We start from the raw sequence: 72089 nt of genomic DNA on the forward strand, positions 1-72089 counted from the left end.
GCGACCTCTGGCGGCGCCTGTAATTTGCCCTGTGTTTTCTTGATTGCCCCTTGTATGGGACCTTAGGGTGTTCCGTCTGTCCTGGCCTAAAAAACAATCTCCTGGCCCGGTGTAAGCTTTGGTTGGTCTGCCGCCTGTGCCTGCCTGCGGCGATCTGCTTCAGAATCTGTGTCAGGGTCAGAACTAATTGTAGCATTAGAGGAATCACTCATCCTGTTGCTTTCAGTTGCTGCGGAGCTGGTATGGCTTGGGGGATTTTTCGCTTTAGGTTGTTGTTTGGGGCCACCCCTGCGCAAGGTTTCAAATTTACGCGCAAAAGTGAAAATTTGGCCAAGCTCATAATCATTCCTGTCTCTCTGGAATTTATATGATTTTCTTGCCACAATTTTTGCCTCCTCCTTCTTTAGACGTTCCTGCATAATTTTGGAGAGTCTGGTCTTTTCGTCTTCTTCCCCCAGGCCATCAATTTCCTCTTGTAAATCCGCTATTTCTGTGAGGAGTTTGGCTCTATCTATATCCGCATATTTAATAAGCACCTGTACCTGACGACGCGATGCCTCCAAATTGATCTCCGCCCACTCTTTCATCAGGTCGGCGTTTGGGTTTTCATAGGTGGGGGCTGTTAATATTCTCAAACCCCGTGGAATGCGATTCACTTCGATATAGCGCTGCAGTGACTTCGATTCCCACCACTTGGCTTGCTCTTGAAATGACTTTTTCTCAAGTATCTTAAAGAGTTCTTTAATTTTTGTTGTGCTGCTGCCACTAGCTTCAGTGTTCTTCTTCCCATGTATATTGGTTGGGATAGGGGTGTCATCGGAAAACAATGTTGCAGCTAATGTCTCCCGTTCCCTTACGCTGTCACCCGACATCTTTCTGCAATGTTTGGAGCTGTACTGGTGCCGTCTAGCAATCTAGCAAAAATATATATATTTTTCATCAATGTATTAATTGTGTGATTATATTAACCTGTGTGCACTGTATTAATCAAAATGCTAGTGATTTGCAGCATTATCTTTAGTGAAAGCCACACTTATATAATAAAATTACAATCCATCGATTCGCTCCTGTTAACTGTATTTGTTTAGCTACCATTTTTCCCTCTGAACTTTGGCATGATTGTTACCAGGCCTTATTAACTGTACTGTGAGTTTCATGTTCTTCTTTCTTCTGCAGCTGCCTATCAAGAAGTTCTCATTAGGTAGAATAGTCTTTTGTTTATTGTTGAAATGTTAAATTAGATATTTTAATTAGACCTTGGAAGAGAATGTGCAGTGCTTGGGAATGGGAGATAGCATCTGTACCAAGCAGGCTGGACTGTTACTAACTTCAAGGTCATGCAGCTGTATACTTTTTTTAATGCAGGGAACTGGAGAGTCTACCTGCTCCCAGAGAACTTTATCTCTTGATTTGACTGCCCAGAATGAGTTGGTGGAAGGAAGCTTCCAGAATCTCCCTTTTTGTCTTAATTGTGTGTTTCTTAGTATAGTTTCACCTTCCCGGCTTTTCTGCTTCCCCCCTCCCGGTGCCCTGTGGGGTCCCCCAAGGTTCCTCCCTTTCTCCCCTTCTTTTCAATCTCTACATTCACCCTCTTATCTCTTCCCTTCTTGAGCTGGGGGTCTCTGTGTATAACTACGCCGACGACCTCCAGCTCGTCTTTGACCTTTCCTCTTCTTCTCACGCTCTATCCTTTTTTCATTCCACCATGGTTTTTATTTCTGGGTGGATGAGCGCCAACCACCTCAAGCTCAATCCAGATAAGACTGAGCTTGTCCTGATTGGCGGCTCATCCAGCCCCTGGTCCTCTGCTTTCTGGCCTCCCATTCTTGGCCCTTCCCCCACCCCCGTTCCCTCCGTTAAAACTTTGGGCATCAAGGTCAGACAGGACCTGTCCATGCACGGCCAGGTCAGTGCCGTGGTGTCCTCCTGTTTTCTCTCCCTCCGGATGATCCGGAAAATCTCTCGTTTCTTTTCTCTTGACTCCCTTAAAATTATTATTTCTGCCCTTATCACCTCCCGCCTTGATTATGGCAATAGCTTGTTCGCTGGCATTCCTGCCTATGAAACCCGCCGCTTACAAGCTATCCAGAATCAGGCTGCCCGTCTCATCTTTCACTTGCCCAAAACCCATCACATCACTCCCGTCCTTAAATCCCTTCACTGGTTGCCCATCTTGCAGAGATCCCTGTTCAAATTAGGGTGCCTTGTTTATCGGGCCCTTGATCACTCTGGACCGGCTTTCATCAATTCTCTGATTTCCCTTCACACCCCTGCAGGCACTCTCCGTTCATCATCTTCTGCCCTCCTCACTGTTCCCCGCTTTCGCAAATCTCGCACTGGTGGAACCCGTTTTTCTGTTCTTGCTCCCCGGTTCTGGAACTCCCTTCCTCTTTCTATGCGTTCGATCCCTATCTTTTCTCACTTTCGTAAAGCGCTAAAAACTTTCCTGTTTGCCCAGGCCTACCCCCGCTAAACCTCCTGGCCCTGTCTGTCCGGTTCTTTAGAGCTCCCAGCGCCAGGAAGCCGTTTGGCCATCGCGCGCTTTACAAATAATTTCATTCATTCATTCATTCATTCATTCAAGACCTTTTGTCAAACTTTGGTAAATCTCCCTGCCCTGATGTTGAGCTTCATGCTTGATGCTGACACCTTCCTCTTAGAAATTTCCACTGACACTTTCAATGTTTTACACAGAATAGAGAAATTCCTTCATGGAACCAATTTATCTCTTGTTCTGTGCTGTCTTTATCAACATATTTTACATCTTTTAGATTAAAGTACAAATTCAGACTGCACAACTATATAGTAATACGTGCTTTTTGGATGATTTGCATTTCAGAATGATTGGTCTGTATTTTTACAAAACTTTGTTAATAAAACCTTCATGGTTTGGACACCATCTCTGTTGTTCTTGTGGAGCCAAATTAGTTTCACTGTCCTTAAAATGTGCTGCTGATACTAGCTCATTTCATACACTGTCAGTCAACTATAAAAGGGCTGTGAGAAATTGGGTTGTGGGTTGATGGGGTGAGACCCTACTCAAGCAACAGCCACAATCCTTATCAGAGTGAACCACAAAAAGACACTAAATTAGCCTGTGCTTTACCCTCTTGTAATTGGGCACAAAAGCAGTCAGGCTTAACTTAGAGGCAATGTGTAAAGGAATTATGCTGCTCGTATACAATAACAAACTGAAATTTTAACATTTAAAAAAAGAGTACATTTTTAAAAAAACATTTTGACACCAAAACAACAAAAAATAAATCAGTAGATCCAGAGTTATGAATTGTAAAAGTTGAAAGTTAAAAGTACCTATAAAGATTAAAGCACCAACTTCGGACATCTTTTGGCGTGAGACCAAAGCAAGACCAAAAGGTTGTGGCTGCCCACGGTGGAGCTTGGGAGACATGAAGTGTGCCCAGTGTCGGCACACCTTCGGACTTAGAAGTATTTTTGAAGAAAAATGTCTGACAAGGTAAAGTTCAGTGGAGAAAGGCAGTGGACGGAGTCCAAGGAGGAGGTATCATCAGGGAGCCACTGGACAAAGTCATAGTGAAGATATCTATGTTCAGACTTAGTCTCTTTTATGGAAATCAGAAATTTTAGCGGGATGAAGCTACATACTGTAGCTGATGATGGGTCCATGAGGCTGGATATCCCTTTTGCGAGAAACCGCAGAAAAGTATTTGCTGCTGCAGAAAAGGACATGGTGGGAGCTGACATAAAGTCAGGCCAACAGGCAATGCACCTTGAGCAGATCGGCGAGAAGGTAGTTCTTGGTCTCTTCCCAGTACCCAGGGCATTTTTGGGTAGAAATATTTCTAAATTCCAAGTTTTGAATTCGGCTATCTGGGCATCTTTAGCAACATTTCCAAGGTTCCAGGACTGGAGAGGCACCACTTGGAGGGTCAGCACTCACTCAGATGGAGTCAGATGGGGTCCAGGTGCAGGTACAAGATGGTTGGAGTCTTTTATGTCCATGAAGCTCTGATAAGGAAGTCAGCCAACTAGCCCTTGGAGTCACTCAGGAAGTCGTGGGTTCACGCAAGAAAGCAGTTCTAGAGCAAATGTGCAGTCTTCAGAGGGCACAGGACAGGCTTCAGGCAGCAGGGCAGTCCTCTTGATGATGTGGGCAGTGCTCTGAAGTGCACAGCAGAACACAATCAGGCAATCCTCTGAGGACCCGTCTACAGGTCAGGAGGTGAACTGAAGAGTGGGGTTGTGGGTCCTAGTTTCATAACTGGTGACAGTTTTGAAGTGGTGGAAACATCTGGAGTATTTCCCCACAGACGTCTCCGGAATTTCCTGCCTCCGTGCTGTAGTCCCAGTGTGTTATTCGTCTGCGAGGTGAGGCAGAGCCTTTATAGTGCAAATGGGACTGTGCACAGCGATGCCTCCCATCCTACTTGGATGACCCATTCTGCTAACATCCAGTCCCTCTTTTGTGTGGCTGTCAAGGAGGAATGCATACAGGCCAAATGCCAACTACACATAGCCATGTGACACAGGAATCAAGCTGCATAAGCAAAATGGTTAGGACATGTAAAGCTTAAAAGTACCTCTTCAACCTTTTTAAAAAGTATACCTTGCCTTATGGGTTGTATGGGCCTAGGGGAATTTTAGGTCTGAAAAATGGTTTATTTTGCCATGTTGAATTGGCAGTCTAAAACTGCTCACAGGCTGCAATGGCAGGACTGGTACATGTTTTAAGGGGCTTCATAAGTGGGTGGCATATTAAGTGCTGCAGGCCCACTAGTACCATTTAATTTACTAGACCTAGGTATGTGATATACCATTTAATGAAGGTGTTACTAGTAAATTAAGAGGTCTCTTTACAAGGAGCTACTGCTGTTGCAGCTTCACGTTTTTGACACAGAGGAAGCTTTTTTGGCGGCACGTGTGTCAGCTTAGTGCCCTCAAATGCACTAGGTCTATTCAGATGGTAGTGATTCTCCTCTCACTACTCTGAATGCAGTTTAGATTTATTCAGTCTAGCCCGACTCATCCAGGAAAGGCAGGACACACCTTGACTCCCCCCAGTGGCTGTCTACAGTGAATGCACATCCCCAGCCCCTGCCACTCCAAAGCGGGACAGTCAATCCGCAACCCAGCAGCGGCACACAGGATGGCTAAGCAACAAAATACCCGTTCTCTTAAAGTGGTATTTTCAAAACACACAACATAAATATCATCTTTTCTAAAAAAAAAAAGCACTTTTACATTCTGAGTTCAGGCATACTAAACTCCATTTCTATATTTTGCCCCAGGGGAAGGCATGCTTGTAAAATGTTAAGTACCTCTCATTCTTTCCTATGTGACAGATAGCCTTTCAATAGTGAAAAACTAAATACACTGGGCCTCATTTATGAAAAGTGACGTATCTCTGCGTGAAAACAGCGATGCGTCACTTTTCACTGCGCACTCATTGCGACACCAATGATGCGTCATATTTAATGTATGACGCATCATGTCACAAGGACTTACAGATACGTCAGTATTTCTGACGCATCTGTAAGCGCAAAAGTGACGCATTGCTGGAGTGTGTCACAAAAGTGACGCAACTCCAGCAATGCGCCCTTTCACATGGGGAAAGACCCATGTGAAAAGGGCTTGCGTCAGTCTTACGCCTGCTGTGAGGCAGGCGCAAGATTTTGACGCAACAGCATCCTAAAAGTGACGCAGTGAAATCTCATAGATTTCACTGCGTCACTATTACGAGGCTTTTTGCGGGGGAACGCCCCATTTGCATACATTATACCTGACGCAGGTATAATGTGGTGCAGGGGTTTAAAAAGTGACGCATCTACCTTGATGCGTCATTTTTTAAATATGGCGCAACAAGGCACATTTTGTACATCGCTGGTGCGTCGCAAAAAGTGACGCACCGGCGGCGCAAAACTGAAACAAGGCCTCATAAATAAGGGCCACTGTATTTCACTATCATAATATGCCACACACACAAGTAAATGACATATCTTCCACATACACTACATGCTGCCCACAGGGGTACATTTGGCCTTTTTAAGGGTGACTCACATGTAATAAAATAGAAGGTTAGGGCATGGCAAGTGGGTACACTTTGCAGGTAGAGATGGCAGTAGAGACGGCATGCAGACACTGCAGTGGCAGGTCTGAGAGCACTTTGAAAGGTTGCTTGTGTGGGTGGCACAATCAGTTCTGCAGGGCCACTAGAAGCGTTTAATTTACAGGCCCTGGCACATATAATCCACTGTACTGGGGACTTAGTAGTACATCTAATAAGCCAATTATGGAAACACCAATCCATAATAACAATTAACACAGAGAACATATGCACTTTTGTACTGAAAAGCAGTGGTAAATTGGCCAGAGTTCTAAAACCATCAAAAACAGGGGCAAAAACAGGAGGCCAAAAAGCAAAACGTCTGGGGTAAACCCGCTGAAAAAGCTATGTCTAACATATACCATGCTACTTTACATCACCCATCATGTACACACATCACATCCTATGTACACGCGGTTTTGTAGCACATAAACTACTCTATCAGTCCTCAAAGGCTGCAGACTGTGCAGAAAGGTGCAGCCTCAAGCACAAACTGCATCTCCTGAAAAGCAGGAACACAATCATCTGGACAATAATATGCCTGTCTTGAAGCAATGCTGCACAGTTTCTGCAGTGCAAGCACACAACCATGGACGCAGAATAATGTGTAAAATATAGCCTAGACTGTCTACTAGCAGTGTGGCACTGTGGTATAGTTAGTCTACCAGTTGCACTGTACAGCACAAGATTAACACATACATCAAACCCCTCGTGTACTGTCACCATAGTGGACATTGCACTGCCATGTGCACACTATTGTGTCCCACACTGATTTCCACTCGCTATCCTTCCCATGGCAGTACACAATGAATAACATTGATTCTAACTCTCAATACTAATTTTGTGTGACTGAAGTATGCCACATCACCTGTTCCAGGTATATGTTGTAAAATCAGACAAGTATCAGTTCAGGAATGGCAATAGTAGCCAATAACAGACACAATAGATGAATGTGAGAAATGTGTCTACTCAATGGCTAATTGACTCTCTTTGCAGGCGACAAATAATTACCTGTATGGCCTTGGCGCTTACAAGTATGACAAATAGTGAGTGAATGACACTGGACAACACACCTGTATGTCTAGCACGGGGTCAGTCTTATCCAGTTCCCACTTGCGTGTATGTCACACAATGCCATAGCACACCTCTTACAGTAGGCAAGGTGTATGAGTCATTCAGGACACATAACAGAATATAGATGAATGTTGGGCCATTCCTTGTCATGACTCTTAACTAATTGAACACTTTCTGTCTTCGCAGCTGGGCAAGGATATGATTTTTATCCATGGGTCATGACTCCTCTTAAAATCACACAGACAGAAGCCCTGTGGAGGTACAATCATGCCCTAAGCAGTACCTGGTTGAGAGTCAAGCGGATATTTGGTGCGCTTAAATCCTGCATCAGGAGCCTAGGCATGTCTGGTGGATGATTGCTGTACTCTCCACCAATGGTGTCTAAAATCATTCTTGTGTGCTGCATATTGCACAATATTTGAGTAAGGACAAATGTACCATGGGCTGATGGCAATGAGGAGCAGGACCCTCTGACGATGAGGACGAGGAGCCTAATCGAACATAACCATCGGTAGCCAGAACATGGAAGAGGGACCATATTATCAACGATTACTTCACAGAAACATGAGTGATGTACATTACGTCACAAAATTATGACAGATGTAATTATGTATATATATGTAAATAAATGTATGAGCACTACCACTGTGTATGCATTTTGATTTCATAGTCACAGTAAACATCAGAAATTTCACATTACACCTGCTACTAATTGTCACACAGAAAATGCATGGAGCCATGTGTAACAAATAGTATAGAGCATCATCTGGTACAAACAAAATAGTGTACATGCCTACTGCCTGTAGCAAATAGTCCTCCATTGCAAGCCACAGTTAACATGGTCTCGTAACATAGATAGTGTGCTTTGACTGTATGTGTCTCTCCTACAGCTAGCCATTTGTGCAGCCTCATACTTGTGCGATGATGATAGAGCCCACTCATAGTTTGACAACTGTAAAGTGATCTACATAGTATGTGCATGGTAACACAGGCCCAAAATTACTGTCTACATATTCTACATCAATAACTGTATCCACATATGAAATCTATATTAGATCTCATACCACAAATACAAACGCTACATATAATACTTTGCCAGGGCAATAGCATGTGAACACCCACTGCTATGCATAAGCAATACCACCTAGATGCAAAATGTGGATATGGTGTGATTTACGCAGGCTTACTGTCAGCAATTGTTATATTCCATATAGGTAACCTGATACAGGCTCAGGTAACATCGTAACTTTTAACCTATACTCTCCCCTACATTACACAAATGTATGACGCTACAATGCATACATTTACAATACATGCCTTTACAACGCAGTTTTTACATCGCAACATCCTTTACAATGCATTCTTTAACTTAGCATGCCATTACATTGAATTTTCAGAAACTACCTTTACAACACATTTCATTACATCGCAGTATACCTTTATAACGTATACCATTACAATGCATACCATTACATTGCATTTAAGGTAAGTGTTGAATACTATAGGGGCAATAATTACTATTCTAACTCCAGTGAGTGCAACAGTAGGGTAAGTGTCGGATATTGTAGGGGTAAACATTATTATTCTAACTCCAGTGAGTGCAACAGTAGGGTAAGTGTCGGATAGTGTAAGGATACTATGCGTTGTGATGGTATGCATTGTAATGACTTGCGATGTAATGCCTGCATTGTAGTTTCATGCATTGTAATGACATGCGTTGTAGTGACATGCAATGTAATGGCTGCGTTGTAATGACATGCAATGTAAAGGATGTTGCGATGTAATGACTGTTATGTAAAGGTAGTGCGATGTAATGACTACGTTGTAAAGGTTTTTTCCCACATTACACACATAACGGTTCCCTGGGACTGACCTTATACCTAGATACAATGCAGACAGTCGCAGGATTTTCTCTGATAAAAGCCTCATACATTATGCATGAGGATTCTTGGAAACTCAGCAGGACTACCATCTCCTGTATAATAACTATGTATAAAGATAATTCCCGATGTCATCATAAGTCTGACAAGTGGGATCAGGGTTGTCATGTTCGATAGTTGCCAAGAAGTATTCTCTCCCTGATCTGAGGAGTTCTAGTGGCACTATAGGCTAGCTGGTACACAGGCCATCACACCCAGAGGGGGTGTTTAAAATCAGTCTGACAACAATCCTATAGCGTATGTTATCTAAACATGCAGATCCTATATAGGTTTTATAGGAACTAAATAGCATGGCACTGCCAACTTTGGTTGGGTACTCATTTAACAGTAAAATCTGAGTTGTTCAGTTGTGCTATTCTCAGGGACTCACACTCACATTTACCAAGAGACTTCTGGAGTGGCTGGGTACAAAACCTGCCACAGCGGAATAGGCAAAATCTATGTTTTGGCTGTTGGTTAATCAAGCTTGAAGACACATTGTTTCTATTTGTGCATAACACCTTATCTTGGTTCCCTTGGAAAAACACTTCTTACTTAAACAATGACTGAGCAAGTAGATAATGCTGTACAAGAGCTAAATCTCTCAGCCGAAGAAGATGCAGATGCAATACAAATTACAGAAAATGTTAGAAATTCCATTACCCTAAAACGAGCTGCATATGGGGGGGTGGGCCAGTACCTTTCGTAATTGAGGCACATGAAACATTCAGAACAGAGGTATTCTATTGATGGGTTCGATTCATACAGGCAAATGCACTAACAAAGACATTTCATTACTACACAGATGAGGAAATACCAAACTAATACTGTCGTACGAGGACATTGAAGTTTGCTCACTTACCAGGAGCATATAAACAAGTTTAAAGGTGCCCTCCCCATACAGGAAATAAAGTAAGACTCAGTCTGCTTGGAAGAGATGGAGTTACATGGCCAGTACTAGCGGCCTATACACCACATCCTGACATTGAAATGATGCCAGCCGGAGACTTACTTACACTTCAGAAAGAACTAATAAAACTTTACAGAAACATGATACAGTTTGTAATGAGGACACTGCCAGGTCAGCCAGCAACGGCTACACCAACAGGTCTGACTGAAACATCAACAACTAAAATTACACCACAAACATTACACACAGTGATGGGTAAAATGCCCACTAAACGTGAACATTTGCCATTCTGGGTGGCTCAAACAATAACACAGCTAGAGGTGGTATTTCCAAACACCAGCCCGCATGAAAAACACAGGATGTTAACAATCTGATTGCCCATGGGGATAACCTCCCAGATAGAGGATTGTACCTCTTGGGGTACAGTTTTTGCTGACATATATACCAGGACTCGTGGTATCCCATCATTAGCAATTATACCAGATGTTTTAAGACAAATACAGAACGAGTATGGAGCAGAACCTGCTCTGAACTTAGGGAAGAAGTTACTAGGTAATTTTGCCCTGGTATCAGCAATGATATTAGCAGAAATTAAAGGGGAAGCAGCATTGGTGACAATACGCCAGTGCCTGAGGGAATTCACTCCTCTACAACAAGAACATGAATTACGTAAAATTATTGAAACTGCTTATGCAGATTTGGGCTGAGACAGTTTGGGAGCTAGAGCAAAAAAAACACAACTGATGGGTAGTCCCAAAAAGGATACCTTTAAGCAAGTACCTTCTTCTTCAAAGAAGAAAATGGATAATAATAAACCACAAAACAATAATGACAATAGTTCTCAATCCAGAGGTAGGTCTCCTCAACAGGAGATCTCTGAATAAAAGTATAACCTTAGGAATAGAAACTAAATCAGAAAACCTGACAGATATCAGTACACTGATACATGTTCCTGTCATTCCTTTCAGAATAAATAAAAAAACTCAGAGAGGGAAGGATTGTCAGAACACAGACAAGAAGAGTGTACAATGTCCATAGACGCTCAGCGAATTTCAGACTACGCTTACAAAAAAGAAGAAAAGCCTAAAGCAAAACCTCGATTCAACAACAAGAAAGTAGCAGGTCTCACAGTTAGACATGTCCAGAATTCTGAGGACTCAACTACTAAACAGGGAATGGTCTCTGACGATGATAGACAGCGCAGCAGAAGTAACAATAGCTCGCCAGAACCTGATGGAATTTCTGGTGACAGCGGAGTCGAGTGAACATATCACGGTGGAAACACCTGATACTAGGGTAAGTATCCCACATAAGTTACATGAAATAACACTCCAAATGGGGGGGGGGGACAAGCCCATAAAAATTAAAGGTATCTTTTGGGAGAACCTGACTTTTGGCTATGACATTCTTTTAGCTGAAAGAGATTGGCCGCCTGCTATTGTTATGGATTACCCAAAGGGAGAAAGTGTAATTTTTCAGCCTTTTCAGATCTCATTACTAACCACTTAAAACACACATACATGCAGGATTGGGCAGTAGCCCTTTCCCAGCATTATATCGCAGCCATGTTGGATGGGATGACGATTCAACCCACCACTTGATGCCATTAAAATCTACTCAAACTCCACCAAGACAGTATACTGTTAAGCAAGCAGCTAAACAACAAGTCAGGAAGATCTTAGATCAACTTGAATACCAGGGGTTGATTAAACTTGCACCTCTTCAATGAATAATCCTTTGTTCCCGAAATGAAACCTGACAATTCATATTGTCTAGTTTTCGATTACAGACATCTAAACTCATGCACAAAAACCTCTGCAGTACAAAACGCACATAGTGCAGCATTAATGAATAACATTGTGCGGAAAAAATACAAAACAACACTAGATATCTCAAATGGATTTTTCTGCCAAAATATGGTGCCTGAGAGCAGAAATTTGACTGCATTGTCAGTGCTGGGACCCCTTCGTCAATTTTGTCCAGGGGTATAAAAACAGCCCAGGGTTGTTCTCAGCTAGAGTAACTGAGTTACTCCCGAATCTGGATCAAGAGGCATTGTCCTATGTTGATGATATTTATCTGACGGATGATGACCTAGAGGAACACTTGACTAGGGTGAGCACCATAATTTTGGGATTTGCCTCTGGTGGCTAAAATTCAACTTTAAAAAATCTAAAATTGTCCACCTCAATGTCCTATTTTTAGGATAGGAACTCTCAAGTGAAGGGGAAAAGCTTGTCAGCTAACTTCTTGGAAAAGTGTGCGCTGCTCCAACCTCCAAAATCAATGAAACATATACAATCCATATTGGGATTTCTGAATTTTGGCAGAACATACATTTTGGATTACGCAGAAAGGGTTAAACCTTTCTACGACCTCATAAGATCAGATTTTTCAATTAGTCAATGGACACAGGAACACACAGACCCCCTCCCTTCCCTACAAGCTGACATGATACCTTCAAAAAACTTACAGACGCGCGTAAATGTCCGCCACCTCATGATCCGTATAGTTGAGGGTCAATCTAGGTACATCTACCTAACATACAACGAAGTCAAAACAGTACCCACTGCATACAAATCACACAAATGCTGAGATGCGCTTTGCATCCACAAAAACAATTCTGAGAGCAGTATAGACTGCTGTAGCAAGAGAAAGAGCGCTGGCTCAGGGGAAGCAAATAATTGGCGTAACTCCAGTACCGGCCTTAGAGGCAGCAATTCCAAATGCTAAAGCCTTACATCCAAGATGGATACAATGAGCTAATTTTCTCACTGCATCAGATGTAGAATACAGATCTGACCCAAATCTAAAAACACAAGCCTTTCTGCAATATGATCAAGCATATCCTCTCCCGAATAAAATAATGCCTCTAGATCAGTATGAATACATAATTTACACTGATGGATCTGCTCAGCCGACCATTGGAAATAAACAACAATACAGCGGCTGCATGTGTGATTGTAAAAGGTCATATGCAGGATGGAAAGTTACATCCAAGCTGTACAAAAACACAGTCTCTAGTAGAATGCACAGCTCTGCTGGCTGAATTAAAAGCCCTATTAATGGCACTGATGAATAGGGATCGAGAATTCCCCACACTTATCGTGTGTGATTCTTTTGACTGTGTACAGTCATATAATGAATATCTTCAATACTGGGGTAAGAATGGGTTTAAGGACTAGAAAGGTGGCACAATTAAGTAAAAAATTCTATAGGAACAGGTAACTGAGTTGAAAAACAAACTACCAAGAGCACACGTGATGCACACACTGAGTCATCAACGTGCCACTTCTTGCCTGAAATAGGGAGAAAAGATGTGTCTCCATTGATCTGATAAAACTAAAATATGTGGCCGAAACTGAAAAATGGACCTGTTGGGATCCTGGGTAGCCGACGCCCTCCCCTTGCTACCATACAGGAAGTTGAAACAGAAAGGCTCATCACATTTGGAGAGTCTCCCACACGGAATGATGGACTATGTAAAAATGACATGGAACTCGTTCCTCTTGAAACTGACATTCAAAATGGCAGAGGACAGAGATAATGTAATACAAGACCTACACCTCTCAGCTGGGGAAGAAGATGCGGATGCGATACACATTGCAGAAATTTTTTGAAATACAGGCACCCTGAAACTTCTAGAGCATGGTTTAACACCTACGGGTGATATAGTAGTATTTGTGATTGAGGCACACGAATCATTAAGTATGGGCGTAAAATCCGTTTTGTGGGCGAATTTGCAGATGTTTGGCAATTTCGCGATCCGCGCCTCGCGCAAATTTGCCCAGATATCCGCAAATTCGCAAGCTACGAATTATTTTGCTTGGTCGCGCTTGAAAAATACAATATCGCGCGCGCGGCGTTGACTTACCGTGATTCTGAGTCCGCCGAGTTGTTTTTCTCCCGGTTTGCGTGTGCTGCGCCATTTTCGATCTTGCTGTGTGATCGCGCTAGAGTTTTTCGAACGCAATTACGTTATTGCGGCTTGCTTTCTTGCACAGCGAGAGTTCGACAACGCGAGTACGTCATAAAGGCCCGCGATCACGCATTGCGAGAGTAAACAATGCCGAACACGTAGATGAGGCGCACAGCTGACTTCCGGCGGGAGATTTGAACAGCTCGCGTTCTCGAAATTGCAAAAATTGCAATTCTACACAAGAAATCCACCGCAGGAAGAATAAACCTTGTGAAAATTATGATTTTGATCAGAATAACTCCTCAGATTGACATTTGGCTGCACTTTTTGGTGCAGGAGTGCATTTTTTGGGGTGGGATGGGAGGAAGGAAGTGCCCCAGAGTCTCCAACTTCCTGTTCCTGTCCAGCAGGCTCCTCCCAGTGGTTTGTCCATGTCCTGGTCACTTTTGATTTGGATGTGGAGCTGGAAGAATTACTTTTTGTGGCTGCTGCTGGATATTTGTATTTGAGGACATTTTGGACTTTGGAGTTTGGATCCCTTTTGGACTTGAGATTTTACAAGTAAGTTGGTGTTGTTTGTTTGGGGCATTGCAGTTGAGGCAACTAAAGTACTAAAACTTTTTTCACAACTTTAACAAAATATACATTGTGGGTAGCCACAGTATCCAGTAGGCCCAGGGTTAGTCATGGGTGCATGATACAACTGTTTCTGTGATTTTTTTTAAACTTAATTCTCATTTATGTCATGGAATTTTAGCTCACTGTTATTTGTTGATTTTTTTTTATTTTGGGGTGCCTGTAAAGCCTCACTAGCCAGTAGGCCCAGGTGTTGTAAGTGGTGCATGGACCTAGTCTTGCTATGGGGTGTCTTGAATTTAAAAATCATTGAGGGCATGGATGGCATTGGATTGTGGTGATTTTTTTGTGTTTTTCGACTTTTTGGGGTGGTGTTGGGGCCTGGCCATATAAGTGGGGGCCATTTTGAGGCCTGGGACAGGCAGGGCCTGGCCATGTGGTGGGGGTCAAGGGGCCATTTTGAAGCCAGGCAGTGTGCTCGGCCTGCACCCAGTTTGACTTGCTTTCAACCATTATGCCCAGGTGTAGTGAGTGGTGCATGGGCCTAGTCTTCCTGTGGGGTGTCTTGAATTGAAACATCATTGAGGGCATGGATGGCATGGGATTGTGGTGTTTTTGTGTGTTTTTCAACTTTTTGGGTTGGTGTTGGGGCCTGCCCATGTGGGTGGGGGGCATTTTGAAGCCTGGTACAGGCAGGGCCTGGCCATGTGCTGGGGGTGAAGGGGCCATTTTGAAGCCAGGCAGTGTGCTCAGGCCTGCACCCAGTTTACCTTGCTTTCAACCATTATGCCCAGGGGTATTAAGTGGTGATGGGCCTAGTCTTTCTGTGGGGTCTCTTGAATTTAAACATCATTGAGGGCATGTATGGCATGGGATTGTGGTGATTTTTGTGTGTTTTTCGACTTTTTTGGGTGTTGTTGGGGCCTGGCCATGTGGGTGGGAGCCATTTTGAGGCCTGGTACAGGCAGGGCCTGGCACTGTGGTGGGGGTCAAAGGGCCATTTTGAAACCAGGCAGTGTGCTCAGGCCTGCACCCAGTTTGCCTTGCTTTCAACCATTATGCCCAGGGGTACTAAGTGGTGATGGGCCTAGTCTTTCTGTGGGGTCTCTTGAATTTAAACAACATTGAGGGCATGTATGGCATGGGATTGGGGTGATTGTTGTGTGTTTTTTGACTTTTTTGGGTTTTGTTGGGGCCTGGCCATGTGGGTGGGGGCCATTTTAAGGCCTGGTACAGGCAGGGCCTGGCCATGTGGTGGGGGTCAAGGGGCCATTTTGAAACCAGGCAGTGTGCTCAGGCCTGCACCCAGTTTGCCTTGCTTTCAACCAATATGCCCAGGGGTACTCAGTGGTGCATGGGCCTAGTCTTTCTGTGGAGTGTCTTGAATCTAAACATCATTGAGGGCATGAATGGCATTGGATTGTGGTGATTTTTTGAGTGCCTTTCGACTTTTTGGGGTGTATAACTGATGTTCCTCTGGCTTCCACTGCTTTTAGGTGCACAAGAAACCACCAGTGCCAGGAAGAAGTCCTGCAGCGGTGTTTGCAGCACAACGTCACGTGACGTCACGTGTGGCCACAGACAAGACAACTCTGCAACTCGTGCAACTGCGGCCTGCTGTTCTGACATCTCAAGAAGATGGCCCCAAAGAAAGTTGGCCGTAGCGCCTCAGCTAAAAAAGTTGCCAGTGCCACTGCCAGTGTGAAGGAGCAGAAGAAGCAAGTGGCACCACCTACCAAGGAGACTGGTGTGCCCACTGACACCTTTTTTGGGAGAAAAAAACTACACCTGCAGCAGCAGCGGTGTCGGAGGGGGGCCAAGCTGGCTCAGTGCCACCATGCCAAGTTAGGTCGAAGAAAATGAGTGCCGCTGCGGCAGCCACTTTGGTTGTTCAATCACCATCGACCAGTTATCTTGGCTCATCACAAGAAAGTACCATCCAATCAACGCCGGGTGTAACTCAGCTGACGAGTGTTCAACAACCAAAGCCACAAACACAGGTGCAACTAGTACAAGCGCAAGTACAAGGGCAAGGAGAGTCGCAAGGAGAGTCGCAAGGATCGGCGCAAGTAGAGGGGCATGGAGAGGCGCATGGAGAGGCACAAGGAGAGGCGCAAGGAGAGGCACAAGGAGAGGCGCAAGGAGAGGCGCAAGGAGAGGCGCAAGGAGAGGTGCATGGAGAGGTGCATGGAGAGGTGCAACTAGAGGTTCATGGAGCCGCACAACTGCCTACAACGCTTGTTCCTCCAGAAGTAGGGGCACATCAGGAAATTGATATTCAAGAGGAGGTATCATCCGAGGAAGCCACTCCTCCTGATGATGATCCATTGTCTTCCAAATCCCCAGCAAGAAAAAGGTCAAGGAGGGATACTACTACTACTACAAGTTCTTCTTCAACCCCCATTCATTCTGAGGACCTTGATCATGATTGGAACTCAGCAATGCAGTCTGAGAGTGAGTCACGCCATGAGCCAACAAAGGTAGCTAAGCCTAAAAGGAAGGCTCCCGCAAGGCTTCGACTTATGGGTGATGACGACGAACAAGAAGTGGTGTCTTCTGCAGCTGATGAACAGTCTGATGACGACCCAGTCATCACAGTCGTCACTCCAGCCCCAGCGGACATGCAGCGGATACACATTTATCCTATACTGAATGGCTGCTGAGCGGGATATGGGCGGCGTGGCACTGGTACCACCAGCGTAAACTACAACACCAACACGACCTACAGCTTCCATCTTTTATAGTCAGAAGGGCCGGCATGGACCTCCATTCAGCTCGTCCTCAAGTAGTGGTGCTATAAGTGAACAACAGAAACTAATTCAGCCATGCCCATCCTCCACTTCATCTGGCATTGAAAGTCAAAGTAGTACCTCCACCACCAGCAGACATCACCAATCCCCAGTTTGGGACTTCTTTACTGTTAGCGCAATGGCGGAAAACATCGTTGTTTGTTTGATTTCTAAAGTATCCGTTAGTCGGGGTAAGCTTGGTACCAACTATTGTACCGGAGGCCAGAGAGGTCATCTCAAGAAACACCACACTATCATTTGGGAAGCACTAGAGGAAGATCGAGGAAGGCAAAAGAAAAGCAAATCCAAATATATCCCTTGATATTGCATCTGATGATGACGAGAGGCTAATCGTGCAGGGGGGAAGTGAAGAAGCGACAGACATTTTTTCTGGTACACCCAGTACTGTGGCAGCAGCACTGCAGTGGTATCGCCCACACCCTCTACCCCTGCAACATCTATGAGGCACACTAAGAGTCTGGGAGAGACACCAATGCAAAAAACTACATCACTGGGCCTAAGTGGTTTGAAGACGTCATCATCATCATCAACACGTAAAATGATCCAGCCCACCATTCGCGGAATGTTGTGGTCGGAGGAGCCATTTGAACGCAACCACCCAACGGTACGTCTGCAAAGCTGGCTAAAATGCTAGCGCTGGACCTTCTCACTTTTTCTTTCGTGGATGGGATGGGGTTTCTAGAATTAGTGGCAACAGTCTGCCCTAAATGGAAGGTTCCTAGCTGGTCCTATTTTGCCAGAGTTCCAGCACTACATCAAGATGTGGTGGAGGTGATTGGGGCAGCAGAAGAGTGCTGTTCACACTATCCACTTGACAACAGACCTGTGGACCAGTTGCCACGCCCTTGATTACATGTGCATCACTGGGTCTCTTTTGCTGGGTCTTTTGCAGGGGTTAGAGACAAGTCAAGTGTGACCTGGACACATTTTTTCAAGCTACTCGGAAACATGCAACATTAGCCATGTTTGCCATGGAGAAAATTCATACTGCATAAAACATTTTGGAGGAGTTTAACAGTAAGGTCTCTGAATGGCTGCAACCAAGAAATCGCATAGTTGGTTATGTTTCCACGGATAATGGCAGTAATATAGTTAAGGCCATGCAGAAAGGTGACTATTTCAGAGTGCCGTGTTTGGCGCACTGTATGAACCTGGTTGTGCAAGATTTTCTGAAAAATGAAAACACAGTCAAGAAGTTACTGAACACCTGCCGAAGAATCTGCACACATTTCAGCCATTCTTTTAAGGCCCGGAAGGATCTGAGGAGCAGTCAACATGAACGTAAAGTGCCAGTCAAAGCACTCATCCAGGAGGTGGCAACAGGTTGGAACTCAACCTTTTGCATGCTTGAGCATCTGTCTGAGCAGTGCATGGTAATCAATGAGTATGTCTTTCAACTAGGTTCTACTATGAAAGACATGAGGTGAGAGTTGGAAGAATGGAAGCTAGTTAAAAGCCTGACAGACATGCTTCGTCCTTTTGAGGTCTTCACGCGTGAAGTCAGCAGGGAGGACTGTTCTTTGGGCAAAGCTATCCCATTGTTGGTCATGCTAGAGCACCAACTGAAGGCGGTATCTTCAAAATTCAGAGATGATGTTGAAAAGCAAGACGCATATCTGTTGGCGGAGAGGTTATTAAGCCGGCTAGTTGCCAATAAAAGGCTTAAAAACATACATACAGAAAAACATTATATTTGTGCCACTATTCTGGATCCACGGTACAAAAAGGCAGTGGCCAGTAAAGCATTCTTTCCTTTTGATGAAGCAGATGTTTCAAAGTACAAACATTGGCTAGCTGTGTCAGCCACTCGGTTCGAAAAAGATCGGCAGAAAATTCAAGGAGCCGGTAGAAGTCCAACTGAATCAGCAGGCCATCCAGCGTCAAGTTCCACTTCTGAATTTGTGGGCGAAGAGAGTTACTTTCCCTCACAGCCGTTAACGTCACAAGCAGCAACCGTATCATCATCCTCACCTGCACCAGGCCCAGCCCTAATATTGTCGGAAGTAGATTGGCTAACTCATCAAGGGTTTGCTCGTTCCAGTGCTGAGAAGGCCACAGATGGTACGCAAAGTGGAGCAACCGTGGAGAACCTTGAGTTGATGGTGCAGGCCTATCTGGATGACCCAACACAGGTCTTTGTTAATACAAACCCATTGCTGTATTGGTACAGGAAAATGGCTCTATGGCCACTGATTTATTTGTCTTGCCCACACGCAAGCGTGTCTTCTGAACATGTTTTCAGTGGTGCTGGTGCCATTGTAACTTCAAAAAGGACCCGCCTCTCGGCCAAAAATGTGGAGAGGTTAACACTGATCAAGATGAATCAGCACTTGATACCACCAGATTACAAAGTATGTGAATGCACGCAGGACGAAGAGGACACCGACTTAGGTGACAGAAGTTCTTCTCTGTTACCTGACCTACTCCCGTCTCAATTCATGGAGTTTGAGGACGAGCTCTACTTCCCTGACACCGAACCCTGAAAATGACTTCCTTTTTTTCGTCCTTATTCACTTTTATTCCTGTGTGTCTTTCTTTGTTTTGCAACTTTTACCACAACAAAACTCTAATCACCTAATCACAACAAGTCCATCAGAAGCACTGTCATCATCTTATATTCCTTGTTGATTTGAAGGTGCTACAGTCTGCATTCCTGAGGCTCACAAGTTCACAACTCAATCATGCTCTTTTATACTCCTTCCAGACTCCCCCTATCCATTTCCCTCAAGGCAGATGGATGGATTACGACGAGTCCCCTCAAGTGGGACTGAAATTACTGACTGACTACATGCTTGCTGATTGCTGACAGAGTTACTTCTGATATTGATAGGAGAGGCTGCCCTGTGGGCCCTCACTTTCCGAAGAAGATGCGGACAAAAAGTATAACAGGTAATGAATAATTGAGAAGATGGCATGCAGTGGACAGCAATGGCTGTCTGGCTCTGATGAAACCAATTGCTGTTTGTTTTTTGTGCATTAAATGATGATTCATATTTCTTGACTTAGTTATTAATTAATCTTATAGACAGTAATTGTAAGTCATCTCAACAACTCTGTTTTTTTAACTTGTTTAATTAAAATTGTCCTTCAAATTCAGGGGCCACTATATTGCATTTCACAATATGCAAAATGTCCTTGGAGCGGACTCACTTGCCAATATACCATGATGATTGATTAAATAATATATCTTTTTTCTTTACAGTCATTCACTGGGATGGATGGATCATCAGCGTCAGTTTACGAAAGAACTATCTCCAATTTGTGAGTGGCAAACAGGTAAACCAGTCTACAACAACTACTACAGCAGAACTACATGTCTGTCTATTTGTGGCATGTATTGGTCGAGGGCGAGGCAGTGTACTGTTGTTGTTATGCCAGGCAGAGTCCACTCCAGACAGCAGTTCATGTAAAATTGGGGCTATGTGGCTTGTTGCATACAATTAGATATGCTTTGTCTGTCTGAAAAAGAGCCTAGGTATGCTACATCAGGTTGCTTCACTCAGTTGTGCCTGCCTTGACCCTCTGCATGGCACTGCCTCAAGCTTGGGCCAAACATTCGTTATGTTTGCAAAATTTGCAGTGTTTCGGTATTTCGCAAATCTCGTGAAATTACTGAAAAATCGCAAATTCTTGAGCGGAACGGATTTTTGGCTCATGCTTGCGGCAGGGCCATGCAGATGGTCAAGGCAGGCACCACTGAGTGAAGCATCCTCCTGATGTAGCATACCTAGGCTCATTGACAGAGACAGACAAAGCATATCTAGGATTTAGGGTTCAGTGCGATTTACTTGGATTTTTGGGTTTAAGTTGGTATGGTTCACACTGATTCTAGAGCTCGGGCCCAATGCAGGCTCGTTCATAATGATGTTGGCAATGTTTTAGGGGGGGGTTGGTGTTATTTGGTCCAGAATTGGCAGAATTTTGGCCTTTTTGGGTGTTTTGCGGGCGCGTGTGTTTGGGTGAAAACTAAGTGAAAACTAGTCGTAGACCTTCTTCTTCTTCTTCAAACAGCGCAGTGGTTCGGTTTTTTTCTGCCTTGCTGAGATTATTGTGAATCGCTGGAACAAGTGACTGTCCAGGTAAGTTTCAAGAGGATCGAAGTAGTGGAAGTGCTGAAAACAGCAATGCTTTGTGAACAGCGCAATTTGCCATGTTTTGAATATACCAGTATTGCATGTTTTTGGGGGGCTGTTTGGGGGTGTTCTAGATTTGTGAGGGAGGGTCTGGGGATCTGGGAGCACTGCTGGGATAGCATAATTTTGATTGGAAGTGATTTGAAGAAAATCCATGGTGGGAAAGAGGAGTTAGGGCCTAGCTGCAGAGCGCGTTTGGACCGATGTTGACTGGTTGGCTGAAAAGTTTCTAAGTATGAGTTTTTGCATTTTTGCTTTTTGCCTGTTTAGGGGTGTTCTGCTTTTTTGCGGGTGGCTGCAGGGGTCTGGGGGAATAGCTTGGAAGGTCTAATATCAGAATCAAGTGTTTTGGATCAAATCCATGGTGAAAAAGTTTTTCCGTTTTTGCTCACTTGCCTGTTTTTGGGGTGCTGTTTGGGGGGCTTCTAGGTTATTGGCGGTGGGTTTTGGGGTCTGGGAGCACTGCTGGCACAGTCTAATTTTGATTGCATTTGTTTTTCAGAAAGTCCATGATGGATAAGGGGAGTTAGGGTCTAGCTGCAGAGCGCATTTGGACTGAATTGAAGGTATGCCCATTTTTGCTTTGTGCCTGTTGGGGGGTGTTCTGCTTTTTTGCCGGTGTCTGCAGGCGTCTGGAGGCATAGCTGGGAAGGTGTTATATCGGAATCAAGTGTTTTCGAGAGAATCCATGGTGAAAAAGTTTTTAACTTTTCAGAGTTTTCGCTCACTTTCGTGTTTTCGGGGGCCTGCTTGGGGGGTTCCTGGTGTTTGGGGGGGGGCTTGGGGAGTCTTGGAGCAACGCTGGGTATGGATAGTTTTGATTGCAAGTAGTTTGAAGAAAATCCATGGTGGCAAAGGGCAGTTAGGGCTTGACTGCAGAGCGCGCACGGAGTGATCTGGGAACTAGCCATACATTTGTCAAAGTCCCCATTTTTGCTTTTTGACTGTTTGGGGGGGGTTAAACTTGTTTTTGCCTGGGTTGACGGGTATGGGGGCATTGCTAGGAGGTCTAATACTGGATAAAAATGTTTAGGATAAAATCCATGGTGAAAAAGTTTTTACCTTTTCAGAGTTTTCGCTCAATTTCGTGTTTTCGGAGGCCTGCTTGGAGGGGGTTTCTGGTGTTTTGGGGGGGGGGGGGGAGTCTTGGAGCAACACTGGGTATGGATAGTTTTGATTGCAAGTGGTTTGAAGAAAATCCATGGTGGGAAAGAGGAGTTAGGGCCTAGCTGCAGAGCGCGTTTGGACCGATGTTGACTGGTTGGCTGAAAAGTTTCTAAGTATGAGTTTTTGCATTTTTGCTTTTTGCCTGTTTAGGGGTGTTCTGCTTTTTTGCGGGTGGCTGCAGGGGTCTGGGGGCATAGCTTGGAAGGTCTAATATCAGAATCAAGTGTTTTGGATCAAATCCATGGTGAAAAAGATTTTCCGTTTTTGCTCACTAGCCTGTTTTTGGGGTGCTGTTTGGGGGGCTTCTAGGTTATTGGCGGTGGGTTTTGGAGTCTGGGAGCACTGCTGGCACAGTCTAATTTTGATTGCATTTGTTTTTCAGAAAGTCCATGCTGGATAAGGGGAGTTAGGGTCTAGCTGCAGAGCGCATTTGGACTGAATTGAAGGTAGGCCCATTTTTGCTTTGTGCCTGTTGGGGGGTGTTCTGCTTTTTTGCCGGTGGCTGCAGGCGTCTGGGGGCATAGCTGGGAAGGTGTAATATCAGAATCAAGTGTTTTCAAGAGAATCCATGGTGAAAAAGTTTTTAACTTTTCAGAGTTTTCGCTCACTTTCGTGTTTTCGGGGGCCTGCTTGGGGGGTTCCTGGTGTTTGGGGGGGCTTGGAGAGTCTTGGAGCAACGCTGGGTATGGATAGTTTTGATTGCAAGTAGTTTGAAGAAAATCCATGGTGGCAAAGGGGAGTTAGGGCATAGCTGCAGAGCGCGCACGGAGTGATCTGGGAACTAGCCATTAATTTGTCAAAGTCCCCATTTTTGCATTTTTGCTTTTTGGCTGTTTTGGGGGTTTAAACTTGTTTTCGCCTGGGTTGATGGGTTTGGGGGCATTGCTAGGAAGGTCCAATACCGGATAAAAGTGTTTTGGATAAAATCCATGGTGAAAACGTGTTTAACTTTTCAAAGTTTTCGCTCACTTTCGTGTTTTCTGGGGCCTGCTTGGGGGGGTTCCTGGTGTTTGGGGGGGGGGGTTGGGGAGTCTTGGAGCAACGCTGGGTATGGATAGTTTTGATTGCAAGTGGTTTGAAGAAAATCCATGGTGGCAAAGGGCAGTTAGGGCTTAGCTACAGAGCGCGCACGGAGTGATCTGGGAACTAGCCATACATTTGTCAAAGTCCCCATTTTTGCTTTTTGACTGTTTGGGGGGGGGGTTAAACTTGTTTTCGCCTGGGTTGACGGGTATGGGGGCATTGCTAGGAGGTCTAATATTGGATAAAAGTGTTTAGGATAAAATCCATGGTGAAAAAGTTTTTACCTTTTCCGAGTTTTTGCTCAATTTCGTGTTTTCAGAGGCCTGCTTGGAGGGCGTTTCTGGTGTTTTTTGGGGGGGGGGAGTCTTGGAGCAACACTGGGTATGGATAGTTTTGATTGCAAGTGGTTTGAAGAAAATCCATGGTGGCAAAGGGGAGATAGGGCCTAGCTGCAGAGCGCGCACGGAGTGACATGGGAACTAGCCATAAATTTGTCAAAGTCCCCATTTTTGCATTTTTGCTTTTTGGCTGTTTGGAGGGGTTAAACTTGTTTTCGCTTGGGTTGACGGTTCTGAGGGAATTGCTAGGAAGGTCTAATGCCAGATAAGTGTTTTGGATAAAATCCATTGTGAAAAAGTTTTTAACTTTTCAGAGATTTCACGCACTTTTGTGTTTTTCCGGGGCCTGCTTGGGGGAGTTCCTGGTGTTTGGGGACGGGTTGGGGAGTCTTGGAGCAACGCTGGGTATGGATAGTTTTGATTGCAAGTAGTTTGAAGAAAATCCATGGTGGCAAAGGGGAGTTAGGGCCTAGCTGCAGAGCGCGCACGGAGTGATGTGAGGAATAGGCATAAATTTGTCAAAGTCCCCATTTATGCATTTTTGCTTTTTGGCTGTTTGGGGGGATTAAACTAGTTTTTGCCTGGGTTGATGGGTCTGGGGCATTGCTAGGAAGGTATAATATCGGAATCAAGTGTTTTGGACCAAATCCATGGTGAAAAGGTTTTTCCATTTTTGCTCACTTGCCTATTTTTGCGGTGCTGTTTGGTGGCCTTTTGGGTTATTGGTGGTGGGTTTTGGGATCTGGGAGCACTGCTGGCACAGTCTAATTGTGATTGCATTTGTTTTTCAGAAAATCCATGCTGGAAAAGGGGAGTTAGGGCCTAGCTGCTGAGCGCATTTGGACTGAATTGAAGGTAGGTCCATTTTTGCTTTGTGCCTGTTTGGGGGTGGTCTGCTTTTTTGCGGGTGGCTGCAGGGGTCTGGGGGCATAGCTGGCAAGGTGTAATATCGTAATCAAGTGTTTTGGAGAAAATCCATGGTGAAAAAGTTTTTAACTTTTCAGAGTTTTCGCTCACTTTCGTGTTTTCGGGGGCCTGCTTGGGGGGGTTCCTGGTGTTTGGGGGGGGGGGTGGGGAGTCTTGGAGCAAAGCTGGGTATGGATAGTTTTGATTACAAGTGGTTTGAAGAAAATCCATGGTGGCAAAGGGGAGTTAGGGCCTAGCTGCAGAGCACGCACGGAGTGATGTGGGAACTAGGCATAAATTTGTCAAAGTCCCCATTTATGCATTTTTACTTTTTGGCTGTTTGGGGGGGTTAAACTAGTTTTTGCCTGAGTTGACAGGTCTGGTAGCATTGCTAGGAAAGTCTTATACCGGATAAAAGTGTTTTGGATAAAATCCATGGTGAAAAAGCTTTCAACTTTTCAGAGTTTTCGCTCACTTCGTGTTTTCGGGGGCCTGCTTGGGGGGGTTCCTGGTGTTTGGGGGGGGGGTGGGGAGTCTTGGAGCAACGCTGAGTATGGAGAGTTTTGATTGCAAGTGGTTTGAAGAAAATCCATGGTGGCAAAGGGGAGTTAGGGCCTAGCTGCAGAGCGCGCACGGAGTGATCTGGGAACTAGCCATTAATTTGTCAAAGTCCCCATTTTTGCATTTTTGCTTTTTGGCTGTTTGGGGGGGTTAAACTTATTTTCGCCTGTGTTGACGGGTCTGGGGGCATTGCTAGGAAGGTCTAATACTGGATAAAAGTGTTTTGGATAAAATCCATGGTGATTTTTTTTAAACTTTTCAGAGTTTTCTCTCACTTTCGTGTTTTTGGGGGCCTGCTTGGGGTGGTTCCTGGTGTTTCGGGGGGGTTGGGGAGTCTTGGAGCAATGCTGGGTATAGACAGTTTTGATTGCAAGTGGTATGAAGAAAATCCATGGTGGCAAAGGGGAGTTAGGGGCTAGCTGCAGAGCGTGCACGGAGTGATGTGGGAACAAGGCATACATTTGTCAAAGTCCCCATTTTTGCATTTTTGCTTTTTGGCTGTTTGGCGGGGTTAACCTTTTTTTCACCTGGGTTGACGGGTCTGGGGGCATTGCTGGGAAGGTCTAATACCGGATAAAAGTGTTTTGGATAAAATCCATGGTGAAAACGTTATTGCTCACTTGCCTGTCTTTGGGGTGCTGTTTGGGGGGCTTCTAGGTTTTTGTGGGTGGGTTTTTGGGTCTGGGAGCACTGCTGGCCCATTCTAATGTTGATTGCATTTGTTTTTCAGGAAATCCATGGTGGAAAAGGGGAGTTAGGACCAAACAGCAGAGCGCATTTGGACTGAATTCCAGGTAGGCCCGAAATTTGTCTCACTTTTTGCGGTTTTGCTTTTTGGCTGTTTGGGGGTGTTAAACTTGTTTTCGCCCGGGTTGACGGGTCTGGGGGCATTGCTGGGGTGGTCTAATACCGGATAAAAGTGGTTTGGAGAAAATCCATGGTGGAAAAGATATTCACTTTGCAGAGTTTTTGCTCACTTTCTTGTTTTCGGGGGCCTGCTTGGGGGGGTTCCTGGTGTTTGGGGGGGTTGGGGAGTCTTGGAGCAACGCTGGGTATGGATACTTTTGATTGCAAGTGGTTTGGAGAAAATCCATGGTGGCAAACAGGAGTTAGGGCCTAGTTGAAGAAAGCGTTTGGCACTATTTTTAACTTAGGGCTAGTTAGGGTTAGCAGTATTGCATGTGTTTGGGGGTGTTCGAGATTTTGGCAACTGGGTTCTGGGGTCTACTCTTGGAGCACTTGTCGAGAAATGTCTAATTTTGGTTGCAGGTGGTTTGAAGAAAATCCATGGCGGGAAAGGGGGGATTTGGGCCTACTTTACTTTCAAAGTACGTTTTGTCACCATTTTCCACTAGACCTCAGACAGGTAGCAGTATTGCACGTTTTTTGGGGTCTTATTGGGGGTATTCTACATTTTAGCATCAGGGTCTAAGGGTCTGGGAGCACTGCTGGGAAGGTATAATTTTGTTCTAAAATCGTAGTTTACAGTACACCTAGCTTGAGGGGAAAGATCCACAAAATTCGCCCATACTTATTTATCCTTCAAAAGGAGACTCAGAGTACGCCCTTTCGAAACTATTGAACTGTCGATATGACCCTGAAAGTGTGCCTTTTTGCACTACACAGCGTACGTACCTTATATTTTTTTCTCAGTGGTGTTTTAATATAACTTCCTGTTTTTCCATCAACATTTACAGGGCGGCTTTCACCCTGTGCAATGGAAAAAAGGATGAAGACAGGCTTCACATTAGCAAGCCGCAATTCAGCATCCGCCAGGCAGGCAGTGGACAGGGTGCCTTCTGGTCACCAACATTGATCTACGGAGCGTCAGATGGAACGGAGGAGTACCGCAAATAAGAGGAATGGCTGGATGCATGCAACTTCCCAAATTCAACAGGACAAGTATAACAACATGCAGTAACAGTCTCCATTCATTTCTACTTATCTTTTAAGTAATTTTATTGCTGTGAACTTCTATGAATGTGACTCTGCATTTCTTTGCTCTCTGCTTCTGAATTCATCCCTCCAGCCATTGTATAGTTTTACTTTGCTATTTTTCAAACTAATTTAATGAACAAAGTGTTTCTCTGAGTGCAGAGATAGGCAAGTGAAAACGCATAATTACTGCAGCCCTGTACTTTCGCATTCTTTCATTCATTAGAAAGTACTACTTAGTTTAAGTAACCTAACCATCCATTTAGCAATCAACTTCATGGCTGCAGTAGTGCATGCACTTTCTTTATGTCCCTTAAAATATTTATGGATATCTTCGTATCTTCGTATTCAAAGATTTGTTTATCTTCATTTGTTGTTTGTCCATGCTGTGTTTTTCTTTTCTCTCTCAACAAAACTTCCCAAAAAAACCCATTCCCATCCAATTTCCAAACCCTAACCCTCTTCCCCTGGGCTGTGTGGTTTTCATTGATGTGTGAGTAAATGACAGTAATTATTCCACACACTTGCTGGGGAGGATAAGGTCATAGCAACTGAAAATGAATTAAATTTCAAGGCTGGTGAAGGAATCTGAGGATATATTCTTACTCAGCTTGACACAGACCCATGACCATTCGCAAATCAAAGCAGATTTTCATGGGCACCATCAAATGGATTGATCATGAAGAACATCCTCCTCCTACATGTGGCAAATGATTATGCTGCTGTGTCCTGCACCTTCAGTATTATTTCTTGTAGTAGTAGCCAATGTCAAATTCCTCGCAAGTAGTAGTTACACTTTCAATACTTTAGCATTTGTAAGGTTACATTATGGCACTGTTCTAGTGTACTGCCACGTGCTATAGTATCTATCGTACCGTTCTAATGCTCCGCTCAGGCCAATCAAGGTTTCAATTTCTTTTTTTTCATATGCTGCAACTACCACTGTGTACCACCACTAGTACCACCGCAACAGGGTCCGGTTGAACCTTTCAACCAGCCCATTTCCTTGGGGGTGGTAAGGAGTGGTGAACTTATAAGTTACCCCACACTCCTCCCACAGAGACTTCATGTACTTAGAGATGAAGTTGGTACCCCGGTCGGAGACCACCTCTCTGGGGAACCCCACACGGGAAAAGATCCCCATCAATGCACGGCCCACCACAGGTGCTGTGATTGTCCTGAGAGGGACTGCTTCCAGGTACCGGGTGCCAAGACCAGGATGAACCTGTTGCCTAAGGCGGTCTTGGGGTCCAGGGGCCCTGCGATATCTATGCCCACCCGCTCGAAAGGGGTGCTTACCACTGGGAAGGGTTGAAGGGGGGCCTTCAACTTCATTCCAGTCTTGCCACTAGCTTGACAGGTTTGGCAAGATCTGCAAAAGGAACCAACGTGCTTTCTCATCTGGGGCCAGTGGAAGTGGGTGACAAGCCTGTTTAGGGTCTTGTCTTGCCCCAGATGTCCTGCAAGAGGCACGTCATGAGCCAGACCCATAAGGAAGTTTCTGAAGCGCTCGGGTACCACCAGCACACGGGCTGCACCGGGCTCAGCAAACTTAGGCTCGCTATAAAGTAGGTCACCTTCCCAGTAGACATAGTGATCTCTGACTGCTCTACCTGCTGCCTGATCTACAGCCTGTTGCCGCAGACCAATGAGAGAAGGGCATTCCTTCTGCGCCTGGCAGAACTCCTCCCTGGAGGGACCACCTTCTTGCTGCCAATGGGTCAGCTCAGGTAGGTCACCCAGTTCGGCCACCTGTTCCCCTGTAGGTTCCAGGGCATCCCCCTCAGGTTCTGCTTCCTCCTGGACCGTGGGAACGGCTGGGGCTGGTTTCCCGCGCCCTCTGCCTCTTCCTCTCCTGGCAGGTCTCTGGGCCACTGTTTCAGGCTCCAGTTCTGCTGATTCACCCTTACTGGCTGCCATAGCACGCGTGGTCACGCAGATCCACGCAGGCAGACCCAACATCTCCAAGTGAGTTCTGTGTTCTATGTCTTTCCATGGAGAACTCTCCAGGTCGTTGCCTAACAGACAGTCCACAGGCAAGGCATCACTGACAACTACTTCCAACAGACCAGAGACTCCTCCCCATTCAAAGGAAACCTTCGCCAGCTTGCAGAGGCGCACTGAGCTGTCAGCTGCCACTACAGGGCGGAGTACACCAGGGATGATTTGCTCTTCAGACACCCACTGACACCTCACAGATGTCACGCTGGCTCCTGTGTCTCTCAGTGCCTCAACCTCCCTCCCATTTATGGTCACCTTCTGCCCATATTTCTTAGTGTTAGAGGGCAGTAAGGTTTCCTGGACCATCTCTTGGTCTCCTAGAGAGACAAGGGTCATGACTGCTAGCTCCCCCAGTCACTAGAAACCAAATCCCCACCCAAAGCTACACTAGCTAACGCTGGGGCGGGAGCACCAGTGGGTGCAGGCTTCTTCTTGGGACATTTTGGAGCAATATGGCCCACCTCATTGCAGTGATAGCAGGTAGGGGGACCCTGGTTATTTCTCCTGTCTCTATTGTCCCGCCTGCCCTTAGAGGGCCATGGCTGTTTAGATTTGGGGGGTTGGGAATCCTTTTCCTGGGAACTATTTTGGGGCCCTTGTGAGAACTCCTTTTGGTTACCCTTTTCCCCCCCACTCTTCTGCTGGGGACCCTGCCCACCTTTGGCTGTGGTACCCACAATTCCTCTGTGGACCCTGGTACTGGTCCAGCGTTCCGCCTCCTTAGCAAGCTCAATGGGGTCTGTCAGCTTGCTGTCTAAAAGATGCTGGCGCAGCTCTGGAACACAAAGACTACTCAAGTGCTCCCAACTGATTAAATGCAACAACTCCTTAAAATCAGTTACTTTACTGCCCTTTATCCAACCTTCCAGTGCACGCGAGTACCCATTCACACACTCCATCCAAGTCTCAGACTCTTTCTTCTTGGAGTTTCTAAACTGCAGTCTGTACTGCTCTGGAGTAAGGCCATACCTGAGACATAAGGCCTCCTTCATATTGGGGTAAGTCATGGCACCTGCCATCTCTAAGGGCTCTAGAGCACTCCTCCCAGAAGCCTCAAAATGTTTCCACCGGCCCGCCCCCCAATGCTGATCAGGCACACCATTCATCTTCAATGCAATCTCATACGAAGTGAACCAGGCATAAATATCCTCACTCCTATGGTAATTCTGTACCAGGTCTTTGGGAATATATACTTTACCCCCATGCCCTGGCTGCGCGCTGCCTCCATTTGAACTGGCATCCACCTTCTTGGCTTTAAGATCCAGTTCTTTCATGCTCAACTCATGAGCCAAAAGCAATTTCTTTTCCTCTAGGGCACGGGCCTCTCTCTTGTCTTCCGCTGCCCTTTCTTTCTCCATTTCCAATTGCCTCAGTTTCATTTTCATGACTTCCAAGTCACATTCTCTCATTCTCTGATTTTCTTGTAACTCTTCTGGGGTGAGGCCCCTACTGGAGTGGTTGCTGCCAGCTCCTGAGCCTACTCTGCCCACTGGCAGATCTTTGCCTTGAAAAGCACTTTCTACATCCACAACATTATTTCCCTCTTGTGCCTCCCAATGGACCTTCAAGATTCTCTGCAGCTCCTCCTTTCTGTTGGCGCTCTTTATGGGGCACTCAAACTTCTGGCAGAAGTACCTAAGATGCTTTACCGGGTAGGAGTACAAATCTCCAATCGAGAATTCCAAATCTATATCTGCCTCCTCACTGGGTGCCTTCCCATTCAGAGACATGATGCTTTAGAAGAGTTACTCAAAAATAGAATTCAAAAAATCAAAAACCAATAGTATGCGGTGGCGTAGTGGTCTGCACTCACTAGTGATGTACACCAATTACTGTGGGTCAAGTACAAATACAAGTTCAAATCCCACCGCCTGACCACCAATGTTAGAACTGGGGGTCTCTAGTTGGCAGAGGTAGGTACCACTGTCCAAATAGGGACCCTTGCTTCTAGTCAGGGCAAGGAGATAACCTTCTTAGATAACCCCTGCTCACCCTCTAGGTAGCTTGGCCTGAGCAGTCTAGGCTAACCAGAGGCAATGCGTAAAGTATTTGTACCCACACTCACAGCAACACAGTGAAAACACCACAAACTGATTCCACAACAGTTTAGGAAAATAAAGGTATTTATTCTAAACTACACAAGACCAAAACGACAAAAATACAACATACACAGTTCAAGAATATAGTTTCAAAAGAGTTCTTCAGGTTGTAATCAAAGTTCTTTAAGTTGCGTTAAAATAATCCACAGATGCGTGAAAAGTTCACAGTTGCGTCACGTTTACTCACAGTACCTTTTAGATTCAACAAAGTTACACAAGCAGGAAGCTGGTGCGGTGGAAAACAAGCGATGCGTTACTCCTGAGACCCTGGGGAGGCGATGCGACAGCCCCGCTGCAGCAGCGGGCGTGTTGCGACGAATCCGGTCTGTATGGGGAGGAAGGCCACTTGCTTGGATTCCGGTGCGTAGGTTCCGTAGGAAGTCTGTTCTCGCAAAGGCGCGATGCGATGATCTCGTAGGGGCAGCGGGGCGACGATGCGCGGTCCAGCGATGATCCTCCCTCTCGCAGCTCCTCGATGCGATGGTTCTGCGACGATGCTCGCAGCGACGTGATGCGGTCCGCAAGCAAGCGGTGCGGTGATCTCACCCAGCGACGACAGGCTCTGCGACGACACTCACAGCGATGTTCGATTCTCCCGCACCGGTCTGGTGCGTCCCGCAAACGAAGGATGCGACGGCTCTGGCAGCGTCGGCAGGCGCTGCGCCGATCTCGACCTTCGTAGCGGCGGGAAACTTCTCGCACTGTCGGGGATGCGCTCCGCAAGCGAGCGATGCGACACTTTTCAGATTCAAAAGTCTCTCAAGCTTAGTTTCAAGCTTCCCAGCTCAGGTTCAACTTCCAGAGGCCCACCAACGGGATCAAGCACTCTAGGAAGGACAGAACTCTCTCAGCAGAGTTCAGGGAAACTGGGGGTGAAGTCCTTTTGTTCCTGGGACTTCAAAAACAGGGAGCCAGCTCTTCTCAGGCCCTTGGAGATTCTTTCAAGACAGGGACACAGCTCACAGCAAAGTCCTTCCCCTCTCCTTGGCAGCAAAGCAACAACAGGTCAGTCCAGCAGAGCAACAGCAGGACAGTCTTCTTTCTTCAGAGTCAGCTTTCTCCTTGGCAGAGGTTCTTTCTTGATTCCAGGATGATCTAATTTTCTGTTGTCAGGGGTCCTGTACTTATACCCCTAAAGTCTTTGTTCTCTCTGTGCATGTGGGCCCTGAGCCCGGTCTGAACCAGTTCTGGGTGGATCCTGAGCACTTAGTTTTGCTGGCTGCATCTTTCCTTTCAGAGTGAGGGGCAGGGTCCTCAGCCGCCCAGCAGGAGGTGGAGCCAGCATTGTGGCAGGCAGGCACAGCCCTATTCAGCCCAGGTGCTAACTCCTCCCACCACTCAGGTTGCAATTGCATTCATTCAGCCTAGTGCTGACTCATCCAGCCTCTGGGGGAATTCCCCAGCCCCTGTCACTCACAAACCAGACAGTCAATACACAAACAGGCCCAGGCACACAGAAGGGTCGGACAAGAGAACAGCAACTTTCTAAAAGTGCTGTTCTCAAACACAGGATTTAAAAAACACCTTTCCTAAAAGATGTGTTATTAAATTGTGAGTTCAGGGATACTAGATACTTATGTCCTATATTGTTCCTATGGGAAGAAATGCTGTTAACCACTGTAGCCAGCATCCCCCATGTTAATCTATGGAGCAAGATAGCCTTACAATAGTGAAAAACGAAAATGGCTGTAATTCACTACCAGAGCATGTCACCTGCACTAGTACATGCTCTACCTTTCACATACACTGCACCCTGCCCAGGGGGGTACCTTGGGCCTTCCATAGGGGTGACTGATGTGCCCAAAAAGGGAAGGGTTAGGCCTGGTCAGTGGGGACACTGACCAGGAGGACATGGCAGTTCTAAACTGCCCATAGGCGCTGCAGTGGCAGGCCTGAGACACCATTTTTAGAGCTACTCCTGTGGGTGGCAAAATCAGTGCTGCAGGCCCACTAGTAGCATTTGTCATCACCAGCCCTGGCACACCCAGTGCACTTTACTAGGGACTTCATGGTGATACAAATATGCCAAACATGTATATCCAATCAGAATAACAATTTACATAAGGAGCACTTACACTCTGGCACTGATCAGCAGTGGCACAGTGTCCAAAGCATCTAAACCAGCAAAAACGAATCCAGCACAGCATCAAAAAATACAGGAGGCAGAGGCAAAAAGATAGGGGTAATCACGCCAAAGATGCCAGGTCTAACAATGCCATTTCAACCGCCCAGGATTGCCAACCTTAATCGCCATTTGCCATGCAGCCAGCCTTGTGCCTAGCCCTATTTTCAAACACAAATTACAGGTAAGATAAGAGTTTGGGGCGAGGAAGAATAATGGAGTAGTAAGATAGACGAGAGACTGGCGGTAGTACTAGTAAAGTCCTAGGACAATTGAATTCATTAACTCTGTGAGAGGCACTTACTTTTGTAAACATTTGAGCAATTACTTACACAATTTGAATCAAGAAGCCACTTACCTTTCAGGAAAAAAAACTTACAGTTAACCCCCCCTCCAGCCTCAACTGCAGTAAAAACATGTATGCTATGTTTAAGTTGAAAGTAATAATTATTTATATCCCAAAAAAATTAAACTATCCCGCAAGACCCAAACCACCCCCTCTACCTAACCCCAAAGAATGTCCGTGAAATAAAAAGTCCCCAAAGTCCAAAAAACCCAACTCCCAATTCCAAGCCCTCAAAAGTCTTTAAAAAAGGGGCAAGGGACAGTCTCTCCTCCTCTAATGCTGCTGGCGGTGTACTTTTTCGGCCAGGTGGTCATGCTCCTTGCGGAGGTTCTTGAGCAGGATTTTCATTTTCTTCTGCTCCTGCTCAAGGTAGGACACCCTGAGGGTTAGGCGGTGCACACGTGCCTTGCACCTGCTGTGGGGGCAGATGATTTTTTGGCTGCTTGGCGGTGACGGCTGGCTGCGGTACCACGGCTCCGTACCACTGGAGGCCTGCACTGACTGGCTGACCCTGGGAACGTGGAGGAGGATGCAGCTGTTGCTGTGGATGTTGTGGAGGTCGACTGCGTGTCCTCCTCCTCCTGGGCCACCAGCCGCCGATATTCGGCAACAGTCGCCTCCAGTTTCCGTTGCCGGGCCCGTCTAGCCAGCTCCTTCCGTGACAGTTTTGAAGAAGCATCTATATGAAGAAAGAAAAACATAGTCTGTAACCAATGCTCTTTAAGATTAATACAAAATAATTCAGCAGAAAGTTGTGTCACAGTAGAACTAGCAACTTGCAAGCACAGTACATAACATTTGTGGCGTGCATCTATCTAACCTCCCACTTCTTCAGCCTTGCTCTAACATTAGTGGGAGTTTCAGGAATCAATTCCATGAGCACTAAGGATTCACTGCATTAGAGTCGACTATGACAGTACACCCGTCTTATTCTTCTTCTTCTCTCTTGTTTAGCGAAATTGGTACGTAAACTTCTGGAAGCCGGCATAATGCCAGCACAGTCAACTTGCACCCGAGAAAAACAGACGCACGCCATGATGACACAGGCTTCTGTTACTGTACCAGTCCAGTACATGCAGGTGGTAAAGCTCTTACTTTTCTATTACGGGTGGCACTGAGAATACTCTGTTACAAGGGCTACTGCTTAATTAATTTAACCTTCACCCTACAGTGCCAATGACTACTAGAAAAGGAAAATTAAGAAGATAAATAATATGATTATCTATCCCTTAACAGGATATGTATTTGATTACATATGGGATGACTTTAGGTGCTTTGTTTTTTATTGAGTGAACACTGATAGGCCACACATGAATGACAGAGTTGTACTAAAATCATTAACAGAGGTAGTGAGTGGCCCCCGTAATCGCCGGATATATGCTGTGCTTGCAATACAAAGTAATGCTACTATTCATGATAGCATTCGGAAAAATTACAACTTCTTTTCCTTGCCTTTCCTACACTGGAACGGAGGTGCGGGTGCGGTGTTACATGCTTTTCAAAGTAACACATAGTTTATCCAGTGACCGTCTACTCTCTCTACACACACATATGCTATCTATGAATCAGATAGTACCATGATCCAGGCATCCATCCATTCAAAGTAAATGTCTATCATTCTTCTTAATGTCTCAACTGGACAAACCTTACTTTTTCTCACGGGAAAACAACATTTTCATTTTTTTTGGGAAACCGCAAACCATGCATTCGTGCTTGACTTGCATTTGAATTTCAACCAAAGGATATATTGCGCACACATACAGTTTCTGTTTCACCCACCCAGGCAGTCCTCTTCCCTTTCTCCTTCCACCCATCCTTGCTTCATCCTTCAACCCGCCATGCATCATATTCCCAGCCACCTCGGGCAGCATTCAAAAACACGTATCATTCTTTGCCAGTCATGATTACTTTTAACTCGCTCGTCCTTCCACACTTACTTACACCCTTCTTTCCCTTTTCGTTCATCCCATCCATTAAGTTCATCTCTGATCTGACTTTGATTCTCGAAAAAACGTTCACAGCTGAGTTGAAGTCAATTTAGAGGAGGCTCTACCTGGTTGATAAAAACTTATGGCCAGATTCATGAAAGACCCGTTTTGCGAGTCTGAAATAGCGATTCATAAGGAATCGCTATTACAGACTCGCAAAACGGGATTCGTGTAGGAATCGCAAAATTAAATGCGATTCCTACGGATTCCTTTTTTGCGATTAGCAAATTGCTAATCGCAAATAAGGAATGACTCCCCATTCATTCCTATGGGCCAAAAGGCCCATAGGAATGAATGGGGAGTATTCCTTATTTACGATTAGCAATTAGCTAATCGCAAATAGGATAGCGATTTTAAGGGTGCCAGGGGTGTTCAAAGGACACCCTGTAACACCCCTTAAATGCAAATTGAAACAGGTGTTGCGCACACACATGTCCAAAGGACATGTGTGTGTGCAACATGCAACTTAGAAAAATGCTTTTAAAAGCATTTTTCTAAGTTTTCTCTATTTACCACGAGGTTTGACCTCGCGGTAAATAGCGGGCCGAAATTGCGAATTCGCAATTTTTAAATGGATGATGAATTGCATTTAAGAAATCTCAAATAGAGATTCCTTAAATGTAAATGTAACTCCCTAGTATTTTGTCTAGGAATGAAAAAATGTCACTACGACTACACAAACAAATTTAATAATTTGTGACTGTCTAGGCAAAACTAAAAATTGCACTTTTTTCAGGGAAGGGTGTTGTCTTGCTACACTTTTTGGTACAACTGATGAATGCTTGCTTTTTAACACGCACCGTTTTTCTCATAACCGACAGAAGCTTCCCTTCTAAGAACAAGAGCAAGATCAGATCATCATCACTAGGAGGGAGTCAGCAACGATTCAGCACCACGAAGAAGATTTGAAGTTCCAACCAGGTGAGAGCTCGCCCACAATTAATGTGTGAAATCACTAAGCACTTTTCCATTTTCAATCCACCGTTTATGCTGTATGATGAACTTGATTTTAATAAATGTGTTTACTTTTAATAAAGCTTTAAAACTTACAAAGACTCTGTGGTTTTTAGTCATGAGTGAGTGAGCGAAAGGGTTTGCAATTTGCAAGCATGAGTCCGTGGCTCTGACAGTTCTGGACTCTGACTCCGTAGTCTTATGTCCTTGGTTGGATAATCATCATTGGGGATCAATCATTGATGAATTAGGGAGCTAAATGACTCTGTCACACTAGCTGGTCAGTAAGGAGATTGGGGGTTCAAATTCTGTTATCACTGAGGTATGTGGAAAGTCTAACTGCGCCTATTATAATTTATAAACAATACACCATTTAGTGTCCACAGTTCTGTTTGTGCAGAATTGTCCCTGCAACAATAGTAGTAAGGATTGTCCTCCTATCCAATCAAAAAGAAAACTAGTTTCTTATTCTTTCTTGATGGTTATTGACAGTTTATTGTTGGGAATTGTCAAAGCATAAACATTTAGAAGACTTCAAAAGACATTATGGACAACCCAGAGGACTGCACTCAGTGCATAGAGCTATTGCTGAATAGAATGGGAGTTTCGTTTAAAAACTTTTTGCCAACTGTGCAAGCTTAGTTAGCTACACAGATAGACTAATAATAATAATCTAGTAGTACCACAGGGAGTCATAGTAGAGGCAGGATAAGAATTTAGAAAAAGTCTACAAGAAGATCAAAGACGATTTAGAAAAAATGGAATGAGGAACGTTAGTAAAACATAGATACTCTAAAAGATAGGGAAGTATAAATATTAATATTAACATGAAAACTTACTGGGGCCAGCAGAGGAGCCCACGCCGGACCGATCCTGGCCTTCCTGGTCCTCCTCCGCCGGTGCCGCTACCTCCTCCTCTGTCCTCTTGCCCCTGGGGAAGCTGATGTACAACATGAAAGAAAGACCCAAACATGGATGATTGTTGTCAACCAAATCAAACATTTCAAAAGAACAATAACAAATTATTTTGGGAAAATAGCAAATAGACAACAATTGCACTACGTTTATTGACCTATCTGATGTGGTCTACTAGGATATTAGTATTGCTGGATTCGTGGACCGTCGACTTGGAAAGTTATGTAACTCACTAAAACAACTACAAAAAGGTTTGACTAGGACTGGCAGGCAGCACTACGCAGCATGCGAAGTGCCAGACAAAGTCCATCATGATTGCAGACCAGTGAGAACACTAAAAAGTAAGTTTCCTACTACATTAAAATACTCAAACTATCAATCCACCACCACTGTCTCTTCTTAGTGGCAGGTGTACAAAGGAAGGACTGGACTTGAGTCTTTAGGGGCAGATTTACAAGTCCCTTACGGCTCTTTTGCTCCGTCGTTGCGTGACTTTTGTGACTATTATTCCCTAATTTAACACATCATCTCTTATCTTTACAGCCTTGAGAAAGCCCTGGCGCAATTCGCCATAAAGGGCGAAACAAGTGTCGGCTGTTTATGTTCAATTCTGCACCAATAAAATTCTATCCTTTTTCTAAAACTTTGGATCGACCCTATTTTCTGAGTGGAAATCTGAATCAATAATCACAGGATTTAACCTAAAAAATATTATGGACAAAAACCTGGAAAACATACTCTCCTTTCTAAAAACGCATCTTAAAAGTGGCTTGAAGAGCAAAAAAGGAAGGGTACGGCACTCGCTTTTGCAATCGGACTAATTCAAAAGAAACTACAAGGCCCTACTCTTGCACCCACACTACAGGCGGCTCAGGCAAAAATCATTCCTACCTTAACTTACGGAAGCGAAGCATTAAAAGGATTGGATAGTGACCATCTAGATAAAATAATTACTAAGATCTACAGGTCTGTGTTCAAATTACCAAACCATACATCACCGGCACAAATTAGGTTGGAACTTGGCATCTGCAAACAACAATTGGCCAGAGCCATGTCTTTCCTCGTGTGCTGTCACAAATTGAGGTTATCAAAGGAGGGAAGTTTAGGATACCATTTGTGGGCCAGCATTGATAACAACTCATGGCGAGCAGGACATGAATACTGGTCAAACGGCTTAAAAATCCTGTGCCTAAATGACCTCTGGAACTTGCACGCTAGTCAGATGGAATTTAAAAGGCTAGCAAAAATCAGCACCAAACAATTGTCAATAGTGGAAGACAAAGCCAGCCTTGCAAAAAGAAGTCATGGGTGGATGACCCTTCAATCCTATGCCTTGCTAATCCCACAGCCGTACCTTACTACATCGTTCAGTGCTCGGACGAAACTACGTTTTTTAAAACTGAGACTGGGAGTTATTAACCTGTTGACTCATTGGCCAAAATGGAAAAGAGAACATGGAAAAGTTCAATGCCGACTTTGTGGGACCCACAAAGAAGACATTATACACATCATATGCCTGTGCCCTCTACTGTTGACAGAGAGACGGGCCCTACTAAAGCATCATTGGAATAGACACATGATTAGAAGCTGTAGAGCAGCAGTTTTGGCCTGTTTCGACCCTAGGAACACTAAATTAAATTGTGCGCTAGTAAGATTCATGGAGCGCGCTGCAAAAAAACTTGCTGAGCTGCCCAGAGTTTGCGATCCCCCATTGGAATAATGCTGCCAAAATTTTACTTGCTGTTGCTGGCTTTTTATGAATATGACTTTTTAAAATGGAAGTTTCATTTGTTATCATCTATACATACTGACTTTTAATGAATGTAACATTCTAAATGCAATCTTGAACTTTTTAAATGTTTTGTACTTGCAATGGTTTATTTTTAAATCACGCAATAAAAGATTATTATTATTATTATTATTATATTATTAAAAGAAATCTACAAGATTTCACTTGGTCACTTTTAGGCCAATGCTGCGTCACTCAATACCCTGCGCCTGCTTGAAGCAGAAGTACCGCTTGACGCAGCATTGGGGAGATAAGGCACCTCATAGCATTGCTGGAGCTGCGTCGTGGTTGTGACGCAACTCCAGCAATGCGCTGCCTTTAGGGCACAGACAGATGCGCGACGCTTCTGTGTCGTTTATGACCCATGGTGCGCCACATTGTAAATGCGGCGCACCATGGGTGGTGGAGGGGTGGCGCACAATTACTGGCGCATCCCTGCTAATTTACAGGGATGCGCCAATAATTGTAAATCTGCCCCTTAGTGTCTAGCATTACGCAGTTCTGTAAAGTACACTCATACATAATTACTCAGGCCAATGAAATGAGCACAAACAATCGAAAACAATTAAGCATAGTAGCAACGCCACTGAGCAGGAGAGAAGTGCACCTGAAATGCAATCACCGAACATTTCGAAACATAATTTACCTACAATCTAATCGGCAGCATTATTGCTCTTCGGAAAAAACAAAAATTTGCAATATGATAACACATAGAGCAGGAGAAAACAGAGTAGTGATTAAATAGCTACTACTACTCACCAAACCCGGGGATCTCGACGCCTAGCAGTTCGAGCAGGTTGTGTTCACCATCCAGGAGGTCGGACCACCAGTGCGTGGCCTGGTTGTAGGTGCGCCGGACCCGAGAGTGTTTATACATGGCCGGGCACATCATCTCTCACAGCTTCCGATGGTCCCGGAGCCCGTACCCGCTAGCGGTCCTGCCGCCTGAAGCAATGGTCTTGGGGAGGCGGCGCTGCGCATAGTAAACCATTGTGGCCACCTCCTCTGAGCTGAAGATCTCCCGGGCTGTGACTTGCTCCCCCCACAATCGCCCGCATGGGAGCCGGGTACGGGGTGCGGGATCCTTCCCCTTCTCCTTCCCGGCTCCCTTTGCCATGGTCCTGGACAGGAATGAAAATAATAAATAGGAAAGAGAATAGTGAAAAAGTAAATAAAAGAAGAGGCAAAAAAAGTTGTTTTAAAGTAACCAAAAGTAGAAGAAAACACAAAATATAGATCTAGAAAAATAGAGGGATAGATAATAAGTAAAAACGATAAAAAAAACTTCAAACAAACAAAGGATGGCAAAGATTGAAGCTGGATAGGAAAAGCATGCCCAGAACCATAGCAATGAATGAAAAACAAGATGGCCGCGCCCATTGAGGACCGCATGGGTAAGTTTGCGCAATATTTTTCCTGCGAGAAGGCAAAAACACACGCAAACTCGTAATACCGCACCGCACACAACGCTAGATTGCCAATAGCACCCGGAAACGGAAATACGCAACACGCACAAGATGGCCGCGCCCATGTATGACCGCAAGGGTAAGTTCGCGGTCGGTGCGCTGCAAGCGGCCTGCGAATACGCAAAAAACCCAGCGAACACGCAAAAGAAAATCTGCAAATTCGCACGAATTCGCGAATTTTGCGGATCGCGAATTCGCTTTCGCACTAATTTGCGGACCGCGAATTCACAAATTTCGCCCATACGTACGAATCATACAGAACATAGGTATTCTATTTGTGGGTTACATTCTCAGCAGTAAATGTAAGAACAAAAACATTTCACTCCTACATAGGAGATGCACCAGCGGAATACTGTCCATTTGAGGCCATTGAGGTTCCGCTCACATACCAGGAACATTTATACTGGTTTAAAGGCACCCTACCTCACATAAGAAGAAGAGTAAGGCTCGGCCCGCTCGAAGAGAAGGGGCAACATGGCTAATAATAGCAGCCTACACACCACATCCTGACATTGAAACAATGCCAGTAGGGAACTTACTCACACAACACAAAGAAGTGATAAAATTCTACAGAAACTTGACCCAATTCGTCATGATGGCACTTACAGTCCAACCAGCAATAGTTTCAACAAATACCAGAAACATAACATGTGTATTTGTATAGCGAACGTTCAACCGTAAGTATCTTGGCGCTGAATAACAGATGTTTATTGTTACCCAATGGTACTCATTTTATCGACCTCAGATGGATGAAAAGCTCAGTGGACCCACCATGATTTGAACCTGTGACCATGAAGTTGAACACAGGCCCCTGCAGTGGAAGCATTAGTCCACTGAGCCACCAGACCCAGCATCATGGAACTCAAGTTCAGGGTACAGCAACTAAAATCACACCACAAACATTACACGCTGTGATGGGTAAAATGCCCACAAAACATGAACAAATGCCATTCTGGGTAGCTTAGAAAATAACACAGATAGAGGCAGTATTCCTCAATACTACCTCGTATGAAAAACACAGAATGCTAACACTCTGCTTGCCCACTTGGGGTAGAGTCTTTACTGCCATTTATACCACAACTCATGGTATTGCATCATTAGCAGTGATACCAGATGTAATGAGACAGATACAGAACGAGTTTGGGACAGAGCCTGCTCTAAACTTAGGGATGAAGTTACTAGGTAACTATGCCGAGGTATCAGCCATAATATTAGCTAATTTTAAAGAGGAAACAGCTTCAGTGGCAATCCGCCAACGCCTTGGAGAACCGGGCCTTATGGGCCTGGCGGCGCAGGGCACGCCTTAAATCCCCGAGTTCACCTGCATTGTCGAACAGAGACACGAGACACTCTGTTGAGCGTGGAAAACTAGGTTTATTAGCTGCAGCCAAGCACAGTTATCCCAGAAGTTACACGCAAGGTGGGTTCTGAGGAGACTGCCACTTCAATCCGTGGTGCACTATCTTTTATAGGAAACACATTCACAGAGTTTACTCCTTACACATACAAAACGAACCAATAGGAAAAGTTGAAAAACAAGCTATCAGGTGTCTCAAACACACCCCTCTCTCAGACCCCGTGTGTTACTCCTCCCAACAAATTAATCAGTACCTGTACCAACAATCCAATTTGCAGGTGGCAGGACGTATTTGTGTGCTTCAAAGGATAGTTGTGTAACTGGAGAATACAAGGAGAGAATAGCAAAGGCCAGTCGGATAAGATAATGTAAGGAAAGAATAGGAGAAGGCAAATAGTCAGTCAAGACGGGGATCAATCAACCCAGACATGGATTAACGAACTCAGCCAGACCCTGACATCGGTATCGTAAACAAGGGCAACAGAGTTACTCTTTAACGGAAGAGTCACGCAGCAGCTAAGAAAAGCAAAAACACTCTGTCCGCCGTGCTGCCTGAGTGAGGGCAACACAAAATGGCGGCGAGACACAAAATGGCGGCTGAATACAGGATGAAGTCAGAAATCGAAGAATCTCAGACCCTCCTTTTGCCATTACTCAGGCAAAACACCATGGACTCAAGTTAGTCTGAGTCGATGTCAATGGACATGAGGTCATGGAGCTGTTGCTGTAGCATCATTCTAATATTCTCTGTTTTCTGTGACACAGGCTTTGGGACACACATAGTGGCACAAAGACCACAGATAGCAGGTCCACACTGTACACAGAGACAACAAGAGAAAATGATGGCCAAGACCATTCCAAGGAAGGTTAGTATCTTCCATCCCCATGTGGACAGTAGTCCCCAAAACCATCCCATCACAGACCAATCTCCTGTGTCCTGATGTATAGACTCGGCGATGATATGCAACTTGGAGATAGCTTGGTATACTGTAGGGGCATTATCAGGAATGTAAATGCCGCAACTAGACCCGATCAATTTACAGACTCCTCCACGATCCGCAAGGACAATGTCTAGAACCATTCGGTTCTGCAAAGTCATAAGGCGATCCGCCTGAAGTTCGCTGTCAGATTACTCAAGGCTCCAGAAGTTACATTTATGGTAGCCTCAAAAACACAAACTAGTTGTCTGATGTCTCTGCTATTGGCCATTGGGCCCCAGAAAGGAAGCAACCCTTTAATAAAGGCACTTCCTTCTTGTCCTGCTGTGTCTTTCGAATCAATAACTCCCCTGCCATATCTTTTCCTATGATGACCTGAAGGAGCAGTATATTTTGGAGGAAGAAGAAAAGCCACATAGCAAGTTCCTGAAAAGTAGGTAGGAAGCCACGTATAGGCTCTATAATGGCATATAAAATATGTGCCTTGTGATGGCACTAACGGCGAGGAAATCTGAGGTGAATAGACATAAGTATTGAAACAAACACTCTTCTCCTGTTGAATTTTAACTTTCTGACCATTATTCTGTAGACAGAAATTACCTCAGTGAGGTACAGTCCAAATTGGTGGGGATCTCCTTCGCCTAGCCTTTTCTGTAAGGCTAGTAACATAACGGGTTACATTCCAGCCATCATTTGCTCTTTTCTCATCCACGGGAATCAAACTAATCTCAGCAATTCTAGCCATAGCCACTATTCCCTTTATCAAAGAACTGTGACTGATATCTGCTCCACCACCATATGGACTACCAGGAGGATACCGTAGTTGGTTCTGATAAACATTAGAAAACATAGCCAAATAGGCCCAAGCGGAGCCTTCATAGGAAAATGGAAGGACTAAATATGGCATCCCTCTCTCTGTATTATGGGGCATGAGCCCACAGACCCAACAATCAGTGGTGTTCATTACCAGTTGATGCTGATGAAATAACTGAATAAATGAATTATTAAAGTATTCTGTTCTCCTAATCTGCTCATGTTCTGGGAGTGTAAGAAACCGATGTGGGGAGACAGTAGTAGGGAAAGATAAGGAAACAGAAGTTGGAACAGGTGCTTGCTGCATAGTATGAACAACACAAATTACACACGCTAATAAAATACATGAACATATTAAAATACATAAGGTTATGCCACATGAACTAACCAATAATCTCTTACATTTACTTTTAATCTTTACATTCTGATAATTAATTTCCACTTTAGTATCCATACTCTAAAGCGTTGCTCACGGCAATCTTCCTATTTCACTTAGCTGTGATTATTAGCCGTCCTATGACACTGAAAGTCCTGCAGAACTACTGTCACTACTCAGGTCACAGCTTAAGACCCCTACCGTGACCCTGCAACTTGATCGATAGTGGAAAAAAGAAATGTCTCTCAAAAGAACGTAATCAGAAAAAATGGAAAAAAGAAAAATTTGATTGTCTTTTATTAGTATGGGTCTTAAATTGTATTGAGTCTTATTAGGGATTGTTTGCTCCTTAAACAAAGTTTCTGGATTTGCTGTGTTCAATCGCAGATGTGATGGTACAGCTTCTTGCAACACGTCGTCGTCTTCTTTCTCAGAGTTCGTTTGAGCCAGGCGTGCACTACTAAAAGGTCAAATCGAGGGACCCTTTTGCCTTCACTATCACTCATGCCCTTACAAACCCACTGATCAAAAGGTAGAGGCAAAGGTACCCTCTTACAGTGCATGCCATGAACCCAGTTATTTTTCCCGACGACCTTCACTGCTGTACATGTTGCCATCAAGACTTGCCGAGGCGGGCCCCAATGAAGTTCCAGACTCTTTTTTCACTGGAAATTCTTCAGGCAGACTCAGTCTCTGGGTTGGATGGAGTGACCTGGATCCGCAGAGGCCTCCAGCAGAGCGTTTTGAACCTGTTGGTGAAGAACACGTAATTTAGTGGTGAGGTCATGCAAGTAGTCAACATTTGGTATGGGATGTCAGAATACTTTTTAGGTCGAGGGACTCCCCAGACATTGGCTGGGTGCCCAAAAATGACCTCATATGGGCTAAGTCCTAAACGAGAATGCACAGTAGTTCTCATGGATAAAAGTGCCAAAGGTAAAGCATCAGGCCAAGCAATACCCATGCTGGCCTGAATCTTTGCCAATTTAAGCTTGAAAGTGCCATTATAGCACTCTACCAAACCTGCTGACTGAGGGTGGTTTGCCGCATGGAATTTCTGCCTAATACCAAGACCTGTACACACTTTCTGCATTTCCAGTTTCGGGTTCTGCCGTTCGGCCTCTCCACTGCTCCCAGGACTTTTACCAAGGTATTGGCTCCTGCTGTGGGGGTTTTGCAACATCAGGGTTTCTCCGTGTTTCCCTATATTGATGATTGTTTGGTCTCTGCTTCCTCTTTCCCTCAGGCTCTTCTGTCGGTGTAAGCTACGTTGTCCCTGTTCCGGGAGCTGGGGTTCAAGGTGAATTTGGCCAAGTCTCATCTGGTTCCTGTTCAGAGACTTCAGTTCATCGGGGGTCTGTTCGACACCTCTCTGGGGGCGGTGTTTCTCCCTCCTGTTCGGATCCTTTCCTTACAGACTCTGCTGCGGGATCTGTTGAGTCGTCCCTCTGCCCCGGCTCGTGTTTAGTTGTGGGTCCAGGGGTTGATGGCTGCTGTGGTTCCTTGGGCTCGCCTCCATCTCAAGCCCTTGGTGACTCATCTGTTGGCTCGGTGGGACCCCTCCCGGACGGATAACGAGACTCTGATTCCTCTCTCTCCTGCTCTGATTCAGGACTTGGACTGGTGGCTTTGCACTCCCAACCTGGAAAAGGGGGTGGGGTTTTGTCTTCCTCCTCCCCTTTTGTTGACGACGGATGCCAGTCTCTGGGGTTGGGGGGCCACTATGGGGTCCTTGGAAGCCAAGGGTCGGTGGTCTCAGGGAGACAGCACCCGTTCCTCGAACTGGCTGGAGTTGGCGGCTATCTGGGAGGCGGTGCAGTTCTTTCATGTTCCTCTCCTGGGGGCGAATCTGTTGGTTCGTACCGACAACCAGGTGGCTCGTTGTTACTTGAACTGTCAGGGGGGGACCAGGTGCGCGTCTCTGAACATGTTGGCCTCCATGATTTGTGCTTGGGCGGAATCTCATCTGTTGGCCTTGAGGGCGGTGTACATTCCGGGACGGTTGAATTTTCATGCGGACGCTTTGAGCCGCGACCTTCCATCTTCTGTTCTGTACCATCTCTCTCTTCCTCTGTTCCTGTCCCTTTGCCTTCGGTTCGGGACTCCTTGGATCAATCTTTTTGCGTCCCCTCACAACTCTCTCCTGCCCCGGTTTTGTTCGGAGGTGCTGTGTCCTCAGGCTTGGGCGGTGGATGCTCTTTCGATTCCCTGGCCTTCGGGCCTTCTGTATGCATTTCCCCCCATTCCCCTCCTCCCGAGGGTGCTGCAGAAGATTCGGAGGGAGAAGGTTTCGGTCCTGTTGATTGCTCCTTTCTGGCCTCGCCGCATTTGGTTTCCTCTCCTGCTGAAGCTGGCGGGGGGTCGGTTTGTCCGGCTTCCTTTTTGTCCATCTCCTCTTCAGTTTCCACTCCTGTCTCTGCCTTGTCTTCGTCGTTTGCAGCTGACGGCTTGGCTCTTGAGCGGTTGACTTTGGAGTCTTTGGGTTGTTCATCGGTGGTGGCTCGTGACATCCAGTTGTCTCGCCGCCCTTCGACCCTTAAGTGCTATGGCCGCCATTGGGGTTCTTTTGTTTCTTGGTGTTCTTCTCATGGGGTGGATCCTGTACTGGGGGTTCCTACTTCTGTGTTGGAGTTTCTCCGGGATGGTTTTTTGAAAGGCCTTTCCCCTTCCACGTTGTCTGCTCAGTGGGCGGCGATTCGTGCTTGTTGGGGCCCTGGGGCCTCCTTGGAGGGTGTTGCTCCTTTGGTTAGTCGGCTTCTTCGGAGCTTTCGGCTTCGTCGGCCGGTTTCTCCTGTTCTCATTCCTTCTTGGGATTTGCCTACTGTCTTGCGTGGTCTGCAGTTGCCCCCTTTTGAGCCTTTGATGGAGGTGGATTTATTGTGGCTGTCCGCTAAGGTGGCTTTCCTGTTGGCCATTACCTCCGCTCGCAGGTTGGGTGAGTTGGGTGCCTTGCTCGTTTCGTTTTCCTATTTGCAGTTCCTCCCGGATCGGGTCATTTTGCAGCTTGATCCGGCTTTTCTGCCTAAGGTTTCTTCGAGTTTTCATTTGCAGCAGGAGGTGATTCTTCCTGATTTGCCTGCTGAGGGGGATTCCCTTGTTCCCCCTTCTTTGGATGTTCGCAGGGCTCTCCAGATTTACGTCCAACGTTCCCTGGGGTTCCGGAGTTGTCCTGCCCTGTTTGTCTCCTGTGGGGGTGTGGCTAAAGGGAAGAAGGTTTCCACTTCCACGATCAGTCGGTGGGTCCGTTTGGCGGTCTGTCAATCTTACAAGTCTTTGGATTTGCCTCCTCCGTCTCATGTACAGGGTCGGTCGACGCGTTCTGTGTCTGCTTCCTGGGCTGAGGCGGCGGGGGTCTCTATCCATGAGATTTGTAGGGCGGCCACCTAGCAGTCTCATCACACATTTGTGCGACATTGTCGGCTTGATGTTTTACATGCCTCTGCTGACAGTTTTTCTGTTGGCGTCTTGAACGCTGTTGTTCATTGATCTTTTATCGATTAAAGTTTTGTACTCTGCACGGATCCCTGGTGTCCTGCGTGTTTTCTTTATTGGTTCTCTGCTTGTGAGTTCCTCAAGTTGTTAGGACTGGGACGGGGAGGACCCATGAGGGGGTAATGTCTTATTACTTACCGGTAATCTTCATTCCCCCGATTAGGGTCCTCCCCGTCCCAGTCCTCTTCCCTCCCACCCTCCCGCTGTGTTTGTGTCGGAGTCTTGTTGATAACAGGCATGGCGGTAGGTGGGCGGGGCTTATGTACAAATACTGGCGTTGTGATTGGCTGGGTGGAGGCAGGACTGATTTGACTGACATGATTTGGCCTACAAATTCACTCCCATTGTCACTCCAGACAATGCGCAGCAAACCGAACCCCGGGAAAAACTCCTTCAAAAGGACTTTGGCAGTAGACAAAGCAGTATTGTCCTTTAGGGGGTAGGCCTCTATCCATCTGGAAAAGGCACACACCACCACCAGAACATATTTGAGGTTATTACAACGATCCATATGAATGTAATCGATTTGCAATACCTCAAAAGGGTACGTACGGGGAGCAAAATGACCTGCTGGAGTTGGGGTTCCCTTTCCTGGATTATGCATTAAACAAACAATGCAATGCTTCACCACATTTTCCGCACATTTAGGAATTCCTTCATTCTGCCATACTGGAGCCAAAAGTGTACATATGTCTTTTGCACTTATGTGGGCTGGACCATGCGCCATAGTAACTACAGGTAGTACATAGGCGTCTGGTAACAGCCAGCGCTGATGTTCTGACAATTCCGTCCAACACCCTGTCGCGTCCATCATTCCCGTACTTTCTCTCCACTTACTCAATTCCTTCTCAGTAGCCTCTTCTTGAATCGTTCTCACACTTTCTATCGTGTCTTCACATATTCCTCCCTCTCTGACCCAATTTGGCCGGGCCCGCAACACAAATGCGACTCGTAGCATCTCTCGCTGTTTCTTTCGCTACCTCATCTGCAAAAGCATTCCCGCAACCCACATCATCAGTAATCTTCTCATGAGCACTACACTTGATTATTGCTATTTGGGTAGACAACGCAAGTGATTCAAGAAGGTCAGTCACCAACTGACCATGCTGTATCTTAGTCCCATGTTAAGTAAAGAATCCTCTTTCCTTCCACAAGCGACCAAAGCTATGAGCCACACCAAGGGCGTATTGGCTATCAGTGTAAACATTCACTCTCTTTCCCTTAGCCAACACACATGCTCTCGTCAAGGCAATTAGTTCAGCTGCTTGGGCTGAATTCTGTGCAATGCGTGTTGTTTCCACTACAGTATACAAGGTGGTAACAGCATAATCTGCAGTCGTCTCACCATTTGGAAGTTTGAAACAAGACCCATCCACCCATAGGATCCCATCCGGGTCCACAGGTGGTGTGTCTTTTAAGTCTATTCTGCCTTTCGTCTCCTCCTGTTCGGAGAAAACAATCATGCTGTTCTTGAGTGTCTTTCTCGTCTGGGATGGGCAACAATGTTGCTGGATTCAAGGTATTACACCACTTGATGTGTATATGGCTAGCCAAGAGCGTCAGCTCATATCCAGACAAGCAAGCGCTCGTGAGGTGTTGTATTTTCGTTCTATTCAAAAGAGTATCCACTGCATGTGGTACCATAACAACAAGAGTTTTATCTAATACCAATCCAGCAGATTGACGAATAGAGATCGCTGCCGCTGCTGTAGCTCTGAGACATCTAGGCAATGCCTTGGCTACCGGATCCAACGTAGCCGAAAAATAGGCACATAGCCGTTGTTTGTCTCCAAATTGCCGCGTTAAAACTAGCAACGCCCAACCTTCTCTTTCATGAACGTAGAGTGTGAAAGGCTTACTGTAATCTGGAGTACCTAGCACAGGGGCAGAACACAAGGCAGTACGTAAGTCAGAAAAACTCTTTTGACATTCATCAATCCAAGGAAGAGGTTGTGGTGTATCTTTCAACGTGAGTGCCAACAGAGGTTTAGCCAATAAATAAAAATTTGGAATCCACTGTCTACAATAAGAGGTAATGCCAAGAAAGGCACGCACCTCCCTTTGTGTGGATGGCACAGACATTTGCGCAATTGCTTGAATTCGCTCTGGGGTAAATCGTCTTCCCTCCTTCGACAAGAGATGACCTAAATAGGTAACCTCTTGGCGGCAATATTGCAACTTAGAGGGGATACCTTGTGATGCAGGTCAGACAAATGACTCAACAGTGAAACAGTCACATCCTTGCAGACATCCTCTGAATCAGCAGCAACTAACAAATCGTCCACATACTGAATCAGAGTGGCACCTGGAGGCAAAATGAAAGCGTCAAGCTGAGATTTCAAAGCCTGACTGTAAATGGAGGGACTTTCACAATAGCCTTGAGGTGCACACACGAACCGGAAACTTCGGCCTCCGAGAGAGAAGCCAAAAATATCCCTACTTTCAAACTATGACACACCCCGCTAACCGGGGGGGGCACTGGGCAATTCGCCGGGTAGCATCACCTTGGTGGGCTGCGGGCACTGATTCATTGGGAGGCGCTGCTCGGGATGCTGATTCTAGGTGTCCTGTGGCCTTCTGCCCACCCCTCGATGAGCTGCTACTCCGACTACTGCATGACAGATCCGGGGGCCCGCCCGGACCTTGGGGGCCCTGATGCTTGAGCAGGAGATCTTCCAACTGCGCTGTGGAAAGGGTGCTGGACATTGACAACCCCGGGCCACCAGACAATCAACCTCACTTTCTCTTGACCACTAGGAGCCACCTGGAAAACCAACAGGCCGGTGGTGCATTGAATCCTTGCTGCAAGGGAGGATGATGCGCCGGTCTGCGGGTGCATGCGGGACAAAGCAAAAGACTTATTCACGCTAGGCCAGCGATGCATTGAATCCTTGCCGCAAGGGAGGATGATGCGCTGATCCTGTTGCATGTGCGATCTTGTTGCGTTGAAAGAAAATGGTGCCCAGCGAGGGAGCGACGATCCGGGTACGATGCGAGGAAAATGGCGGATCTGCGATGTTGTGATGCGATGATCTCGATGTGATGATCCAGGGTAAGCGAGCCTTTAAAAAGCCTGCAAATGTGTGATGTGATGATCTCTGAAGGTTAGCGAGCACTTTGTGGTCCAAAAGCGTGCAATGCCATGATCTTTGGGTTGCGAGTGCTCGGCGGCAGCAGTGCGATGATTTTTCTTACGCTCTTCAGCTGCAGCGGCTCGAAAACAGGCGCTGCAGTGCAGTGGGTGTCCACAACAGGAGTGCTAGGGCATGCCGCAAGCTCTGGGGGGACCTAAAATGCTGGTACCGGCACAAGGATGAGGAGCTGGTGGGCCTGTCTTCCCAGCACCATGTGCATTGTCCTTGCTTCTCCCCAGTGTAGAGGATGATCCTATGAGCAGCTTGGCAGACCCTCCATGCTCAGCTGGAGGCGCATGAGCAGCAGAGACCTGGTAAGTGCATTATATTCAATGTGTGTCTGGGAGTATGATGTGAGTGAAGACAGTACTCTACCATTGTGTGTTCCATGCCTCCATTCACCTATTCCATGTTCATGCAGCAGTTATCAAGAATATAAAGTCACACTGTGGCATATGGACTGTACAGGGCAGAGTGCATTTTGGAATTTGTAGTTTCTTCATGACAGCTGGGTAAATGAGCCACACTTGTGCATTTGTGTTGTTATGTGCTCTTCTAGAACCACTACCAGTGAACCAAGGGAATCATAACTGATGTGTGCATTGGATGAGCAATAGTACAGCCACTGTCCAGTGTGTGTATGGCAAGCCAAAGGGTATCGGATGCTGTGATATGCATTGCATTTGTTGAGTTTGGGTTCTAAGTGAGACATATCATCATGTGCCATGGAGTCAAGACCGCGGTACAGAAGGGGGTGGTAATGGACGGAGCACCTGAACCAATCAAACACTCACACCCAGTCAAAAGATCTGGGTTTAATCCATCACCTTTCTTTAGCCCACTCTGCCACCCCAGTTCAGACATGGCTGTATGCAAATCAGTCTGACCCTGTGCCTTATGGGAACAGTCCAGCCCGAACTGCCAAGCCATGCCTTCCCTGGACCGGAAACAAGCTTCTGAGGACCAGTTTCTGGCATTCCAGCCGTCTTCAGCCCGGCTTGCTTGAATCCAGTGGCAAAGTGAGCAAGGGACTCATGTCTGAGCATACCCTGCCACACTTATGGCGGCCAAAAGCGGTACAGAAGGGGGTGGTAATGGACGGAGCATCTGAACCAATCAAACACTCACACCAAGTCAAAAGATCTGGGTTTAATCCATCACCTTTCTTTAGCCCACTCTGCCACCCCAGTTCAGACATGGCTGTATGCAAATCAGTCTGACCCTGTGCCTTATGGGAACAGTCCTGCCCGAACCACCAAGCCATTCCTTCCCTGGACCGGAAACAAGCTTCCGAGGACTGGTTTCTGGCATTCCAGCCGTCTTCAACCCGGCTTGCTTGAATCCAGTGGCAAAGTGAGCAAGGGACTCACGTCTGAGCATACCCTGCCACACTTATGGCGGCCAAAAGCGGTACAGAAGGGGGTGGTAATGGACGGAGCATCTGAACCAATCAAACACTCACACCCAGTCAAAAGATCTGGGTTTAATCCATCACCGTTCTTTATCCCACTCTGCCACCCCAGTTCAGACATGGCTGTATGCAAATCAGTCTGACCCTGTACCTTATGGTAACAGTCCAGCCCGAACTGCCAAGCCATGCCTTCCCTGGACCGGAAACAAGCTTCCGAGGACCGGTTTCTGGCATTCCAGCCATCTTCAGCCCGGCTTGCTTGAGTCCAGTGGCAAAGTGAGCAAGGGATTCCCGTCTGAGCATACCCTGCCACACTTATGGCGGCCAAAAGCGGTACAGAAGGGGATGGTAATGGACGGAGCATCAGAACCAATCAAACACTCACACCCAGTCAAAAGATCTGGGTTTAATCCATCACCGTTCTTTAGCCAACTCTGTCACCCCAGTTCAGACATGGCTGTATGCAAATCAGTCTGATCCTGTGCCTTATGGGAACAGTCCAGCCCGAACTGCCAAGCCATGCCTTCCCTGGACCGGAAACAAGCTTCCGAGGACCGGTTTCTGGCATACCAGCCGTCTTCAGCCCGGCTTGCTTGAATCCAGTGGCAAAGTGAGCAAGGAACTCACGTCTGAGCATACCCTGCCACAATGATGGTGGCCAAAAGCGGTACAGAAGGGGGTGGTAATGGACGGAGCATCTGAACCAATCAAACACTAACACCCAGTCAAAAGATCTGGGTTTAATCCATCACCGTTCTTTAGCCCACTCTGCCACCCCAGTTCTGACAAGGCTTAATGGAGTCAAGACAGACTTTGAGATTGTTGCCTCACTCTTAAGTGTTTCTAAATTTGCAAAGTGTGTCCACTGACACACGCCTTACCCTCAGTGGCTTGTATGCCATTTAACATGTACAGGTAGCTGTCATAACAACCCACCATTGGTCACTGATGTACTGCTCTACCTTATCAGTCACTAATGCCAATATGTGCCACTGGATTGTCAGATTTTGTGAGGGGACATCAAAAGGCTAGACTCACAATGTAGCAAAACAAATAGGCCAGACTCTATGTGGATGTGTGACCCACATTTGCCATTTCTCTTGTCCTACACAATGCTACTCAGCAGGTGACATTTGTACAGACATAAAAGAGCTGCAACTCCATATCATTGGCCAATTTCAATTAAATCTGGACTCTCTCTGATCTCCTTTGATGGACTGGTTTTGGAACCTGCACATGTAGTAGTGACAGGACACATAGATCACAAGAATGCCAAAGTTGAGGGTTGGACAATACAGTTGTGTATGCCACAAATATTCATGTGAGATGTCCATGTTAGACTCAATTCAGGAGATGACAGTAAACATACACGTAATGTAAGCTCATAAACACTGACAACTGTATAGTGTGATCAGAGGAAAACAAAGTCTAACCTTGGCTCATCTATGTATGTGTCTCGTCCTGATGTATACAACGACCACATCATGATTTTGCTTACATTTCAGCGGGCTCAGCTGGCCAAATGGCAGAAAAGCAGGACCAGGTGCGGAGCAGGAGAACATCAGTGAGCCGGCTGCTACGACCTTTTTCTACCAGTGAGGAAGAAGAGTATGTGAAGGGACCCTCAACATCTGCAGGCAAGGGGATTGTGCCCACCCGGACTGACCAGGAATACAACTCTGATGCTACGGCCTGGAGGGAGGCTGTGGACATTGAAGTGGGGGAAGAACCCGGCACCCCTGGCCTGGGGTGGTAGAGAGCTACTCTCCCCCAGACTATTCACCTGTGGGTTCTGTTGAGGTGTCCCTGGGGCAGGCCAGTACCCAAGCTGGGCCTGCCATCAGCCCTTCTCCCTACCTCTAGAGACCCCCATTCCATCGGCGACTCCAACTGCATCCCTTGAAACCAGTCCCCCTCCTCGTAGCTGCCAGCTCGACCACAACATTGGCTCCGGCCCGGAGTTACCACATCCCTCCTGTCCCACCCAATCCCCTCCCTGTGTTGTTCCTCCTGTGGCTGTCCCAGATGACTTAATGTGGGTATGTGAGATGTGAGGATCAGCCAGACATGTCCTTTCGCATCATGCTGAAGTTGTGTCTAGAGATATGCATGATGTGAGAAGAGATTGTCCGAGCTCTGGCCACCCTCACTACCAGCGTCAATTCCCTGGCCACAGCCATGTAGTCTGTTGTTTCCCAACTTCCTTCCCATACCACCATCAATGTCTCCCCTTATCCATTGGCCCACACTGTTTCCGCCGTACTCCTTGTGTGTCCTGACCCCTTGTGGTGCCTGTTCCTGCATCGACCAGCCGTTTGCCTGCATTGGACTCGGAGGATCTGGACATTGTGGTAGTAGAGGATGACCAGAGGGACAGCTGACTTTTTGACTGAATCTGTCAGGGCCAGCTCCACAGGATCCGATTGATGAACAAAGGGGTCCACCTCCTGATGTTACCAACACCCTGAAATGATACACAGGGGGTTCGAACCATCAGGTGAGGGATAAATAATGAAAAGAGACCGGGGAAGGGTAGGGGTCAGCAGGGACAAGGGATCTGAAATGACAGAGCATAAGTTTTATAACACCAACCAACGATAAGGCTACTCTCAATAATTCTCTTTAGACTTCTGAATACCTTGAGAGGCTGTACACATTCCTCCAGCAAGCATAAAAGAATATCAGTCCAGCTTCCTGAAAGGAAACACAATGGTTATCACAACATATGGCAAACCGTTTTATAATCTCAGAAAGAAAACCCTTTGAGGATACACGCCATATAATGTGGAGATGGACTTTGTAAATGACCCCTAACCTAATGACTTGTTCCTCTAAATCAATCTTTGAGTACTTCACATGTCATTGGTTCAGAAAACCTTAAAAGAGTTTGTAGAGTAAATCCACTGATTGTCACTCGATCAAGTAAAGTTCTTTCCACTGTAATCACTAGGAATATCCCCTTAAACACGAAGAAGCAAAAACGTTGGTGTACACTTTTCAATATGGACTTCTACAAATAACATAACGGCAACGTGTGGTTGCGACCACCACTACGCTCCGCTATTTAGGCAGAATAATAAGCGTTTTCTCTAGCCGGTAGTAGGTAGTTAATTCACCACTCTACTCCGGTCATTGCAGCAATACCAAAGAACACACAAGGGGGAATTCCTATTCCCTGCAATACTTTTAGTCTCCCCGTTCCTTGCAGGACAAGGCTAATAACCCAAACGAAGACAAATAGCGGTAACTAGCAGCAGCCGCCGCGTAGCTCCGTGTAACATGAAACCCAGCTCAGACGGTCTCAGAAATGGCACGCATCAGCCGATGCGTTCTCTCATAACAAAAGGACTCCAAACTACAAAGCCTGAAAGCGCGCGAGTCTGAAAGCTCCCAGCGGCTTTCCTAAATAACAGTACCTTTAGCACAGCGGGCGAGCAGTCTTAGAGGGCTCCCATCTGCAAGCGGCAGCAGCACGACGCTAGCCGGTCTTCACACAGCAACGAAGGAAAAACAAATAATGGACTCAGGATAACGTGCAACTTGTTTCCTGCTACCACCACCCATATACTTCCTCATGCAAAGGTTCATGGGAGTTGTAGTCCCTGACAGTTAGGTAGGCGCGGCGATGCAGGAACCTGACAGAATCTTCTTTGCGGACAAATATTTTCTTTTCTCCTTGTAAATAGACTGGTGTCCCTGATGTTACATTTTTGTTGCCCCAGCCCAATCCAAGATCCCTTCTCCATCTGCATTACAATCATCATTTGTTTTCCTTTCTCCCTTCCAAATGGATGGTTGTTCTTCTAATCATTCATAAATATCTTTAAAGAATCCTACTTACTTTAACTTGTTTGAATCATTGTGAATGTCCGGTACAGAAAATGGACACGTATTTGGTGAGTCATCTGCTATGCACATTATGGCTATTGCAATGATGGGTTACACTTGTAACTGGGTCACACACACACATACCTCCTTACATCTCTAGGTCACCTACATTGACATACAGGACATGATACACAACAGAATCTTACTTTGGAAGATCTTAACTTTTTCTTTACACATATTCACAGTGGTCAATTTGTTTTTGGGATGTAGTCAATGGGGATCGTGCTTGCGACATTGCAATTTCAGAGGTGATGATCGCTGTGAGGGATCATGTCTGGCTTGTCGCCTATGTGAGTATGTGGGTGTTGTTCATGTGCCTGTACAGGGTGATCTACATGTGCAGGGGCAGATGGTGTATGTACAGTTGGTGTTTGTGCCAGTACAAGGGCTGGTTGTACAGGTGGTGGGAGTGCCTGCACAGGGGTTTGTGGTGGTTGTGCAGGTGGTCTGAGTGCCTCTACAGGGATTGGTGGTGGGTGTGCAGGTGGTGGGAGTGCCAGTACGGGGGTTGGTGGTGGTTTACAGGTGGTAGGAGTGCCTGTACAGGGGTTGGTGGTGGTTGTGCAGGTTGTGGGAGTGCCTGTACAGCGGCTGGTGGTGGTTGTGCAGGTGGTGGGAGTACCTAGAAGGGTTGGTGGTGGATGTGCAGGTAATGGGAGTCCCTGTTCAGAGCGCCGGTGTGGATGTGTACCTCTGCTGTGGCCCTGTGTAGTCGGTGGTACATGTGTGTGGATATGCTGTCCTGCAGGCGGTTATGAAGGCTCTCCTCCCTGTGTTGACCGTGAAGGGAGACTTTGGATCACTTTCAGCATGCGCTCCATCATTTTTATGGCCAAGGCATGGTGTCTTGAACTCTCTTCCCTTTGGATGGATATCATGTCTCTCATATTTCTGGATATGTCCTACTAAGTTCTATCCATCCTATCCAAAACATGGCTCCGTCTGTTTACCACGTGAGGGAATTGGACCATGTCCTGTAGGGACTCAGACATGTCTGACAGGGTAGCCCCTATGGCACAAATGTCCTGCCTCACATCTGTCTTCTGTTGGAAGAAGTCCTGCTCCCACTGGCCAACATAGCCAGGTGCAGGCCCTCTCAGCAGGTGTCAGCCATGGATAATACCAGCAGGTCCAACAGCGGGGGTGGCAGGTGGAAGCCTGTGAGTAGGAGATTTGTGCCCAGGGGATACCTGCACCACAACAGGATTGGTACATCCAAATATGGTGCAGAGGATGCCAGGGATACACTGTATAGGGAAGAGTGTGTAAGAGAACCACCATGTTGGTCCTGGACGTGAGGGATGTGAGGGAGTGATATCTATGTTGGGATGCATGAGAGCTATTGCTGGTTGGCTCTATGCTGGGGACAGGCAATTGTTTGTTTTGGAGGAGGCTGACGAACTTTGCTGGGCAGAGGATGTGATGCTGTGAATTATTTTGGCAATGTGGTAAGATTGCTATCAATGTCATCCGAATCGTCATCCCCAGACTGGATGGACATATAGTCACCATCATCTTCCAAGTCTTTGTCCTCCGGAACTTCCTCCTCCTCTTGCGCATTACTTTCTGCCGACATAACTGGCAGGAGGATCAGTGGATGTTCCCCTCTGATTGCCCGTTGACCCACACTGGTTGTAGGTCTGTCATCCTCATCATCCCTGGACACAGAGATTGCAACCGTATTAGTAATTGACCTGATATCACATGTGATGCAACACAAGGGTTGAATTAACTGTACTTTGTATCAACAGATAAGGATTACTTGACCTGGTTAGGGTACCACCACAAATGACAGCTCACACCATAGCACTGAGGTGTTAAAGGGAGATGTACATTATACAAGCAAACTCACCAACTCCAGCCACAACTTTCTGTCACTTCACGATCCCTCCTGATGTCAACTGCTGAACCTGGCTCCTCATAGATGTCGTTGACATAGCTGTCCCCGATTCAGCAGCTGTAGTGGGAAGGGACAACATTCTCAATGATTTGCATTACTAATTGACAGTCACATATGACACTCATAATATGTATGTCACTTTGTAAACAACAACTGCTGATTCCATACAGAAGGGGATCATGATCGCTGTCATGGCTTAGTAATCTAAACCAGTGACATACTTTTTTTTTTAAATATCTTTTTATTGGCATTTATACATGTGTCCAAAAAATAATCAGTACAATTAGTGAAGCACGGTAAGAGGGCAGTCATTACAGCATATCAAGAACATCATGGGTATAATATTGCCAGTGCTTCATTCAAAATGATATATGTTCTTAAGCTCAATATCGCTCATCAATACAGTACTACTTAACTACGTAATTTCCAGTAAATACTGACACTGCTTTAATAAGCAAATTGTTTAGTAGCTCTGTTTCCGTCAGGAGTTAATGAGCATCCATTTTTTTCTATTGTTTTTTCCATCTGGTTACCCATAGACACGTCATTGCTGTTTACATTACCCGCTTCTGTAACAAATATTCAAGCAGTGCTAACACAATAAATTATGCTATTTCAAAATTGAAACCCTATTAAACAAACATACAACAACTTCTAAATCCAAACAACCAGAGGTCCGCTCACCTAAGCGTGTGACATTAGTTTAAAACATCATAGTCAAAAGTTGACAGGGGGGGTAAAGGCAGGGGGGAAGGCCCCAACATCAACAGGGAAAAAAGAATAACAGAGTCATGATGCCGAACCGAACATCCTTAGCTATCCCTCAGAGTTGGTGGGAAAGTGGATCTGAGCTTGTTCCGGTTTATGTTGTTGTACCCACATTCTCACCATATCCGCCCATGGGTCTGCCAATGGTTTCCGTTGTTTTGTAACTCTAGCTTCTCTTAGCAAGGCTTGTTCCTCTGCTCTGACCCAACGGGTAACATCTTCCTCCCAGGTCACCACTAGCGGGGCATGCTTTGATTTCCAACCAAGAGTTTTCCGTCTCATAGCCAGGATGAGCGCCACATCTATAAACTTATATCCTCGTTTTTGCGGCTTAGGTCTCAGAAATAATTCAAGTAGACAAATCTCTGGGGAACACACCAGGGATCTAGAGAAGACCTTATTAAGCATATCTACAATGTGAGACAGTAACCTACCAGTTGCCCACAGGACCAAATCATATGGTCAAAATCTGCATTCAATTTTGAACAACTAGCACAGGCCTGGTATTTCCTGCAATATACCACATTTAATCTGTGTGCAGTAAGGTACGTTCTATGTACAATATTAAATTGTAATAATTTATAAGCTGCATTTTGGGATATCTTTTTTGGACCACCCAAGACCCTTTCCCATTCCTGCTCAGTGGATTGTCTATTTAGCGCAGTCTCCCATCTCTCTAGCAAGCCAGGCAGGGATGGAGATGTTAGTTCCCTTATTGCCAAATACGACCATTTCATCAAGTGCCCACCGAGCCCAGAGTCAATAGCGCCTGTAGCGCGAGATGAGTACCAGGTTCATTCTCAGCTACTCCCCATAGTTCTGTCATTGCCCCCCAAATTTTGTGGTAGTTTAAAAACTGTCCTGGTAGGAGTTTATGAAATTCCAAAAACTCAGTCAATGGCAACAGTTCGCCAACTCTGTAACAGTCCCCAACTGTCTATATACCCACCTCCCTCCATCCCACCAGTTGCCTACCAGTAAGGTGTGGACCTCTTCCCGCCTGAGGGACACCTGTAAGAGGTACACTTGGTGCATAGAGCAATGTTTCCTTGGAACGTGCTTCACATCTATCCCAACAGGTCACTGCCACGGAGAGCAAAATCCCCTAATGATTAAGTTTCTGGCGGCAATTTAGCAATCTAGGGAGCAGTGACATACGTAGAGCATATGAGGTAAGCGATGAAGTAGACAGGTCTCTCCCATCCAAACATCTAGCAAGCCACTTGAGCTGGGCCGCCAGATAGTAACCCTCAAAATCTGGGGGCCCCCGTTCCTCAACGGGAGCTGCATGGTCTGCAGCGACACTCTATTCCGGCCACCATCCCACACTAAATCTCGCATTATCCCATTAAAGAGTTTTGAACCATTCTTTGGGCACCACAACAGGCAGGTTGACAAAACAATACAAAAGGTGTGGCAGTATTACCATTTTGGACAACGCTATCCGAAAAATGACCGGAATGTTTGAGCGTCCACCAGGAGGCCACGTTCGTCTGAAGTGTTCTCAAGGCCCCCCCCAAGATAACCATCTAAAAGATCAGTTTGTGAATGAAAAATCCGTACCCCCAGGTATCTAAAGGAGACCAGTGTCCATTCCAGGCCAGGCTAAAAAACTGTGGCCACGGAGGTGCGGGCTGCAGCATGAACACAGAAGTCTCCTGCCTGTTCACGCGCAGACCAGAGAGTTCTGCAAATTCTGCCCATCACAGAATGGATCCCATTAAGGCCATCCCGCAGATATATCAACACATCATCCACATATAGCGATATTATGTGTACAGCACCATCAAGGGGAATCCCCAAACCCCTCCCTTCCTGTCCAAATCGTACCCCCAATGGTTCAATTGCTAGAGCGAAAATCAGGGGTGACAGAGGACACCCCTGTCTAGTGCCTCTATGAATAAAATAGAGGGTCGATATTACGTGGCCATTACGCACACGGGCCCAAGGCTCTGCGTATATAAGGCGAATCCACTTCCCCCACCTCTCCCCCAGCTGTATCTTACCCATTACTGCTAGTAAAAAATTCCAGCGCAAAGAATCAAAAGCTTTTTTTAAATCTATCTCGACTACGACAGCATCTGGGAAATTTTCTATGTCAGGGTGAAACATGATGTGATATAGCCGCCAAAGGTTGCAGGATGTGGACCGCGTGGGGTAAAGCCGTTCTGGTCTTCATGAACCAAACACCTCATATGGGGCAAAAGCCTAGTCACCAGCGCCTTACTCATGATCTTGAAATCCATATTCAGCATGGATAATGGTAGAAACTCGGTCAAGTAAGCATGTGTGTTTTTGGTTTTGGGCAGTGGGATCACCAGTGCCTCTCTAAGAGTAGGTGGTAGTTGCTGTTCCTGAAGTGCAATGGCAAACACCTGTTCTAATTTTGGGGCTATAATATCCACAAAAGTAGCATAAAACTCATCCGGAAGGCCATCAGGTCCCGGTGTTTTCCCTCTAGCCATGTCCCTAATTGCTGCTCTAATTTCTCTCGCTTTAACTGGAAGTGCCAGCGAGTCTCGAGTCTTGCGATCTAAACTCGTCAGTCTCAAGCCCTCAAGATAAATGAGTAGGTCCCCTTCCAGACACAACTACGGCAACTCATAAATCGTCTCATAAAATGTTCGAAACCCAGTGTTAATAGCCGGGAGCGTCTGTTATACTGGGAATAGGCATACCCCTGCTTTCTGGCTTTATCAGCCAGGCCAGCAATCGCCCAGCCTTACCTCCCTCCATATGCTGTCGAGATTGATAGGCTTTGAAGTCGAATGCCCTCACCCTGTCCCATGTAGTATTATAGAGGCTTTTTACGTCTGCCAGCCTACCCTGCAAACCAGACCATCCTGCAATCTCTTTATTCAGTGTCAGAATTTTTCCTTCCAAGTCATCCAGTTCCTGGGTCACCATCCCACCTTCTGTCCAAAGCAGTGTCACTGTGCCACCACCTTAAACGCTTCCCATTCTATTAATGGGGAGCTAGCTGTCCCCTGATTTTCCGTAAAATAGTGCACCAGCTCTGCAGACAGGAGCTGTCAAAAACCATTATCCACTAATAATCCTGGATCTAGCCTCCACAAGGGGATGGAGGTCTTCTTAAGGGTGGGCGTAAATCGCAGGAGCAGGGTACAATGATCAGACAAAGACCTACCTAAATATGCAGACCCCGTCAAAATATCTGACAATGCGGCCGAGCAGAAGAACATATCCAAACTGGTGTGTAAGTCACACCGGTGCGAGTAATAGTAGTATTTTCTGCTTAGTGTATTCTGCAATCTCCAAATATCCAACAAATTCCAATCAGCAGCCCAGCTCCTAAGGCCCTTACCGTGTTAGCAGCTAAAGTACCCTTCAGAGGAGGAGTCGATCTATCCCATCCCACATCCTACACACAATTGAAGTCTCCTCACACCACCACGTTTCCATTTGATATTCCAGTCAAATTACCAGATAAACATTCAAAAAAGGGGAGTTGCTCCCAGTTATGTGCACACAACATATCGTCATCTCCTTCCCATTCAACGTACCTGTGATTACTACGAACGTCCCGTTCGAGTCTATTATTTTCCTAGTGAGGGAGAATGGAACCCCAGGGCGGATCCATATTAACACGCCTCTCGCAAAGGCTGAATATGTAGTTGCAAACAGCTGCCCCCGCCACCTACATCTGAGTCTAGTGACCTTTACTTCGGTAAGGTGCGTCTCCTGAAGTAGGAGCTTGTGTGCGCCCGTGCGTCTGATATCATTTTGTATCTTATAGAGCTTCAAGGAGGAACCCATACCCCTTATATTCCACATTAGGAATCTATATTCTTCCACTCGTTCAACATTATTAGCCATTATTATACATGGTAACCCCCGCCACCTCCCACCCTACCCACCTGCAAAAGCATGCTAGACCCTCTGGTGTAGAACAACAATCCCAATCATGAAACTCCCCAACCCACGAGCGGTCGGACAACCGTCAACTGCCCAAACTCACAGTAGTACTGCATAACAATTACCTACAACAAGCAATTAAGGCACCAGGCTACGGGCACCAGTGCCTACAGGGTAACGTGGTCTTCTCGCTCGAATTATTCAACAGTGTAAGAATCAGGTAGACTTCACAGCCTGATGGGCCGTTCCAACCCCGACCAGGCGTGCCCACCCAGAGTCCCACCCAACCATTCCCCAACATCACAATGTCATAAAGTATAGGCACAAACATATCACCAGTCAATCAATCAATCAAAATACTTTATTCGGTTTGCATATTAGAAAACCATAAAAGTTTGCAATTCATTTTTAAAAATATAAAAAAACACAGATATACGTATCCAGACATATAATACAAATATCCCAGTACATACATTAAATTTAGAAGGGAAAAAAATTATAAACACAACATCATCAAGGTTTAAACAATCACTTCTTAAAATACATCAACAATTTTTTAGGGATCTACATAGTTTCTGTACCTTAAAGAGGATTTCAGAAAACCAGCTACAAATGGGATACATTCTGGCTTTAATAATTGCAAAAAAAAGAGAGCGCGGCGAACCTGTTTAAAGTTTAACAGCCTGATTCATCATTGTTAAATCCGGTCGCAAAGGGCCAGATTCCGAGAATCTGGCCCTTTGCGAGTGGTATTTTAGCATTTGGGATTCATCATCCCAAATGCAAAAATCGCTATTTAAGAATTCGCATATTTGCGAGGAATAGCATTTAAGGAATCTCTATTAGAGATTCCTTAAATGCTATTCTTGAAACATTTGTAAATAGCGAATTCACAAAAATTTCCCGCTATTTACCGCAAGGTCAAACCTCGTGGTAAATAGCGGAAACTTCACTTGGGACATGTGTGTGCGCAACACCAATGTAGCATACATTTCAGGGGTGCTACAGGGTGTCCTTTGGACACCCCTGCACCCTTGAAATCGCAATTTCAATATGCGAATCGCTAATTGCGATTCGCACATTGAAATGTCTTCCCATGGGCCCATAGGAATGAATGGGTAGATATTCCTTAATTGCGATTAGCAATTTGCTAATCGCAATTAAGGAATAATTAGAAATCACAATTTATTTAGCGATTTCTTGGTGAATAGCATTTTGCTATTCCTTAATAGCGATTCCTTAATATTCGCTATTAAGGAATAGCAAATACTCACCTTGATGAATCAGGCTATAAGTTTTTTAAAAGCGGTATTAAAAAGAACCTCCGAGGGGCATCATAAAAACTACAGAAAAACACAAAGTGCAGCAGGTCCTGAGGAGACAGACTGTCGCAGCCACAGGGTGCTAACACTTGTCCTTTGTGACACCCCTTCGGTACGGCAAGTAAAAGATGGAAGTAATCCAGTCGGAATCTAGTTAGTAAAAAATGCTTGTGTGCCGACAAAGGCAACAACAGGTATGGTTCCAAATCTGGGACTAAAGCATCACGTACTTACGGATGATGTTTTTAGACAGTTCCATCCCATCTCTATGTAATTTTTTCTGCAAAATAAAGGATTGCTTCACAAAGGCCACATCTGATCTGGTGATGCAATCAGGTCTTAAAAAAAAGGTCCAGTCGTCCCAACTCTCCAAAGTAGCCCTTTAAGTATTTTAACAAGGGTATTTCAATGATGTAATCCAGGCTCAAAGTTTCTTTCATTAACTCTTGAGTCAGGCCGAGCTCCTCATTTAATTTAATTGCGGGTTTCTAACGCGCTAGAATCGACTCCCGAAGGAGTATCTCTACGCAATAGACAGCTGGGGAACCGGTCCTGGCTTTCCCTGTGAGATGGTCCCTACTGGGTATCTCCAAGGTGAAACCAGGCATCCCCGGCATATGTGGGGGGCCGTTGTGGAGATGAGGCAAGTTAATGTCCAGAGTTGCCGAATGTGATCCCTGGTTAGAGTAGGCAGCGAGGTGAGAATTATCGAGTCCGCTGACCCTGGTCCACGACCCTGCCGCGTTGGGAATTGAACCCTGGTCCCGGGCCGTCCTCTGCTCCCGAGTCTGCCGCCTCTAACCAGTGAGCCACACCACTCCACTCATTCAGCCAACAATTGAGCCGAAATAGCAATGGGCGCATAGCCAGAATATCACCAATAAATGTTAGTCCTGTCTCTTCGTGAACTATTAAGTTTGAGGTCCCTGTAGGACCAGGGTGTCATGCATTCCCCGGGACGGTGTACGCTGCACTAGTGTCATCCTGTCAGCAGCTGTGATGAGACATACATGTCCATATTTCAGTACAACAGATGGTAGCTATGAGCTAACATGTCATTCTCAATAACCATTGACCGAATAATCCAGGAGAATGTGCGGCATGTTTACCTCATGGACTTTACATTTGTCAATGCTATCAAAGACCTCCAAACTGACCAAGCCCTGACTCAAGCCTGCTCTCTGCCAACTCACTCAAAAGAGGCCATCCTTGACTGGATCATTTCTAAGGAATCCTTAGTCAAGCTCATCTCCATAGACCAATGTGACTGGTCTGGCCATCCCTCCATCTCCTTCATTTTACCTGGGACCCGCAAGACTAAGACACCGCAACCGGTGATTCCCAAACGCTGGACCAGAGACACTAAATACTTCTACCTTATGGAACTGGAGGCTCGCTGCAAATCTGGCCTTCCCCTCCCTTTGCACATAACCAGGGTCAGCGACCTAAATGAGCATTACTCATCAACTATATCAATCATTCTGGACGACCTTGCCCCTGTAAAGCTAAAAAGAATGCAAGTCAAAGACAGGAACCCCCGCTTCACTGGTTTTCTCAACGTGTAGAGTAGATCCCTACGGCAATAGGAAAGAAACTGGAACAACACACCTCTGCTTCGCATCTAAAACTCCTCCGCCAGGCGAGAAACTCCTACAACAAGCACATCCTCAATTCAAAAAAGAATATTTCAGATTGCAATTGGGGAACACTAAGAATAGACCCCGTAAACTCTTTGAACTGGTCAAACACCAATCTAATAAACTAGCTAAAACACCGAAAGAATCTCCCAAATCTCTAATATCGTCAGAGGAATTCTCCTCTTTCTTTGCTGATAAAACTACAGCGTTAGGAATCGAACTCAGTACCGCTACCTACTATCAACCCCTTCCGGACCTGCCCCCTTCCTCCGCTACACCCCCTCTTGCCTCACCTAAAAACCAAGCCCGCTGGACTGACTCTGAATATTATGACGAAGACTCCATCTCCAAAATCCTCTCTACCCTAAACCCAAACAACCACTTTAATGACCCGCTACCTTCCAACTGCCTCACTGCTGCCTCCCAATCCATTGTTCCTTGCTGGACTGCAATAATAAGTGCCTCTCTCCAGCAGGGCTCGATTCCGGACCACTTTGAAAATGGCCAAGTCCATGCTATTTTAAAACTTCAGATCTATATCCAATATCCCCCTATTAGCCAAAGTACTGGAGAAGTGTGTACAACAACAACTAAGTCAGCAGATTAACATCTTCCACCTACTTGATGACTTCCAATCTGGATTCAGACCGGGGCATAGCACTGAAACTACTATTCTCCACATCATGGATGATGCCCTCCAAGCCCTAGACCAAGGCAAAACCTGCCTTCCAATCCTCTTAGATCTATCCTCCGCCTTGTACACGGTCCACCATGATAAACTTTTCGAACGCCTCAATCTCAGGATGGGTCTGGATGGTGTGGTCCTAGAATGGTTCTGGTCCTTCCTTCATAATCGATCCCGTAGATTCCTCATTAACGGCAACCTATCAGCTCCCACCCTGGTCATGGTTGGTGTCCCCCAAAGCTTAACCCTGCCCCCCACCCTCTTTAATCTTTACTTAGAGCCACTCACCGAAGTTCTTCATACCGCAAACATTTCCTATTATATGTACGCGGACGATACCCAAATATACATCAATATCTCTTCACTCGAGGAGATCCTCTCCCTGAACGAGACCCTGAAACTGACTGTCCAATGGATAGCCACTAACCAACTCAAACTCAACGCAAAGAAAACTGAATTTCTCCTAATCTCCCCTTCTAAAGCCAAACCTGACATTCAGATGTGGATCAAGGCCATCACAGCCCTAAACTGCCCGCCGACCATTGTGGACTCTGCCAAATCCCTAGGCATAATCCTAGTCTGTAAACTAAACATGCGAGACCACATCAACTTGATGGCTAAAGCAGCTAGATTCCACCTGAGCTACCTATGGAAGCTGAAACCTTTCATGGATGCTCCTGAACTAAAAATGGCAGTTCAAGCACTAGTCATCTCCAGACTGGAATATGGTTCTTCCACCCTCACTGGTCTACCTAAGATCTCCCTAGCACCCTTAAAAGCTTGCCTCAACGCGGCCGCCAGACTACTCACCGGCACCAGGAAATTTGACCGCATCTCTCCACATATGAAAGCGCTGAACTGGCTCCCTCTAGAGGCCAGAATTCAGTTGATACTGGCATGCATTACACACAAGTCTTTATACTCAAACTCCCCTGCTTATCTGGCACAGAAACTAGTGGTATTTGGAGGAAGCAGGAACTCCCTGTCCCCCAGAAACCTCTTACTCCAACCCGCCTTTTTTCAGAAAAAGAGAACTTACAATAGGGCGTTCGTCGGGGCAGCACCAAGAATCTGGAACTCTTTCCCATCTGCCATCAGAAGAATCCCTTCTCTAGCACGTTTCAAGAAGGAGGCCAAAACCTTCCTCATGGGTAAATTTCTCGTCTAATGCCTGCCATGCCTGACCACAAGCCTGATGAATCTAAGACTATCGCTTCTTCCCCAGATCAACAACTCTCCCGGCAGAGAATATGTGGGGCCTTTGTTTTTTACCAACTTTAACCATGATTGCAATCATACATTTGTATCCCCCCTTTTCCCTTATGTTCCCTACACCCCAGACCCTCACCATCCTTTTGTATAGTTCTGTATATTTCTGCACTTTAGACTTTGTTTGTACACCTCTGTATATCTATGAAAAGCGCTCCGATACCCTCATGGGTCAAGTTCGCGCTCTATAATATACTGAAATAAATGAATAAATAAATAAAAATAAGATGACACATCAACAGAAAATCTTGTATGAGAAGGTTACTGATATTTCAAGGAAGGGTACAAATGACCCGGACTCCTCCGCATTACACTGATTTCACCTTCACCATTAAGACTAACAGATTTCATCAGTGTAATGTTGTCTGCTGACAAGTCAAAATAAGTTCATGTGTGAGATGTGCAATAAGCAGGTACATAATGTTGGTCACAGATTTCTTATGTCCATCCTTTGAGTGTCCTCTGTTTGCATACCCTATTTCCCAACATCATGGTAGTACTTAGCTGACAACAGATGGTGTCTTGTACAGCAGACATCCTAACCTCATATGTCAACCACTCACCTATATATGTGAAAACATTAGGAGAGGAGACAAGCAGAATGCAACATTTGGTTATGAGCCCACATTGCGACTAAGTTGAGAAGCTTTGATGCTTTCCGCCTGCACTGGATTAACATGTTGCTTTTCAGCCAAGTGATTTGAATATGTAACTGCATGAAGATCCACCTTAGAGGCCCATACACCCATATCAAAGGTACACAACTGGCATTAGTGTGAGTCTCATCCATACTAACTTCAATATGATTCTACCATAGATATTTTGCTAGGGAGTTTTCATATCATTGAATTGCAAGCCATTTGTGTTTTGGACACTTCATATGACACCTTGTATTATTTTATGTCCATTCTGTACTCACTTGGCATACATTTTGTGTCATCTTTTCATTAGCCACCAAGGTCTGATCTGGTATGTGGGTAAATGCCATAAGTGAGCATATTGTGATGCAGGACAACAGTGTTGTAGAAGTGTGGCTCAGGGGTTAGAGGCGGCATACCCGGAAGCTGAGATCGGCCCTGGACCAGGGTTCAATTCCCCGCCTCGGCGGGTCTTGGGCTAAAAATTCCACGGTCTCGATAATTCTTGCTCCGGTGCTTTCTCGACTCACGGGTTCACGCTCTGCGACTCTGGGCAATAGCTTGCTTAATCTCCACAACGGCCCCTCGCGGCGGGATGCCTGGCTTTCACCTTGTGGATACCCTGCCGGGGCCTCTCACAGGGGAATACCAGGGCGGGTTCCCTAGGCAAGCGCCAGGATGCCCTTTGTGGTGACAGGTCGCGCTATATAAGTATACCTACATTTACATTTACATTTTACATACAACATACAACAACATACAATGGAGATTAAAGCCACATTTAATGAGCATGGCCCAGCACGGCCCAGTGTGTGGTCCCTGACCATATGTCACAGCCAACCTTGTAGCAGAAGTCAGTGTGTGTCTTTGATTCTGGGAGGACCTCATTGTACCTACAATAAGTGTGTTTGCAACGTTACAGTTCAGCTGCCACATGTGATGCACACATTTCAGGCCCAAAGGATAAGCACAAGCAGTTGTGGGCACCACCGTTGCAGAAGTGTGTAGCACTTAATACCATGAATGATCCCACAAATAACTTATTATGGGCCACTACCTAGAATCGACTTGTATCAAAATGACATGACTATGAATCCTGACGTAAGGTCCACTATTGTGTTTTGTTGAGGTCTAACAAACAAGCAAACAAATGTAAGAAGTACATGACCAGCTGGGTGGACTGGGAGATTTCATGTATACTGAAAACATTCTAAGTTGGACAGTGGATGCATTGTCAATACTACTGACAATGGTATCTCACTTCTTGTTCGTCATTGTCATATTTTTAACATTGGATTTCTTGATTAGGTCTTCAGAAACTATTACAATATAGGGGGACACCCTTTTGACTTGATTTGGCACTTAATTCCAGGATTGAGTTCTCAGGTCTGGGACTGTTGGTGTAATAAATGTTATGTTCCCCAATTACAAAGGTATGATGAGCCAAGACATATTATATTTGGTCTTTCGCTATTCACATATGTCATTTGATACAGGTAAATGTCCATTAACAACTCCAATAGTTATTAAGCTAGTTTTTCATCTTTGGTTACCTTTCATATTCGGGCACTAAATGTCCCTCTGTTGTCTCCTGACAATGTATGCATTTTGGCCATCTCCTGACCAGTTTGACTTACCAGTTTGTGAGGGCGGTATGCCTTGCCCTGGATGATGTTGTTTCCTCCCAGAAGATGCAGGGACCTCTGCTACTGCGGTTGTCTGTGCTCTGGCTGAATGTGTCAATAGGTGAGAAGAGAGAAAAGTAACCAAATGGTAAATGTACATGTGGAACTTGTCAGGCATTTCCCCATATCTTCTGCATGCTAACAGTGTTGTGAAGTACTGCCGCAGAAGGGGCAAGTAGGAGCAATGGGGCGTTGGGGATGTAATGGCTTTGCAGGGTGGGAAATTAACAACGGAATATGTGAATGACATATATTTTGATCTGAGGATTCTCTCACCTGCTGCTTTATGATTTTGGCAGATTTAAAGGCCCCTTGCAAACCATTCACGCCACCGTTGTGTCACTTCTGTGACACAGCGACGGTGTAAACCATGCACCGTTGCGACCTATTTACAATGTTAAGCATCTAGGGAGGTGTGTCACGTTTTAAAGCCCTGCGCAACATTAAACATGCATCAGGTTTATGTAAGCAGGGTGGGTGTTCCTTCGGGAAATGACTCATAAAAGTGATGCAGTGAAATCCACAAGATTTGACTGGGTCACTTTTCAGAGTTCGCTGCGATGAAACCTTACGCCTGTTCAAAGCAGACGTAAGGAGTAGCACTGCACGTTAGGTATGGGCGGTCCATGGACATTGTTGGAGTTGCACTTGCAACACAGCTCCAGTAAAGTGCCGCCCTTACCACATCAGATGCGACAAACATCTGTCTATCCCTGCGCCAGAGTGCGCCGCATTGTAAATGCAATGCATCCGTGGTGGGGCAAGGGTAGAATTGCGTGTTCGATCGGTACTGGCGCATCCCTGCTAATATGCAGGGATGCGCCAGTCCTTGTAAATCTGCCCCCTTGTATTTTCCCAATTCATTTGTCCGTTCATTTTCATATGCTCCGCAACCCTTTACATTTTTGACGGACTCAGACGCATCTGGATGAGTGGAAAGGGCACTTTGTCAATTGCTACTTAGCAGGGTAAGGTATATATGGTAGCAGTACTGTGCCCATGTTTTCAACGGTGGGAGAGGGATTTGCCATTTCTAATACAAAGGATTCTGGGACTTCTGGTGCAACATACAGAGGGTAACACATGAGTGTCTGACTGACTATATTTCGAAATAGACTTTGGACAACTTCTTTACTCCCAATGGCAGTGCAACACTGAGAATCTTTTCATTCACTTTTTCTTGTCTTCCCATTTATCTGGTACCATGTTGCGGACATCACTCACAGGCAGCCTATGGACCACGTGGGGGTGGATTGTGATGAGGATATCCTCCACTAGTGTGGTGAGATGGAGGCGGGGTCCAGAGTGAGGGAGGATCCTGTTCAATTTTATCCTGGAGTACTTCTCCTTCACCCTCTTCTTTTCATCCTGCCACTTCTTCTTAATGTCCTGGACTGTGCGCCTCTCCTCTCCCAATGCTGTGATAGCAGTGGCTAATTGCTGCCATAGAGCTGCCTTCTGTGTGCCACTGGTGCAGTAAAGTGGGAGACAATATAGGCGTTTGTGGTGCCTCACTATGTACTTCATAAGCATGGTGGTCTCCTCAGTAGTAAAGTTCTTCTTCCTCCTCATTTGTTCTATATTCCTCTGGCGATGTACAGTGTAGTCGGGCACAAAATTGGGAGTACCAGCCCATAAGCGGAGATTCCAGCCCAGAAGCTGAGATTCCGGCTCGGGAGCAGAATTCCAGCTCCGGGTGCGGGAATTCCGGCCCGAGTGAAGACGTAAAGTTAGTAGTGATAAATCCATTCTGTGAATACCATAAGTAGTAAGTGCATTCTGTGAATACCAAAAGTAGTACGTGTAATCTGTGAGTACCAAAAGTAGTAAGTGCCTTCTGTAAATACCAAAAGTAGTAAGTACGTTC

Source organism: Lissotriton vulgaris, chromosome 4_1 (assembly GCF_964263255.1).
Source record: "Lissotriton vulgaris chromosome 4_1, aLisVul1.2, whole genome shotgun sequence".
Lineage (NCBI taxonomy): Eukaryota > Metazoa > Chordata > Amphibia > Caudata > Salamandridae > Lissotriton > Lissotriton vulgaris.